Source organism: Castor canadensis, chromosome 2 (assembly GCF_047511655.1).
Source record: "Castor canadensis chromosome 2, mCasCan1.hap1v2, whole genome shotgun sequence".
Classification (NCBI taxonomy): domain Eukaryota; kingdom Metazoa; phylum Chordata; class Mammalia; order Rodentia; family Castoridae; genus Castor; species Castor canadensis.
In genome coordinates, this window is record NC_133387.1 from 123,972,516 (window position 1) to 124,044,604 (window position 72,089).

The 72,089-nt window shown below is 35.6% G+C and overlaps 2 protein-coding genes across 2 annotated transcripts; both read left to right on the forward strand.

Moving 5' to 3' along the window:
* Positions 1 to 21,707: 21,707 nt before the first annotated feature.
* Positions 21,708 to 22,643, forward strand: LOC109702436 (olfactory receptor 4F15-like). Its single transcript, XM_074058634.1, has one exon. The coding sequence runs from the start codon at positions 21,708 to 21,710 to the stop codon at positions 22,641 to 22,643; it is 936 nt and encodes a 311-aa protein (XP_073914735.1).
* A 36,606-nt stretch (positions 22,644 to 59,249) lies between these two features.
* On the forward strand, positions 59,250 to 60,188 carry LOC109678134 (olfactory receptor 4F15-like). The gene has a single exon (XM_020153802.1). It carries the CDS (start codon positions 59,250 to 59,252, stop codon positions 60,186 to 60,188), a length of 939 nt encoding a protein of 312 aa, XP_020009391.1.
* Positions 60,189 to 72,089: the final 11,901 nt, after the last annotated feature.

Sequence of the window (72,089 nt, forward strand, 5' to 3'; positions counted from 1 at the left end):
ACTCTTAATTATAGGTTTGACTCAGAGATCTGACCCAGAATTTTTAAAATTCAATGGCAGTTTACTCAGTTGACTCTATGTGCTGACTTTTAATTTGTATCTTTAACCCTAGACCCCAGAGTTATATGTCCAAAATGTATATGGTATATCCAAATAAGATATTATCTATTCCATAATAGAATTCATGTACAGCAAGCTTGCCTTACTTGCAGGTTTATTACATAGATTTGACCAAGCATGGTCAATAAAGAGATAAATTTCAAGTCAAAAGGAAATTTTCAAGTCAAAAAATTTAAAAACTCATGTGTACATTACACAGTTCATTTGAAAAGCTATCATTCAGTCCCAAGTTATTGCCTGTTGTGTTTAAATGAGAGTGGGATTTGCTGAGTGATGTGTGTAGTTTAAGTTATCAAGTAAAAGTTTCAAATTTGTTGAAAGGAGGCATGACTTTAGTGGAAGTTTGACAGTGTTATGGGTAAAATGTTCCAAGCATGTGCAGTACTCAAGATGAAGAGCATGAAATAAGATCTCATTTTTGGTGATTAGTATTACTGTTTACTGACAGTGATGTAGTGTACTCCATGCAGTTATGGGTGCTCATACTGCACATGTGGTATAGGTAAGTTTGAGTAATTTTAGAGTACTGAATTCTATTCATGTGTTTATTCATGGTTTTTCCCTCAATGGTAGTCTCCTTGGAAGGCATGGGTATGCAAAGATACCCAGGGTCTACTGTACTCAGATAAAATCCAATGTAATGTCCAAAGACTGACTAAATATCATTGCCATTATTTCAGAAACCCATCCATGTTCCTTCGTAGCACTTTTCCCTATATCAATTTTCATCTCCAGTTCATGATTTGTACTAAAATACATCTTAAATCATCGCATTCTTACAGATTTTCATTGTCACTTCAGATTCTACTTTCCATGTTTCCTTACCTGGACAATTAATATGTAGTTTGATGGCATCTTTGCCTCATTTCTTCCTCATATCCAGACTACACTCTACTCTGCTTCCATCGCTATTTCAAGAACAAATGTGATCATGTAACTTTATAATGTAAATCCTTGGGTGGGTCTATAAGGGAAAATTATTGACATTTCACACCACATCACATTAATCTTTGAGTGAAGACAGCATAATTTGGTTTCAGAGGATATTTTGATAAAGTTTACAGGACATGAATGTACAATAAAGTTCCTAGATAAACTTAATATTTTATTTTTGATGAAAAATCTTAGTAAAACGGAAATATTATGAAACACTGCACTGAGCATTTTAAAACTATCAGCCTGTAATTATAGGTGAAGCATTTAAAGAAAACATAAGGAATGAAGTATGTTAGCACAAAAGTTCAATAATGCATTCTAAAGTAGACAAGAAGATTAAGTAATAATATTGAAAAGAAGGAAATGAAATGGTAATCATTGTCAAACCATGTAATTTTATCAAAACTTTTACACAATTAGATGGAAAACATCAAATCTAATAAGATGATTTAAGTATGTATAGAAAGTCAGAAACTTTTAAGTGTTAAATATGATCAAATGAGATGTCATTTATATAAAGAAATGTACAATGTATATATGCTATTGAAAATATACATTTTATGGACTATTTGAAACCCTAGATAAATTGGGAAAATCTATTGTAAAAGAAAAGGGGACTGAAAGTCACTTTTCACTGAACTAACCCATGGATTCACTTCCATATTCGCAAACAGTCCTGTTGGTACCTATTAGAACAACACAAATTGAACCAAATATCCTTTTCAAAACTCTTGAAAAATTTGGAAATGAGATATGATGGATATTATGGAAGGAAGCTGAATGCTTTCTATAAAACAAATTAAGATGTGTCATAAACTTATAATAATTAAACAATGATAATTTGATGAAGTTAAGCAGAATATACTGTAAGAACACAGAGTTACACATATTAGAAAATTTGATTAATAAGCCAGTATGATTATGTAAGAAAATGGAAGTTCATTTAAAAGTTACAGTACTCATTAGTGAACATGTAAATGTTGTAAACATTATAAGTATGTTACTATGTATCTATGGCAAAAGACGATGTAGGAGTTTATAAAGCTTTTATGTAAAAATGTAATTATAAAATTTCAATAAATATGTGTTAATTTTTTCAACTTGTTGTTAAGAAGGCCTTTACACATTCATTCCTAATTCTGAAACTAGATTTTAATTTATATTGTTTTGTGAACAGAATTATTCAGCTATGGGGCTGGAGAATCTCAGGTGGTGGAAATGCAAAGTAACCCTAATTCCAGAAAGCAATGGAGTAATGGATGTAAAACCCATAACTGTGACACAGCATCCTCATCATGGAGTTAATTTTAAGGAAATAAAAAGAAATAGACCAATGTATTTGTAAAGTTATTCACCTTAATTATGAGTATTCCTTAAAATGCTAAGTGGAAACAATTTATTCAAGAGTAAGGGAGTGATTATGTAATGAAGTGGATAAACTCAGGGTAGGCTTTGCAAATGTTTAAGTCTATATTAATTAAGATGAAAAGAATATTATATCAAGAAAATAGTTATAGAGTAAAATGATTTGGGAGAAAGATAGTATTTTGCATGAGTAAATATTGAGAATTTACTAAAAATTCCTGCAGGTGGTGGGATTTCATTTAAGTAACTTCTGGTTTCTGTTTTCCCAATGTGATTTACTCCATTTAAAAGATATTATTTTTTAATTATTATTTTCAAATTAATATAGACTATTTCTAATTATCATTTTTCTAGTTTAAAAACAAGGCATATCAGAAGTAATGTCAGGAAAAGGAAAATTTATATAGGAGCAATTTTAAATGTACAGTATAATGCAAAGTTGTGCTACATAGTAACTACCCAATTGGCATGCTAATACTGAAGAAGAAGATCTGGAGTTTTCAGACTGGGAGTGGTGCTTGGACAAAGCCAAGATGTTTTCACATTTTGCCATAGGAATGTGATTGCCACAATACATTGATTTTGACTTTGTGAACCTGATCTTCAGAGAGAATGGAGATGGAGGAATCAAAATACATCACCTACTATCTTCATTAAAATATTAATGCTTTAAGAATTTTCTGAATATGTCTAATAACAAATTTCAACTGTTTGGGTAAGATTAGAAGGATATAGAACAACTCGATTGAAAATTATTCAATTCAGTAAGCAAGTGAATAAAAACGGAAATAGAAAGAAAAGTGTACTATGGGAAGCAAAAAAGCCAGGAGGACAGCAATACAACATGATGCTGGAACAAGGCTAGGCATCCACTCACTGTGCAGGCATGGACCTCACCCTCACATTCAAGGCAAAGGACACAGAGATTTGTTCCTATATAGAATTACTACATCTCAGTGCATACCACCGTAAATGGGTGTTATCTTTAGGAATGAAATTAGTAAAAGGAGGGGGAATTATGATGATATCTACTCCACTATTGGTTTTCTATAGACACTAGGTGTTCCACAAACAATGCATTTCCCACAGTTCAGGTGCTGAATAGAGCAGCAGGGAAATTGACAGATTCTGTGTGATGAGCTGGAATGATGTGACTGCTGATGATATTTCCTTCAGTGTGAGGTTAGTTGCTTATTGAATTATTCAGTTACCAAAACCAATGACAAAACATGTTTGGTACCAACATCTGGTTAACTGCCACATATCACAACTTCCCCTTTAACTGTTAAATCCACTCATATTTTTGAGAAATGATAAATTATTATTTGAGAAATATAGAAATATTGAGAATAGAGTGAATGTAGACTCCAACATTTCACTTGGAATTTCAATTTCTAAAATTGTCTTATGTGGATTTTAATCTTGTCCTGTGGAATTTATTTGCCCATTTATTAATTGGATTGTACTTCTTTTAGTGTTCAATTTTTTCATCTCTTTATATCTTCTGGATATAAATCCCTATTTGGTAAATAGCTGGCAAAGATTTTCTCCCATTCTGTAGGTTGTCTCTTGATTATGTTTCCTTTTCTATTAGAGTTTAATTTGATGTAATCCCATTAGTCAGTTCTTGCTTTTACTTCCGGAGAAGCTGCAATTGTATCCAGAAAGGCATTACCTATGCCTCTATCACCCAAGGAAGATGCTGTGTTTTCTTTTAGAAATTTCAGAGTATCAGACTTACATTTAAGTCTTTGATCCATTTTGAGTTAATTTTTGGAGAATGTGAGAGATACACGTCTAGCTTCAGTCTTCTTCATGTGTATATCCAGTTTGTTTCCAACACCATTTGTTGAATAGGCTGTCTTTTCTCAATGAAGGTTTTTGATGCCTTTGTTGAAACTCAGATGGCTGAGACTGTGTGGGCTTGTTTCTGGTTCTTCTATTCTATTTCACTGGTCCACATATCTGTTTTTTTCCAGCACCATGCTGGTTTTGTTTCTATGGCTTTGTTGTATAATTTGGAGTCAGTGTTGTTCTTTTTTGCTTATGAATATTTTGACTATTAAGAACCTTCTGTTTTTCCATATAAGCTTTAGGATTGATTATTCTCATTCTGTGAAAAGGGGCAAAGGAATTTTTGTGGGTATCCATTGGGTCTGTACACTGCAGAACGTAGTATAACCATTTTCACAATATTAATTCTGCCAATTCATGAACATGGGAGGTTCTTCCATCTTCTAGTGTCTTCTTCAAATTGTTTCCTCCTAATTTTATAGTTTTCACTTAAGAACTCTTTTATCTCCCTTGTTTGATTTCTTTCTCAGCCTGTTCATTACTGGTATATAGAAAAGGTACTGAGGTTTGTATGCGATTTTTGTATTTTGTGAATTTGATGAAAGTGTTTATTTGGTCTAAGAGTTTCTTTGGTGGAGTCTTTAGAGGTTTTTAAGTATAAGATTGTGTTATCTGCAAAAAAGGGAACATCAGACCATTTTCTTCCTGTAAGTATACTTTTTATTTCTTTCTCTTACTACATGTTTATGCATTCAAATACTATATTGAGTAAGAGTTAATTCTCTTTTCCCTTCCCAATTTTTAGAGGAAATTCTTTCAGTTTTTCCCCATTTAGTATCAGGTTGGGTATACTTATTATATATAGCCGTTAATATGTTGGAGTATGTTCCATCATTTTCAAGTTTGTTATGGGTTTTTGTTATGCCAGAATATTGAATTTAGTCAAAGGCTTTTTATGCATCTATTGACATGGTCATAGAATTTTTTTCCTTATCCTTTTTATGCAATGTATTTTTTTTTTGCAGTATTGGAGTTGGAACTCATGACCTACACCTTAAGCCACTCCACCAGCACTTTTTTGAGATGGGTTTTTTTGAGATAGAGTCTCATAAACTATTTGCCTGGGCTGGCTCCTCACTGTGATCCTCCTGATCTCTGCCTCCTGATTAACTAGGATTACAGGTGTAAGCCACCAGCGCCAGGCTTATATGCTGTATTGATTTACATATGTTGAGTGATCTTCACATACCTGTAATAAAACCAATTTTTTGATAGCATATGATACGTCTCTCTGGTTTTGATGCAGTTATTAAATATTTTATTAAAATAGTTATCTCCATCAGAAAATTGTCCTATAGTTTTCTTTCTTTGCTGTGTTCTAATCCAGTTTGCTATCAGGGTAGTACTGGCTTCATAGAGTAGGTTTTCATGTTACCTCCCTTTCTACTTTATGGAATGCCTAAGGAGCATGGCTGGTAGTTCTTTAAGTGTTTTATAGAATTCAGCTGTGACTCCATCTGGTCTGGGTTTTTCTTTTTTGGGGGACACAGGTCAGCCTTCCACACGAGAGCAGTCACTATCTCACTAATCCCTAAACTGGGTTTAAGATCTACAGGATGCATGGGTTTATCTTGCAGCTAGACTTGCCAGTTTGTCACAGGGTCATCTGGCTTACCTTGTGATGCAGACTTTGGTTTCTACCTTCTGCTCCCAGGGAGCTTGGGATGGGACTTGCAGCTGCTTTCTGCTATTCTCTGTTGCTTCAGCTTCTGTGTTTTTCCACTGTCCTGCCACCTCTTTCATGACTCCTGATGTTCTTCCTGCCTTTCTTCAGAATATAGATTCACCTGTATCACCTGACTCTCTCATTCATAGAGTCAAAACAGTGGATTCTTATAGTCTGCAATCTTGTTAAGTCTCACTGACTTTGCCCTGGCTGACCTTCAGCTAATCTCCTGATCTCTGCCTACAGATTAGCTGTGGTTACAGGCATTAGTCATTGTGCCCAACGTTGCCTATTTTTCTGGTATTACAGACATGAGCTATTATGCCTAACCATACCGATTTTTCAGAGAAAATACTTTTTTTATTCCCACAGACTTTGTTAAAAGCTTGGTGGATGTTTTCTTCAAAAAATATTATTATACTTTCAGTTCTGTCCATCCATCCAATAAGAACCACTCAGCATAAATTTTATACCCATCCTCCTTTGTGTGCATGATATACTTTCAAATACATTTGCATTTGTTTATATTTTTACAAATCTGGTTCCCCAGGAATATAATCAGTCATACTTATCATATCTTTTATGATTAAATCTTTATAAGGGAGGCTGCAGAGATGGCAGTGTCTGAGGCAACTTGTTTGTTGCTTGAATAGTCAATATTAATGGCAATTCTCCATAAAGTACAAACACTTGCTATTCCTGTAAGTATTTTGAGTAGAAATAAATCAGAGTAAAAACCATGCCTCAATGTCTTTTCAGATACTCTGAAGCAGCAGTCATGATATAATTTTAAGATTTTCCTTGGGGAAACCTCTGTGAAGGAAGAAAATCTAAAGAGATATAGGAACAGGAAGGGGAGCAGTAGGGACTGACTTCTTAATAAAATATCAGTGTGTCTCTTCAATAATAAGGGCAAGTATTAAAGAGATAAAAGAACACAGGTGTTGTGGTGCATGCCTGCAATCTCAGTACTTGAGAATCTAAGGCAGGATGATCAAAAGTCTGAGACCAGCCTGGGCTACACAGTGTTCTAGTTCAGTCTTGGAATTTGTCCTAAAACCCCACAATCAACCTAACCCAAACATAACAAACCAATACCAAAATTCCTGGAAGTGATAATACAGCCATTATGGAAAACAGAGCTACCATAGGATCCAGCAATTCCGCTACTGAGAATATGGGCAAATGAAATGCAGTCTGTATGTTAAAGTGAAATCTGTATTTTCATGTTCTTTGCAGCACTGCTCATAATTCCTGAGAGAGGAAAGCAGCCTAAGTGTCCATCAACTAGGGAATGGATAAAGAAAATGTGGTACATATACAGAATGGAATATTATGTACCCATGAAAAGACAGAAGTCCTGTCATTTGCAATAGCATGGCTGAGCCTGGAGGACATTATGGTAAACATGACAAAGGCACAGGAAGACAAGCTCTGCATGCTCTCACTCATGTATGGAATCTGAAATGATGACGTAGGGTTTGAGAGCTGGTCCGAGGTTACCAGAGGCTGTGGAGAGAAGTCCTGGAAAGGATGACTAGTGGTGTGAAATTTCAGTCCTGTGTGAATAAGGAGTTCTCACAAGCCATGACACAGTGTGATGAATAAGGACAATGAATGTGTACTGTGTGCTCCAAAGGCTAGAACAAAAGATTTGGGGTTTTCATCACAGAGAAATGATAACAGTTTGAGGACAGGTGTGCTCACTCTGATGGAAATATTACACAATGGATACATTTTTATTTTTGGAGTTTTTATTAGCGTATATTCATTGTATAAGGCACTTTGGTTTGACTTTACATAACATGCATAGAATGTACTTTATTTGAATCTGACTCCCTTAGTTCTTTCTTATTCTTTTCTTCTTTTTCAAATGATCTCAATGGTTTCGTTATTCTACTTTACACATACATATAAAGTCCTATGATCTCATTCTTCCTGCTTCACTTCTCCTTTTCCCTCCACGTTCAAGTGGCTCCACTCCAAACAGTCCCTGTTTGACACTCATGTCACTCAGTTTTTAGGTCTAGATTCCATAGATGACAGAGAATACGAGAGCTGTTATCACTTTATTCTATTAGTTTATAGTTTTTATGTTAAAGTTAAATTAACTTAAATAAATATTAATGTTTCTGAAAATGCTAGTGTGCTTCTTTGCCAGAAGAGTGGAGGTGAAGAAGTATGGATGGAGCAGCCTCAGCTGTGGTGCAGTGCTGAGACAGTCCCAACCAGGTTGATGAAAGCTCCAGAGCAAAGTCACCCCAGAAAGGAAGTCCACATTAGGCAGAAACGCCCTGTCTCTGGGTCCCTCACTGCTGTCACTTATTGGACTAGAACAGCTTGGAAACATGGTTGATTGTTTGCATGTTGCAGTAGAAACCAAAATGGTAACCACAGGGGGCTGTGAGCCAACTGCATTTCTGGGAGCAACTGACATCTTGAGGACTTGTAGTGTTAGTCCTTCTCTTCCTTTGAAATCGCTATTGAATTTTTCACTGTGCCCATACTTTTGTTTTTAACACGTGGCCATTTTTATTTGCTAATATTTCACTGCTTCTAGATTACTATTGAAGCTAAATTTAAATTTATAAGCTTAAATAAATTAATGTTTATAATGAAATTCCTACAAGTCACCATGTTTGCTGTCTTGTTTTGTTACTTTGGTGGTACTGGGGTTTGAACTCAAGGCCTCACACTGGCTAGGCAGGTGCTCTGTCTCTTGAACCATTGTGCCAATCCTTTTTTGTGTTGGGTTTTTTTCATGATAATGTCTTGCAAACTATTTGTCCTGGCTGGATTTGCATTTTCTGATGAAAACAAAATGGTAAATATTGTGTATCAAATGTAATTATGAATAGATAGAGTATCACAGACTTGAGGAATATAGACTTCTCAAGGGATATATAAAAAGACATCTTAGGGTTAAGCCTAAATATTATCTATGAAGAATAGTAGCTCATTTCTATTACTGGATACAGCTTATTAGCTCTCTTGCTTTGTATAACTACCCAGGACTTGCATAATTTTAATGCACAGTGATGAGAAGAACTGTGTTCCTCAATGTAAATGGTAGGAGCAGAAGGCTTCTTATATTTCACTATTAGCTATAAATGGGGATAGACATATTTGTAAATGTGTTTTAATGGACTGGGCACTTTCCATTCTGTGTGGTCACTTCTGAGATTTTTATCATGAACCTGTACTTGATTTTATTGATATTTTTTATTTACTGGGATGTTTACATTATGCTCTTTTTGGCAATCTGTGATTGATTCACAATTGGTAAGTTTAACTTGTGCTTCAGACATAAATCTGATCATAATATTTTATTCTTATTATTGTTTTAGTTTCTCAGTTGCTGTACTTTTATAAGTACATTTTAACTTCCCAAAGCAATGGGTCTTACGGTGACATTTTCATATATGCATATGAGGCAATTTGATCATATTTGTCCCCCATTACCTATACTTATTTCCTCTGGTATTTCTCACTCATCCCATTTCTAATCCATAGTATTCCCCTTTTTATTTTCAAGAACTTCTATTTTCCACCTGAATTGCACATATAAGAGAATACTTATGACAGTTGTCATCACGGATCTGGATTATTTCACTTAACATGATGATCTTCTGTCACATCTATTTTCATGTAAATGAAATAATTATGTTTTTCTTAATTGGTGAATAATACTCCATTGTGTATTTTCTTTATGCATTTGTCCATTGATGGGAACCTAGGGTGATTCCATGATTTGGCTCTTCTGAATACTGCTTCAGTAACCATGGGTATGCAGATATCTCTAATGGATGCTGGTTTTATTCCTTCAGATATGTACAGGATTGGTACAGTGGAATGATATGCTAGTTCTACTTTAGTTTTTAGGAAACTGCATCCTAATTTCCATAGTGTCTAGACTCATTTGCATTCCTAAATTGTGCATAAAGTTTCCATTTTCCCCACATCCTCACCAACATTTTTTTGTTTATTTTTTTCATGATGATAGCTATTCTGACTGGTGTGAGATGGAATCTCAATTTAATTTTGACTTGCATTTCCCCAATGCCTAAGAAGGTGGAATATTGTAAATGTACTTATTGGTCATTTATATTCCTTCTTTTTCAAAGTGTCTGTTCATTTATTTGCCCACTTATTGATGGACCATTTCTTTCTTGCTGTTCAATTTTTTTAGTTCTTCATATAGTCTACATATTGATCACTCATTAGATGAGTAGTTGGTAAAGATTTTCTCCTATTTTGTAGGACATATGTCCATTCTGTTATTTCCTTTTCTATGGACAAATTTCTTAAATAAATTCAATCCCACTTGTCAGTTTTTGTTATTATTTCCTCAACTTTTGGAGTCATATTCAGAAGTCATTGCCTTTTCTTATATTCTGAAGTGCTTTTGCTATATTTCCCTATATTTTTCTTCTCCTATATTATTTCCTCAACTTTTGGAGTCATATTCAGAAGTTATTGCCTTTTCCTATATTCTGGAGTGCTTCTCCTATATTTCTCCTATATTTTTAAGTTTTAGGTCTCACAATGTTGATTTCTCATCAACATTAATTGATGTTTCTGATCAATTTTGAGTTGATTTTTGTGCAGGGTTGGGGTAGGGACCATGTTTCTATCTACTATTTGTTGATATTTAGTTGTAATAACACAAGTTATTACAACTTGTAAAAATTGTTAAAGAAAAATGGTTAAAGAAACCATTTTTCTAGAATGTATATTTTGGGCATCTTTCTGTACACTCAGATGGATTTACTCTGTTTGTTTCTGTCTCTTCTTTTTTGTTTCTGATTTTGCTAATTTGGATATTTTCCCTCCTCAGTTTAGTCAGATTTGCCAGGGGTTGTCAATCTTACTTATTTTTTTCAAGGAATCAGCTTTTTTTTCTTGACTCTTTATGTAGTTTTTTTTTTTTTTTGGTCTCAATTTCATTAATTTCACTGCTTAGTATTAATATTTCTTTCCCTCTGCTAGTTTTGGGTTTTGCTTCCACTTGCTTTTCTAGATTTTGAGATGTAGCATAAGTCATTGATATGAGATCTTTCTGTCCTTTTAATATATGCACTCATGGCTGTAAGCTTTCCCCTTAGGACTGCCTTTGCTGTGTCCCATAGGTTTTGGAAGGTGGTGATTTTATTTTCATTAGTGTCCATGGATCTTTTTATTTCCTCTGTCATTTCTGCTATGACCCACTGATAAGTTGGACAATGTGATATTTAGTCTCCAATTATTTGCATGTTTTCTGTTGTTTTGTTGTTGAGTTCTAATTTTAATGCATTGTGATCAGATAGCATACAGGGGGTTATTTCTATTCTCATATATTTCCTGAGGCTTGATTTGTTCCTTGTCACAATTAGGAATACATGGACACAAATTTGTAACAGTCTAACATCCTAACTTCTAACAGAAGTTAGGGGGTTCAATGTTTGTGTTCTCAAATAGTCTAATATTTTAATGTATATGTACATTTATATATATGTATGTATATTCACTTATCTGGAAATGTATATATTTATACCTTAAAGACCCAAAAACCTCTATCCAAAAACTCTTAGACACCATAAACAGTTACAATAAAGTGGCAGGATACAAAATTAACCTACAAAAATCATTAGCTTTTATATATACCAACAATGAACAGACTGAGAGAGAATATATGGAAACAATTCCATTCATAATAGCCTCAAAATAAATCAAATACCTAGGAGTAAATTTAACAAAAGATGTGAATGACCTCTACAAGGAGAATTACAAACTCCTGAAGAAAGAGATTGAGGAAGACTACAGAAGATGGAAATATCTTCCGTGCTCATGGATTGGTAGAATAAACATAGTAAAAATGGCTATACTACCAAAAGCAATCTACATGTTTAATGCAATTCCCATCAAGATCAAAATGACTTACATCACAGAGATTGAAAAATCTACCCTAAATTTCATTTGGAAACACAAGAGACAAAGAAATATTCAGCAATAAAAGCAATGCTGGAGGTATCACAATACCTGACTTCAAACTATATTACAAAGAAATAGCAATAAAAGCAGTATGATACTAGCATAAAAACAGACATGAAGACCAGTGGAATAGAATAGAAGATCCAGATATGAATCCACATAACTATACCCACCTCATTTTTGACAAAGGTGCAAAAAACAGATGATGGACAAAAGACAGCCTCTTCAACAAATGTTGCTGGGAAAAGTGGCTATCCATCTGGAAGAAACTGAAACTAGATCCATGTCTATAGTATCAAATCAAAATGGATCAAGGACCTACATATCAGACCTGAAACATTGAAGTTAGCACAGGAAGGAGCAGGAAACACTCTGGAACTTATAGGTATAGGCAAGGACTTCCTCAATACAACCCAGCAGCCCAGAAACTAAGAGAAAAGATGGAAAAATGGGACTTCATAAAATTAAAAAGCTTCTGCACAACAAAAGAAATGGTCTCTAAACTGTAGAGACCACCCACAGAGTGGGAGAAAATATTTGCCAGTTCTACATCAGACAAGGGACTGATAACCAAAATATACAGGGAACTTAAGAAACTAAACTCTCCTAAAATCAATGAACTAATTTTAAAAAATGGGCAACTTAACTTAATAGAACTTTCTCAAAAAAAGAAATTCAAATGGAGAAAAAGTACATGAAAAAATGCTCACCATCTTTAGCCATAAAGGAAATGCAAATCAAAATCACACTAAGATTCCACCTCACCCCTGTTAGAATAGCTACCATTCAAAACGCCACCAACAACATGTGTTGGAGAGGATGCGGGGGAAAAAGGAACCCTCTTACACTCCTGGTGGGAATGCAAGCTGGTACAACCACTATGGAAAAAAATTTGGAGACTTCTTAAAAATCTAAACTTAGACCTGCCATATGATCCAGCAATACCACTCTTGGGGATATACCCAAAGGAATGTGACACAAGTTACTCCAGAGGCACCTGCACACCCATGTTTATTGCAGCGCAATTCATAATAGCCAAGTTATGGAAACAACCAAGATGCCCCACACTGACAAATGGATCAAGAAAATGTACTTGTACAGAATGGAATTTTACTCAGCCATGAAGAAGAATGAAATATTATCATTTGCAGGTAAATGGATGGAACTAGAGAACATCATTCTGAGCGAGGTCAGCCAAGCTCAGAAGACTAAAAATCATATGTTCTCCCTCATATGTGGACTTTAGATCTAGGGCAAATGCAGCAATGTGATTGGACTTGGATCACATGATAAGGTGAGAGCATATTTGGGTGATATAGAAATAGGTAGAAAACCCAATACATGAAAGCATTTGATGTCCCTACTCCAGAGGAGCCAGAGGTTATCCTGAGAAGGGGATCAGTAACCAGGGTAAAGATCAGTTAGAGATGAATCAACATGGGTCATAACACGTGTACATGAAAGCAATGCTAGGAATATTTCTGTATATCTATCCTCAACGCAACTAGCAGAAACGCTTTGTCTTCCTTATTAGGCTTGTGTCTTTTCTGCAACAAAACTAGTGATAAAGACAGAACAGGACCTGCCTGGAACAGAAGGGGAAGGGAGGAGAGGGTAGAGGAGGGTGGCAGGGGGGGAGAAATGACCCAAACAATGTATGCACATATGAATAAAAGAATAATAAAATGAAAAAATAAAGAATTCTTTGAGAATTTTAAAGAAAAAAAAATCCTTAACACAGAGAAACTAAAGCAGATACCTTAAAAGCAACTGAGGCCAATAGGAAAAGGGGACCAGGAACTAGAGAAAAGGTGAGATCAAAAAGAATTAACCTAGAAGGTAACACACATGCACAGGAAATTAATGTGAGTCAACTCCCTGTATAGCTATACTCATCTCAACCAGCAAAAACCCTTGTTCCTTCCTGTTATGGCTTATACTCTCTCTACAACAAAATTAGAAATAAGGGCAAAATAGTTTCTGTTTGGTATTGACGGGGTGGGGGGAGAGGGAGGGGGTGGAGTGGGTGGTAAGGGAGGGGGTGGGGGCAAGGTGGAGAAATGATCCAAGCCTTGTATGCACATATGAATAATAAAATAAAAAATAAATAAAAATAAAAAATAAAATACTTTTGTTCTCCTTGACTTTATCCCCAAAACACAGTCAATACCTATCTGTATACTTTTTACTTGTTGACTTTGCAATTTGTATTTTAAAATAACTTTTATAAGAATTTTAAATTTAAATAAAATTGTTTTTTAATTAGCTTTATATTTTAGCTGCATATACCCACAAAGAAAGGTAATATTAAACTGTTTTTCTATACAAAAAGTAACTGAAGACACTTTTGTTAATAGATTTAATTATAAAAGATTTAAATTATACTTATGACAACATAAAGCAGATTAAGGTTACTGTTCATAAAATAATGTCTTTAATTAGTCACACCTCATTGACCTAACCTTTGAAAAAGTGGTTTTTCTTAAAAGTAGCAGCAGAAGAGGTGGGGGAGAGAAGAGAACAGAAGCCTCTTATTTCTTTACATTAACTCTGTATAAGAACCATCCTAAACACCTCTACACACACACACAGACACATAGATATGATGATCTAGTTATGCCAAGAATATAAGCATGCATATATATCAAAACAGTATATATATGACATATATATATATTTGACATATATATATATCAAAACAGTAAAAATTAAGTGGCCACAAGTATAGGAAATATACAGAAAACACACATAATGACACACAAAACAATCACATTAATTTAGAGTTCACTCAATCCATTTTTTGTGATTATTTTTAGAAGATTAGTTAGCTAGATTCTTAGGTAGTTTGTAACAGATTTTTAACATAAATACTCTATTTTTGGCAAAATACTGAATAGATGAATGTATTAAAACAACATGTGTAAAAACTGTATTAATTTACAGAATTTTAATCTCAAGTTAGTTATAATTTTTAGAGGATGGCAAGGTGGAATCACCCATGAGTTTTTTATTCAGAGGGTGTGGCAAGATGTCACTGGACATTTGGCTCCATCACGGTGGCAGCATTTTCTGTGACCACATGGTCTCTCCAAAGGGTCTCTCAAATGGAGCAAAAAGATAGATTACCTGCAACATACAGGCTCACAAAAGCAATCTGTTATAGGAATAAAACACATCTCCCACTGAGAGACAGATGTCCATGAGTTAGGCATGCTAATGCAAATACCAGGTAAATTGAAGCAAGCTATGATGGAATTTAAAAGGTTTTGTTATTGTTTATAAATACTGTAGGTATTTATAATTAGATCTTGAGTTGTCTCATAAAGGGGCTTTGTTCTTACCTAGGAAAACAAAATCTAAATCCATAGAACTCAGTCATTTATAGATCTACAGTTTGGAAAAGACCTTAAACAAGTTTAGAATCTGACATGTTACATAGAGCTATAGAGAAACAAGTTTTAATTTTTTTAAAACAAAAATAATTGTTAAGGATAAAACCTCTAATTAAACTGTCTATTTAAAATACCAACACATAAGAATGTTTTGATAAACCTTATTAATAGAATAAGATTTTTTAAATTTTGTCTGAGTATATAAATTTTAAATTATAATGTTTTTTATGATATGTATTTTGAGTGATCAATGTTCAATCGTTAATTAAATTGCACTTTAATTTTTACATTTTAATTTTTAAAAACTAATCCTTAGAGAACTTAAGTACACTTAACATTTAAAGACAGTAACAATTAGCATAACAGTTATATATGTGTCATATTTGTTCATTTAAATTTTTACCTTTAAAGTAAGAGTTAGCAAAGCTTTTAGATTTCTCACAAGCTTAGGGAGACAGTGTTGGTGCTCCCAAGTAGATTTGTTTTTTATTGAGTATTGTTTACTTTGTATTAGACTTTTAACTTTTATGTTATAAACTTTTGTACAGCATTTAAATGAATTTTAGATATGTAGCCTACACATTCTAGGGTGTTAAATGTATTAAAATCACTGAAAGGACAGATGCATTAATAAGCTTATTTAGTTAGAACTGTGTCTAGCAATGCACTGTGTACACGGTTATTAAGGCAGGTAACCAAAAGATAACTGACAGTTTTAAATGTGTAAAAATTATTCTTTTGAATCAGCATTCAAAGTATAGTGACATCTGCTTCTTTTAAATCCTCTGCTGCATTTTTGTGGATGATTGTTTCTTTTAGATGACATAAAAAGCTCAATGAATAAAACAAATTTTTCTGCAGAGTCTGAATTTGTATTACTGGAACTTTCTACTTACATGTATATTTATATATATAAGCCCATTATGCTGTAGGTTATATCCCTAAACTTATTCATCTTATTTCTAAAAATATGTATACTTTCACCAACATCTCACCTTTCCCCTACTTTGTCAACTAGCTCTTTCTCCAAGTCCAAGTTTTTAGATTCCACATATAGAGATCATGCGATATTTGTCCTTCTCTGTCTGGTTTGTTTAATTTAGCATGAGTCCCTCAAGATTTACCTGTTTTTATAAATGGCAGGATTTCCTTATCTTTATAGATGGGTAAAATTTCATGGACTATATATACTGAATTTTTTTATTCATTCATCCATTATGGAACACTAATTATTTCCACATATTAGCTACTGAAAATATGGTGCTGTACATGGGGATCCAGATGTATTTGTGTGGTGATGAGTGTATTTGCTTTGAGTGTACAAATAGAAGAGGGATTTCTGAACCATATGGTAGTTCTATATTTTATTTTTTTGTGATACTGGGGTTTGAACTCAGGGCTTCATGCTTGTGACACAGGCACTTTACTGTTTGAGCAAATCCTTGCAGTCCTTTTTACTCTGGATATTTTTGAAATAGGATCTTGCTTTTTGACTGGCTAGCCCAGCTTGCAATCCAACTATTTTACACTGCTTGCTGTCTCTGGGACAACAGGTATATACCACCATGCACAGATTTCTCCACTGATATGGGGTCTTGTGAACTTGGTTTGTTTTAACCCGGCCTGGCCTTGGACCACATCCTCCCAAACTCCACCTCTAAAGTAGCCAGGATAACAGATTTGAGCCACTGCACCTGGCTCTAATTTTTTTTTAATTACTGAGGTGCCTCCCTACTATTTTCTATAATGCTTGTATTACATTCCCACTAATTGTATAAAAGCTTACTTTTTCTCAATGATTTTGTCAAGAGTTTTTAGTCTCTTGACTTTTTAGGAATACCAAATTCTCAAGGGTGTAGTGATATGTCATTTTGACTTTTATTTACTTTTGCACGGTAATTAGTGGTGTTGAGCATCTTTTTATATATCTGTTGGCCATCTTCATGAATTGTAGTCTTTTTATCCATTTTCATCAAGCTATTTGGTAGTCAACGATTTGTTTCAGTTCTTTATATTGGATATTAGTCCTTTCTCCAATAAATGATATGAAAGTAATTTTATAATTTTGTAGGTTGTCTTTCCATTTTGTTAATTACTTCTTTCTCAAGAAGGAGCTTTTCAGCTGAATATGGTCTTACTTATTTAATTTTGTTTTGTGAGTTGTAATTAGCTTTTGGTGTCACTGAAAAAAAGTCTTTACTACACCAACATAAAGGAGCTTCTTCACTGTTTTATTGTAAGAATTTTTGATATACGACATCAATCAATGAAAATCTGTAGTCACATTTCTATCCACTAAGAATGATAAGCCTGAAAAACAAATCAAGAGAGCAATCTATCTAAAATAGCATCAAAAAATAATATACAATTTTTAGATAAATCAAGTACATATAAGAATTTTACACTGGCTATTTAATATGGATGCAGAATATTAAAGACAGCAAAAAAGAAATAGAAAGATGTCCTATGTTCATATTTTGCAAAAATTAATATTATTAAAATGTTTATACTATGCAGAACAATCTACAGATGCAATGCAATCCCTAACAAAATTTCAATGATCTCTTTCACAGACTGGAAAACCAAGACCAAAGTTTACATGGAAACCCAAAATATCCCTAATTATTCTTCAACAAAATGAGCAAGTATAGAGGCAACATACTCTCAATTTCAAATTGATCTAAAAATCAATATCAGTTATTGCAGTATAGCACTGACAAAACTCAGACACATGAACTGGTGAAGCAAATTGAGACTCAAAAATAAAACCAAACAAGTATTATCAAGCAATATCTGCCAAATCTCAAAGAAGAGGCGTGGGATTTGAATAATCTCTTCAACAAATAGATATAGACATAGAAAAATGAAATTGGACATTTATACCACCTATAAAATTAAATAAAATTGGGTCATGGCTGTTAGATCATAGGATCTAATGACTACACTTGACAAATTCTTTGCTGACATGCTCTGCCTAGTAATTTGTCATTAATAATTATTTCCTCATTCAACAATGGGTATCCTGTACTTGCATGTTAGCACATATTTGTCCTTGTAACTTCTGAAATTTATTTAATTTTTATTTCATTTTCATAAATAGATAACTAAGCCAAATTCACTTCAAAACTATGGAAGAATTCTATGTCTTGAATATATATGCTCCAAAATTGTTTCTGGATTAAAAAAACAGTCATATATACATTTTCCTAATCATGATATTTTGCTGTGCAAATTTTGTATTTTAATGGATTTAATGGAATATTGCTGGTTAAGCTAGAAATGACAAAGCTAATTTTATTCTTAATGAATTTGTCAAACTTCTGAAGCTAGGGGAAAAATAAAACACAGCTAAAATTTTCATCCTATACAAAAATCAAGTCAAAATGAAGAACTCAAACTATGAAATCACCATAGGAAAATAGAGAAACTCTTCAAGATATGAACATATATATGATTTTATGAATAGTACTCCAATTGCTCGGGCAAAAAGAGCAGAAATTGACAAATGGATTTGCACAACAAAAGAAGAAATAATAAATCAGTGTCAGCTGGATGAAAGGAAAAAGTTGTGGCAAATTCCCAGAATACAAACCAAATAGCAAGACTGCAGAACACAAAGTCCACTTTTATATTATGAGAACTTCTAGTTAATATTTGATATGATCTAACAAAAGAAGTATAAGATGTGTATGAAGAAAACTACTAAATTCTGATGAAGGAAATGAAAGAATAGCTTCATAAATGGAGAATTTGGGTCCATGCTCATGGATCTGAAGACACAGTATTGTCAGATGTTGATTCTTCTCAATTGATCTATATATTCAGCACACCTACCAAGCCCCAGCAAGTTCTTTTACAAATATTGGTGAAGCTGATTCTAAAGTTTAAATGGGAAGACATTCAATTGCTGTAGCAAGTATAAGCTCTGGTCATGTCAATCCTTTTTCCTTTTCCTCCTTCAATGTTGTGTTGGCTATTGTGTGCTTACTTCTATTATTTGTAGGAATGGTAGTAGAATAATACACTCCAATGCTGGTAATAATTATCCAACATCAAAAACACTGGAAGAGTATGGGTAAAGAAAACATTCAATATTTAATAAAACTCATCAATTTGATTAGTTTAACATAATTAAATTATGCTGAAACCATTTATGATTTCTTTAATGTAGAAGACATTAGAAAAACCCTTCCATTATTTTTCACTCTGTTAATTTTCAGGAGTCCACTGTGGGAAGTACTAAAAAATGTGAGACCCCCCAACTGTTTCTCTATGTCATAGAAAGCAGAAGTTCAAACAGGCATTTAAGTCACAAGCACAATGACTGCACACCAGTAATAAGCTAGCTTTCACTGCCATCTGTATGTAGTCCTCATTTAATTTCAACTTGGACAGGAACTCATATCTTGTTTCTGTTGTATGACATAGTATACAAAGAATAAAGAAAAGTGTGTTATATTTTCCTGACAGGCTGAATAGAAACATAATGAGCGTCACTTTCTTGTTCTTAATTATATTCTTTATAGGGTTTTATTATAGGAATTTGAATCTAGCTTTGATAAAGCTTCATTACCACCTGAGGACTAAAGTTAAAGAAAGCAGGTTCTTAAGGGATCCCCCAGGAGAATGATCAGAGTCTTTCCAATTTAGGGTTCTATTTAAACACACCACTGAAAGGTTTCTCCATCCAAAGGTATGCTTTACAGTATCACACACTGAAAAGGACACATCTCATAAATATCATCATTGCAGAAAACAAATTGGACTACATTTCAGAATTATGGTTCAACCTTAAACTTCATCAGCCAGGAAGGACCTTATTTCAGAGGCAATTCCTCCAGTAAGTACATCACAAACTACATGATTAGAGAGATTTTGCTTTTCATCCCATCCATGAATTTAAGATTATTTTCTGCAGGATATTCTATATTGATCTTCGGGTTTTGAATGTGTTATTTAGTTGGTGTAATTTATGGAAGATACTATAATTTTCTCTTCCAATGACTCTATGAGATTTTGGTACACCTTGCAGCAGTTTGACACAATAAAAAGAGCAATGTCTTACAATCACAAGAAATCTATTAGTGATATTAATTAGATGAAGTACATTCCAGATAAATAACAAAAGGATATTGAAAGTACATTAATAATAAGATAAACTTCTATCCAGTTTTTGTTTGCTGTTGTGTCTTATTTCAGAAGTCTTGCCCTGTCTACAGTCATACTACCCTGAACAGGCCTGATCTTGTTTGATCTTGGAAGCTAAGCAGGGTCGGGCCTGGTTAGTAATTGGTTGGGAGAAGTCTTGCCCTTTTTGTCTTAGTTTTCTAAATATCAAATTACTACCAGAAGCCCTCTCTAATGTGGAGTTATATGGGAGGCTCTATAGTCAGACAGACCTCACTTTATATTCTGTGCATACTAGTTTCTATTTTTATGATTGTAAAATCAAGCTTTCATATTTGCCAAGTGAAAATAAATTATATGATTATTAAAATATCATCTTTGTAAAGTGCATAACATAGACCTAATATATAATATGTGCCAGTTAGTGAAACAATATGTTTCAGCTTCTTTATTTAAAAAGGGAAAGAAAAAATGCAAAGAAGTGGGTAAAATATGGAAAGAAAGAAAAGAAGGAAAGGGCCAAAAGGAAAGAAGAAAGAAAAGAAGGAACAAACAGATGAACACATAATATAAAGTGTTTTAAAAGACTATTTTGAAATATGACTTTGAGACTATTTTATCCAATGGGGTCAGTGAAGATCAATGGTCAATGTGTAAAGTAAATATCCAGATCATTTATTTATTTTCTAAAAATAGGAACTATTTATAACTCTGCACCATAATTCATCTAAAAAAGAATGAGTTTACCTGCTTATCACAACTGGAGTATGTTGAGGGTGGAAACAGCCTGTACAAAAAGGTAGAATTTTGACAAATTTTTAAGAATCTGCTTTCATGATTGCTTTCCATTTTTTTACTACTTACAATCTATTTTTTCTTCCATCTCCCATTTCCCTTACTTCTTTTTACTTATGATTTCTATTCAGCTGTATAACATCCTCTAGGTCGTATTTCATTGTTAAACTTATGTTGATGTATAAACATAACATAATGTACAAAGTGCTAGATTGTGAGGGCAAAAAAAACAACAAAATGTTCAGTCATGTAATAAAAAGGAAAAAGAAAACATCTTATGACCTCTAATATATTCATGGTTCCATTCCCTTTTGGTGTGATTATTCTCTTCATCACTTTACTACTTCTCTTTGCTAGTGATTCAATATTAACAAATTCTAGATTCCATTGTAAGAGGGAAAAAAATCTTTGGTACCACTAATTATGCATATCATCATTTTCTATTCTCAGGTGGTTTGAACTCAGCTTTGCAGCCCAAATCAATGGATCAGCTAAATGACACTGTGGTTTCTGAGTTTGTGTTGCTGGGTCTGTCCAGTTCTTGGGAAACTAAAGTTTTTCTCAGTTTTATATTCTATTTGCTTTATTTAGGCATTGTTCTGGGAAATCTCTTCATTGTCTTCTTAGTAATTACTGACTCTCACTTACATTCTCCTATGTATTTCCTATTGACCAACCTGTCATTGAATGATGTGTTGGTTTCTTCCACCACAATGCCCAAGATGATCTCAGACCTTTTAAAAGAACACAAAGTCATTTCTTTCCAAAGTTGTATGACACAGATCTGCTTTATTCACATCATGGGAGGAGTAGAAATGGTGCTACTCACAGCCATGGCATTTGACAGGTACACAGCAATCTGTCAGCCTCTTCACTACTTGAACATCATGAGCCCTAAGAGATGCATTTTGTTTGTAATTATTGGATGGGTTACAGGTGTCATCCATGCTATGTCTCAGTTTTCTTTTGTTGTAAATTTGCCCTTTTGTGGTCCTAATATAATAGACAGCTTTTATTGTGACTTCCCCAGGATTATAAATCTTGCTTGCACAGATGGAGACAAGTTTGAGTTTGCTGTTGCTGCCAACAGCGGCTTCATGAGCATGGGCACCTTCTTCCTGCTTCTCCTTTCTTATGCCTTCATTTTGGTCACTGTTTGGAAACATTCCACAGGGGACTTATCCAAGGCTCTTGTCACTTTGTCAGCTCACATCACTGTGGTTGTTCTTTTTTTCATCCCATGCATATTTCTATATGTGTGGCCGTTCCCTACATCATCAATTGACAAATACCTGTTTATTGCTGACTTTGCAATCACTCCAGCCTTGAATCCTGTCATCTACACATTAAGAAACAAAGACATATTGGTAGCAATTCAAAGGTTGAGCAAACGGGGACATTTTGACAGATTTTGCTGACCAAATCTGTTTTTTGGAGCTATAAAATTATACATCCATGTCTGTTGGGGTCTGCAATTAGGAATCTGCCTTGTCACATGGCCACCTGAACATGGTATCTGCTATCACTGAACTGATGTCTACTCCAACTACAGAGTCGTTAATCATTACCTTTACTAGCATGGAAATGTGAACCCACCATGTTATGTAATTTTAGAAGAAAAAAGTAGTATGCATAATTAGTTTTATGAGCTAATTTGTTTTCATTTAAACATAAGAAAGACTAGAGTGACATATCTTTATTCCCCATGAAGTTTACAAGTAAACTGCAAACTTGCTTTGCTGAATAACAAGAATCATCAAATCAAATGTTTACATATTAGTAACAGAAGGTGTTCAAAGTTACTTGGTTTGGTTCCCTCAGAAAACCTAAAGACTAGCTTTGAATGTGGATAATGTTTTTGGTTGGAGTGTAGTTTGAACTCAGGGCTTCATGTTTGCAAAGCAGGTGCTCTACTGGAGCCATGTCTCTGGTCCATTTTCCTCTGGTTATTTTGGAGATGGGGGTCTTGTAAACTATTTGCCCAGCTAGGTCTCAAACCATGATCTTCCTGATCTCAGTCACCCAGGTATCTAGGATTACAGGTGTGAGCCACTGGCACCTGGAAGAATGTGGATATTTTACTTAGAAGCTGATATTTCCAAGTACCAATGAGGAAATGTTAGAAGGGAGGTATGCCTGTTTTGGTAAACCTAACTGGAATGCAAGACTACTGTGACCTTCTAGGACACTATACTTCAGAATTCTTTTAAAAAACAAAGAAAAAAGTCTAGAGTGTTTCCTTTTTAAATTTTCATAGTGTGTGTTGGGGGAAAGGTGTTACTAGGATTTGAATTTAGTTCAAATCAAAGTTTGCAAATCAAAACTTTGAAATCAAAGCCTTGGGCTTTCTAGGCAGGTGTTCTATCACTTGATTCATGCTTTTTGCCTTATTTGTTTTTCACACAGGGTCTCATGTTTTTTACCTGGGCTGTACTGGACTGCAATCCTCCTATTTGCATCTACTTATGCACCCTCTGTTGTTGAGATGACAGGCACATACAAACACACCCAGCTTATTGGTTGAGATATGGTCTCCCTGACTTTTTTCCTGGGCTGCCCTTAAGACACAGTCTTCCCAATATCCATTGCCAGAGAATCTGGAATTATAAGCATGAGTTCCTAAGCTCAGCCCTAAAGTATTTCTTAACTTTGAAAGTATACAACAGTAATTCCTTGCCGTGTCAAGCCTATCTCAAACAAAATGCTGAGTGTGCTTTTTAAGAAGCCTGGAAAAACTGTCAAGTAGGTTTTTTGATAGTTATGCTAAAATTAATCACTAATCATGGAAAGCTAAAGGGTGTTCTAATAATTTGTTACAGAAGCAAAAGTTGGACTTTTAAAAAATTTTACTTTACATAATATTAACTGACACATACGCATGGAAAATTCTGTCCTCCCAAAAGACCTGAATCTCTAGTTTGTACAAGTATAGCAAAACCATTAGCTCAAATTTCCATTCATTCAATCATAGGCACACTTCAACAAATCAGAGGGCTGCATAGGGGTTCAGCTTGAGTAGCTAGCCATTATCTTCCAATAACACAAATCATCTGACTTCTTTGAGGTTTGAAATTGACACCCTAGTTTCAGTGCAAAAACTTTAGCTATAGACGAAATTAATTCAGAATTTTTTTGCGCACCCACACAAATAATGTCATATGAATAGCCTTCTTACATTTCCTTCTGAATTTGAGCAAAGGCATATTATTAAAGTTCTCATAAATTTAAGATGCTCCAATCCTCCCAGGATGCAGAATGGATACAATGTATATGCATCATGCTAACCCATTACACATGACCATAACTTTTCCCACCTCAGAGCTTGAAAAATTCAGAAAATGTTTTGCACTGATGGTAATGTCCTCTACCAATACTGCTTAGACAGATACTCTGTTGTTTGTTTCACTACATTGAAAGTATATTCCAGGCCTGAGTTAGAATTTAGTACCACCATTACCAGTAATGGTGTTGATTCCATGAACAAAAAGAATCAGGTAACATAAGAGAGAAGGAGAGAAAGAGCTTTGAGTATTATGAAAGAGGTATTAGGACAACAGAAAAGTACTGACTGACAATTCTGGCTGTTTGATAAACCCATTCCTCTGCAAGCCTTAAACTCAATGCAAGAATTTGGTGAGATAGTGGCTTCTCCAGTATGGAAGGCTGGCTTTGGAAATGAAAGTCATTTTGTCACTACACTTATCTCAGAGCTATAGCAAGATGGCACATGATCTTAAAAGAGAGCCTGTTGTTTAAAACTGACATACTCTTGAGTCTGAAGAACAAGGAAAATCAAGGTTCAGGGAGTCTTATGACATCCTGTCACAGAGTTTAGAAGGGAAATCACCACAAGAAAGTGTGAGTCTGGCATGGTCCCACAGAGAGATTCAAACAGTAGCGAGCTCTGGAAGCAAAGGATGAGGCAGTTGGCAGCCCCACCTTCCCTGATAAGGAGTCCCAATTCCTGACAAGGAGTTCCAATGCCTGAAGGTCCCAGGTGAAACAAAGAACCAAACTTTTGGCTGGCAAAGTATTTGGGCCTCCAAGGTCTGCCTCATGGTGTTGCAGGAAATACTGAAGGAAACAAAGTCACCAAGACCATTTTTCCAGGAAGCAAGGAGTTTATTATACTAAGGGACTCAGAGGAGATAATTTCTCAAATTATTATCAATCTGGGTTGAATACTTACAGAGTTTGTCCCCCACACCTCTACAGAATGTGGTCACAATTACAGGAAACACTACAGAGCTAGCTGGAAGCTTGCAACTTTGCAGAGCTAGCAGAAGGTTGCTTGTAGACTCAAGAGTGGGAGCCAAGGTGAATACCAGACACAGTAAATCCCAGGAAAATAGCCAATCAGGCCCCAACAATGGCTGTGTGAGTTGGCTGTTAGAGTAGTTATGCAAGTCTCATGCCCAGAACTCCCAAATCATTCAATTTCCACAGCCTATATATAAGTGAGTGAGAGAGAGAAAGAGAAAGGGAGAAAGAGAGGTGAACTATTGGTCAGGAGCTAAAAGCACTGAGGCCCACTTCCAAGAGTTGGATCCTGGTGTGTGCTTGCACATGGCTTCCCAGAAGACACCAAGCCCAGGACTTCTGAATTATGTGACTTCCACAGCATCCTCCCCAACAGGGAGGCAAACTGCTGGGAAGGACCTGAAAGCACTAATGCATACCTCCAGGAATTGCATTCTACTGTGTGTTTGTTACATGGTGAGTGCAAGGGCCTGAACTTAAGCTCTCTGAATTACCTGATTTTCACAGTGTCCTGCCCTAATAGAGAGGTTAACAGCTGTAAGGGGCCTGAAAGCACTGAGACTCACTTCCAGAAGTCTCTTACAGGTATGTTACTGCCACATGGGGCTGAGGGTCCTGAGTCCACACCTGAGTTATACATTATTAGACTTCCTGAGTATGCTCTCCCCATATGGAGTCTAGAAATATTGAAACTAGCAGGAAGAGTGCCTATGTGCCATTGGTCTCCACCAGGCTGTGCAGCAATCAGTCTTCAGTTTGTCCATACATGCACAATCTCTGATGCAGTTGGGGGTCACTCTGGTGCTTGGATAAGCTGCTTATGGGGACAAAACCTGGGGTCTTTTGGCACAGGTGGAATTGTGCCTGGCCTACAGGCTACAAAGTTCCCTGAGGCCAGCAGCAGCTCCTAGTAGACAAAGAAGGGGAGTTTCCATGGTGAAAGCAGCCCAGAATCAGAAAACTCACCATCCTAGAAGACACCCCCAGCTAGCTTTCCTTGATCTGAGTAGGATTGAGAATCAGCTCCAGTGCCCTCAGCATGTGGGTGAATGCGTGGGTAATGAACTGTACTCCCCAATCCAACGGTGAGAAACAGCACCTCAACCCCTGCCACTACATTGCCCTCCTGAGCACTTAGAATATTTCAACTCAAAAACTGCACGTGATATATATTTCCCACCAATAATTTAGCTTGACATGCAAAATTTCAATGCAGAAACATAAGAAATATGAATAACTAAGTCAACATTACTTTTTCAAAACTCAACAACTACACAGTAACAAACACTAATGATAGTGAGATGGAAGAAATCTCAATGAACTTTAAATATGATATGAGAATGATCAATAAAATTAAAGAGGAAAAAATAAACAACTGAATAAACTCCAGGAAAACTCAAATAAACTGCTGAATATAATAAAGAATACAATGTAGTACAAGAAAGACAAAGTCAATAAAGGTACAGAAATTCTAAAAAACTCAAATTAAGATTCTGGAAATTAAAAGCTCAATAAGTCAAATAAAAACACAGTTGAAAGTCTGTCCAGTAGACAGAATCAAATTGGAAACAGAATACCATGGCTTGAAGACACCATAGATGTGTTAGATCATGCTGGTGAAGATAGATGAAAAAAATAATGAAGTGAAATGGAACATGCAAAACATCTAGAATATCACTAAAAGGCCAAACCTATGAATCATGTCATAGAAGAAGGAGAAGATCTGCAAGCTAACGGCCTGAAAACATATCCAATAAAATGATACAAAACTTCCCAAATCTGGAGGAAGAGATGGACATCCAAGTATAGGAGACTTTTAGGACTCCAAAGAGACAAGACCAGAAAATAACCACCCCCCATGCCATTTTGTGGTTAAAAAAGTAGGTGTGCAGAACAAGTAAAGAATACTGAAAACTGCAAGACAGAATTGAAAAAACACCTATCAAGGCAAACCCATCAGTATAATAGTAGATTTCTCAAAAGAAACTTTAAAAGAAAGAAGGATATGGAGTGATGTATTACAAGTCCTGAAAGAAAATAAATGCCAACCTAATGTTCCCAATAAAGTTATCATTTATAATTTGAGAAATAAAAACTATTTATGATAAACAGAAATTAAAGCAATGCACAGCTACTAAAACAACACTGCAGAAGATACTTAAACAGGAGAGAAAGATAAACACAACCACAAAAGTATAGGAAAGAATAATTCTCACTAAACAACTGGATAGACAACTGAAGAGTAAATAAATCAATGCTACAAAACCAATAAAATGTCACAAATTACCAAATAACTTTCAAAAATATCTCCAAATGGCCTCAATTTTCCAATCAAAAGACATAGACTGATTGGATTAAAAATAAGATCCAACTATTTGTTGCCTGGAAGAAATGCACCTTACTGGCAAAGGTAAACATCAGCTTAGAGTGAAAGGATGTAAAATAGCTTCCCAAGAAAATAGAGCCCCAAAGCAAGTAAGAGTACCTGTACTTATATCTGACAAAGCAGACTTCAAGCCAAATTAATTCAGAAGAGACAACGAATATCACTTCATAACAAAGATTAGGACAGAGATTAATGAAGGGAAGACTAAAAGAACACTGCAAACAATCAATAAAACAAAAATTGGGTTCTATTGAAAGATTAAAAAATTGACAAAGCCTTAGACTAACTACCAAATGAAAGAAGTAAAGGACCAAAATTAATAAAATTAGAGAAATGGTACATCACAACAAATACTAATAAAATTCAAAGGATCTTCAGGTGTTATTGCAACAACTTATATTCTAAGAACTGGAAAATCTAGAACAAATGGATAAATATGGATGCATATGACCTATCAAAATTGAACTAAGAGGATCTAAGAAAAATATACACATCTATGAAAAGCAATTGAATTGAAGCTGTAATTAAGAGTCTCTCAACAAAGAAATGATCAGGATGACATGGATTCACTGTTGAATTCTACCAAACTCAGTCTATGAAATCACCATGATGTGTATTCCAAGACTAGATAAGGTCACCAAGAAAAGAAAGGTACAGAACAATTTCCTTGATGAATACAGTTGTAAAAAATATCAATAAATGCCTGCAAAACATTCAACCACACATTTAAAACATCATATACCATGATCAAGTCTCATTCAATCCTTTGAGTATAAGATGGTTCAACAGGCACAAATCAATAATTACACAGCATATAAACATAGTGATGGACAAAATTACATGATTACCTCAATAGTTGCAGTGAAAAGTCTTTCACAAAAATCAACATCCCTTTATTGATAAAACCCCTGCGCAAACTAAGGTGTCAGTGGCTCAGGTCTACAATTCTAGCTACTTGGGAGGCTGAGATCAGGAGGCTCATGGTTTCAGGCCAACCCAGGCAAAGAGTTCACCAGTCTCCATCTCCACAGTAATCAGAGCAAAATGGAATGGAAGCATTCCTCAAGCACCTGCTTTGCAAGTGTGAAGCCCTGAGTTCAAACACCAGTCCCATCAAAAAAACCCTAAGAATAGAAATAATGTACCTTAACATAACAAAGATATATACAACAGAGTTATAGCCAACATTGTGTTAAATGGGAAAAAACTACAACCGTTTCCCCAAAAGTCAGGAACGACACAGGGTACCAACTCCCTCTGCCAGAACAATAAGGCAATGTAAAACAATAAAATTAATATTAATAGGAAGGAAGGAGTCAAAATACTCCTGTTTTCAGATGACATGATCTTATGCTTAAAAGACCCTAAAGAGTTCACGATTAAAAAAAAAAAAAAAAACTGCTTACAACCTACTAAGACTTTCAGCTATTTACCAGGATACTAAATTGACATAAATTGATATATAACATATATAACATGAATAAACAGGCTGAGAAAAATAGTAATTTCATTTGTAAGCACCCTCAAAAAATTAAATACTAGCTAAATACCTAGAAATGAGCCTAACAAAGGAGGCAAACGACCTCTATAATAAAAACTATAAAACATAGAAAAAAATTGAAGTAGACACTACAAGACTGGCAGAATTAATACTGTGAAAATGGCTATAATACTAAAAGCAATCTACATATTCAATGAAATCCCCATCAAATTTCCAATGATATTCTTCACAGAAATACAGAAATCAATCCTAAAATTCATACAAAAATACAAACTATCTCAAATACCCAAAGTAATCTTGAGCATAAAGAGCAATACTAGAGGTATTGCAATATCTGACTTCAAATTACACTACTGAATTATAGTTAAAAAGATAGCATTCTGAATGGCAGTGACACAAAATAGACATGTAGACCAATGGAAGAGAACTAATGTTCTGGAAATAAGTGCATGCAGCTACAGCCATCTGAATACTGACAAAGACAAACAAACATACACTTGGGAGAAAAGACTACCTCTTCAGCAAGTGGTGTTGCAAAAACTGGATGAGCACATGTAGCAGACTGAAGCTAGATTCATATCTCTCATTCCGTACAAACTCTGTATACAAAGGAATTCTAAATGAATCAAGGATATAAATTTAAGGCCTGAAACTGGGAATCTATTAGAGGAAAATCCTTGCTAACACAGGCACAGTTAATGCCTTTCTGAGTAGGCCTGAAACACCATACTCCACAAGAAGCATCTTGTCTTCACCACCACAAGGACCACTCTGGTCTATTCTCCATATCACTGACAACAACAGGCTACATGTTGCCACTACAGTCTGACTCCCTTGTTATGGTTTGAAAGTACTCTTTCCAAAACTGAGGTGTTACCAGTGCGATACACAGGAGGTGAGAAGCTTATCAGGTAATTAGTTTATAAGAATCTTCCTCATTAATGTAATGAAATCATTTATTAAGGAGCCTTCTCCAGACCTTCCCTCAGCTTTGCTAACTTTCTCATCTGTTCTTCCACCAAGTGAGGAAAACCAAGACGGACCTACTGGACTTCAGAACCTGGCACCTGTTCTTGTACTTTCCAGTCTCAAGAATTGTGAAAACAAATGTATTTTCTTTAAAAATCACCAGTCTTGGGTATTATGTGAGCACAAAATGGACTAAATTACTGTTCTAGCACAAAATGGACTAAATTACTGTGCTAATTGACTTGGTCTGATGTTACCCAATAACCTAGACTGGGTGATTTCAACAACAGAGACTTATTTTCTCACAGATCTAGAGGTTAGAATCCAAGGACAAGATATTAGCATGTTGAGTTTCTTTGTAATTCTCTTTCCTTGACCTGCGGTATCTGCAGTCTTGCTGGGCCCCTGTGTGATCTTACCCATGTACATGTGCATCTCTGAACCACTTATCTTTCTTAATATCAAATTAGAGCATCCCTTTCGGGTATCATTTCAACCTAAAGATCAGTTAAAAGATCTAACCACCTAACGTCATTACTCTAAAAGTTTCTGGGCATCAGGACTGGAAAATATAAGTTTCAGAAGGACAAAATTCATCCAGCTTTCAAAATAATGACAGCTTTGAATTTAATCATGAAGTGCTCTCACCTGTCTGTAAATATTACAAAATTTTTCAACACTTTGACAGAAGAAAACCAAGTGTCACCCAAAATTCCTACTGTAAGCCTTATGTAGACAAGACAGCCAACAGTGTACTTCCTGAAGATTTTGGCAATCACCTCAGTAGAATCTCCCAGACCCACTCTGAGAATTCATTATTAATGTTAACAAATTATGAGACAGTCTAGAATGCCTTTAATTTTTTTGCAACTTGGCTTTCAGCTGATTAATGTGAATGTGAACAATGTGATGCATGAGCCCACATGCTGAGAAACTTCTATAATATATATGCATCCATCTTGGAACTTGTGAAAAAATGACTGATATTGTGAACTGTTGCTGAAGGGGCATTAAAGAATGAATTGATAGTCCAGATTTTCTAGTAATAAAAATCCAAAATGAAGTTTGCAAATCTAAAGTGATTTAAGATTCAATGTGTTTAAACGTGTATGGATGAATCAACCTTAACAAGAGTGTTACTAACTTTCAAACATGAAAATACAGAACAGCATGGGAGATATATTATTATGCACAATTTCATATTATAAAATGGGCAATACAGTGTGAAAGTTATGTGAAAGCAAAGTCCATAGTCAATGTAAGAATTCGGTGTCAACTAAGCTTCCAAAAGGCACAGCATGGCTTGCTACTCAGTTTCCCAGTCCTGGTAGTCTAAATGCACAGTCTACATTTTTTGTGTGTGTGTGGATATGCTACCCTTTATTTGTCCATCCACCATTTGATGGACATTTGGGTTGTGTCCATTTTTTTAATTTTATTATTCATATGTGCATACAAGGCTTGGGTCATTTCTCCCCCGTGCCCCCACCCCCTCCCTTACCACCCACTCTGCCCCCTTCATCTCCCCCATACCCCCTCAATACCCAGCAGAAACTAGTTTGCCCTTATCTCTAATTTTGTTGAAGAAAGAGTATAAACAATAACAGGAAGGAACAAGGGTTTTTGCTGGTTGAGATAAGGATAGCTATACAGGGAGTTGACTCACATTAATTACCTGTGCATGTATGTTACCTTCTAGGTTAATTATTTTTGATCTCACCTTTTCTCTAGTCCCTGGTCCTCTTTTCCTATTGGCCTCAGTTGCTTTTAAGGTATCTGCTTTAGTTTCTCTGCGTTAAGGACAACAAATGCTAGCTAATTTTTTAGGTGTCTTACCTATCCTCACCCCTCCCTTGCGTGCTCTCACTTTTATCATGTGCTCAAAGTCCAATCCCATTGTTGTGTTTGCCCTTGATCTAATGTCCACATATGAGGGAGAACATACGATTTTTGGTCTTTTGGGCCAGGCTAACCTCACTCAGAATGATGTTCTCCAACTCCATCCATTTACCAGTGAATGATAACATTTTGTTCTTCTTCATGGCTGCATAAAATTCCACAGTGTATAGATACCACATTTTCTTAATCCATTAGTCAGTGGTGGGGTTTCGTGGCTGTTTCCATAATTTGGGTATTGTGAATAGTGCCGCAATAAACATGGGTGTGCAGGTGCTTCTGGAGTAACCTGTGTCACAGTCTTTTGGGTATATCCCCAAGAGTGGTATTGCTGGATCAAATGGTAGATCAATGTCTAGCTTTTTAAGTAGCCTCCAAATTTTTTTCCAGAGTGGTTGTACTAGTTTACATTCCTACCAACAGTGTAAGAGGGTTCCTTTTTCCCCACATCCTCGCCATCACCTGTTGTTGGTAGTGTTGCTAATGATGGCTATTCTAACAGGGGTGACGTGGAACCTTAGTGTGGTTTTAATTTGCATTTCCTTTATTGCTAGAGATGGTGAGAATTTTTTCATGTGTTTTTTGGCCATTTGAATTTCTTCTTTTGAGAAAGTTCTGTTTAGTTCACTTGCCCATTTCTTTATTGGTTCATTAGTTTAGGGAGAATTTAGTTTTTTAAGTTCCCTATATATTCTGGTTATCAGTCCTTTGTCTGATGTATAGTTGGCAAATATTTTCTCCCACTCTGTGGGTGTTCTCTTCAGTTTAGAGACCATTTCTTTTGATGAACAGAAGCTTTTTAGCTTTAAGAGGTCCCATTTATCTATGGTATCTCTTAGTTGCAGTGCTGCTGGGGTTTCGATGAGAAAGTTCTTACCTATACCTACTAACTCCAGAGTATTTCCTACTCTTCCCTGTATCAACTTTAGAGTTTGTGGTCTGATATTAAGATCCTTGATCCATTTTGAGTTAATCTTGGTATAGGGTGATATACATGGATCTAGATTCAGTTTTTTGCAGACTGCTAACCAGTTTTCCCAGCAGTTTTTGTTGAAGAGGCTGCTATTTCTCCATCTTATATTTTTAGCTCCTTTGTCAAAGACAAGTTGGTTACAGTTGTGTGGCTTCATATCTGGGTTCTCTATTCTGTGTCACTGGTCTTCATGTCTGTTTTTGTGCCAGTACCATGCTGTTTTTATTGCTATTGCTTTGTAATATAGTTTGAAGTCAGGTATTGTGATACCTCCAGCATTGTTCTTTTGACTGAGTATTGCCTTGATATTCTTGGCCTCTTGTGTTTCCATATAAATTTCAAGGCAGATTTTTTGATCTCTTTAATGAATGTCATTGGAATTTTGATGGGAATTGCATTAAACATGTAGATTACTTTGGGGAGTATCGACATTTTTACTATGTTGATTCTACCAATCCATGAGCATGGGAGATCTCTCCACTTTCTATAGTCTTCCTCAATCTCTTTCTTCAGAAGTGTATAGTTTTCCTTGTAGAGGTCTTTCACATCTTTTGTTAGGTTTACACCTAGGTATTTGCTTTTTTTGAGGCTATTGTAAATGGAATTGTTTTCATACATTCTTTTTCAGTTTGCTCATTGTTAGTGTATAGAAATGCTAATGGTTTTTCTATGTTGATTTTATATCCTGCTACCTTGCTATAGCTACTGATGATGTCTAGAAGCTTCTGAGTAGAGTTTTTTGGGTTTTTAAGGTATAGGATCATGTCATCTGCAAATGGGGATATTTTGACAGTTTCTTTACCTATTTGTATTCCTTTTATTCCTTCTTCTTGCCTAATTGCTCTGGCTACGAATTCCAGTACTATGTTAAATAGGAGTGGAGATAGTGGGCATCCTTGTCTGATTCCTGATTTTAGAGGGAATGGTTTCAGTTTTTCTCCGTTAAGTGTAATGCTGGCTGTAGGTTTGTCATATCTAGCTTTTACAATGTTGAGGTACTTTCCTTCTATTCCTAGTTTTCTTAGAGCTTTTATCATGAAATGGTGCTGGATCTTATCAAAGGCTTTTTCTGCATCTATTGAGATGATCAAGTGGTTTTTGTCTTTGCTTCTGTTAATGTGGTTTATTACATTGATTTTTGGATGTTGAACCACTCCTGCATCCCTGGGATGAAGCCTACTTGGTCATGGTGAATAATCTTTTTGATGTGTTGTTGAATTCGGTTTGCCATTATTTTGTTGAGGATTTTTGCATCAATGTTCATTAAGGAGATTGGCCTAGAGTTCTCCTTTTTGGAGGTGTCTTTCCTGGTTTTGGGATAAGTGTAATACTGGCTTCATAAAATGTGTTCGGCAGTTTTCCTTCCCTTTCTATTTCATGGAACAGTTTAAGGAGGGTTGGTATCAGTTCTTCTTTAAAGGTCTGATAAAATTCAGCAGAGAATCCATCAGGTCCTGGACTTTTCTTTTTGGGGAGACTCTTGATTGCTGCTTCAATTTCATTTTGTGTTATAGGTCTATTCAGTTGATTAATTTCCTCTTGGTTCAGTTTTGGATGATCATATGTATCTAGAAGTCTGTCCATTTCTTTAAGACTTTCAAATTTATTTGAATATAGGATCTGAAAGTAGTCTCTGATGATTTCCTGGACATCCATGGTGTTTGTTGTTATCTCCCCTTTTGCATTCCTGATTCAACTAATTTGGGTTTTTTCTCTCCTCATTTTAGTCAGGTTTGCCAGGGGTCTATCGATCTTGTTTATTTTTTCAAAGAACCAACTTTTTGTTTCATTAATTCTTTGTATGGATTTTTGGTTTCTGTTTTGTTGATTTCAGCTCTTATTTCTCTCCTTCTGTTTGTTTTGGGATTTGCTTGTTCTTGTTTTTCTAGGAGTTTGAGATGTATCATTAGGTCATTGATTTGGGATCTTTCAGTCTTTTTAATATATGCACTCATGGCTATAAACTTTCCTCTCAGGACTGCCTTAGCTGTATCCCATATGTTTCGGTAGGTTGGATTTTCATTTTCATTGACTTCCAGGAACTTTTTAATTTCTTCTTTTATTTCATCGATGATCCATTCTTCATTAAGTAATGAGTTATTTAGTTTCCAGCTGTTTGCATGTTTTTTGCCTTTACTTTTGTTTTTGAGTTCTACTTTTACTGCATTGTGATCAGATAGTATGCACAGTATAATTTCTATTTCTTATATTTGCTGAGACTTGCTTTGTGCCCTAGGACATGATCTACTTTGGAGAAGGTTCCATGGGCTGCTGAGAAGAATGTATATTGTGTAGAGGTTGGATGGAGTGTTCTGTAGACATCAACCAGGTCCATTTGATCTATTGCGTATTTTAGATCTTGGATTTCTTTATTGATTTTTTGTTGGATGACCTATCTATTGATGATAATAGGGTGTTAAAGGCTCCCACAACCACTGTGTTGGCGTTTATATATGCTTTTAGGTCTTTCAGGGTATGTTTGATAAAATTGCATGCGTTGACATTGGGTGCATACAGGTTGAGGATTATTATTTCCTTTTGGTCTATTTCCCCTTTTATTAGTATGGAATGTCCTTCTTTATCTCGTTTGATCAATGTAGGTTTGAAGTATACTTTGTCAGAGATATGTATTGCTACTCCTGCCTGTTTTCATGGGCCATTGGCTTGGTAAATCTTCTTCCAGTCTTACATCCTAAGCCTATGCTTATTTCTGTTGGTGAGATGGGTCTCCTGTAAGCAACAAATTGTTGGATCTTCCTTTTTTTTCCATGTCGTCAAGCAGTGCCTTTTGATGGGTGAATTAACTCTGTTAACATTAAGTGTTAGTACTGATAGGTATGTGGTAATTCCTGTCATTTAGTTGTCTTAGTTGTTTTAAGGTTTGATTGTGTGTACCTATGTAAAGGTTACTCTACTGTCTTGCTTTTTCTTTTCTTGTGGTTTGGTGCTGCCTGTTTTTTCATGGTTAAGTTGGGTTTCACTTTCTGTGTGCAGAATCCCTTGCAGAATCTTTTGTAGTTGTGGCTTTGTGGTCACATATTGTTTTAGTTTCTGCTTTTCATGGAAGACTTTTATTGCTCCATCTATTTTGAATGATAGTTTTGCTGGGTAGAGTATCCTGGGGTTGAAGTTATTTTCATTCAGTGCCCAGTAGATCTCACCCCACACTCTTCTTGCTTTTAATGTTTCTGTTGAGAAGTCTGCTGTGATTTTGATGGGTTTACCTTTGTATGTTACTTGTTTTTTCTCTCTTACAGCCTTCAATATTCTTTCCTTAGTTTCTGAACTTGTTGTTTTAATGATGATATGTCGTGGGGTAGTTCTATTTTGATCTGGTCTGTTTGGTGTCCTGGAGGCCTCTTGCATCTGTATGGAAATATTTTTCTCTAGATTTGGGAAATTTTCTGTTATTATTTTGTTGAAAATATTATGCATTCCCTTTGCTTGCACCTCTTCTCCTTCTTCGATGCCCATTATTCTCAAGTTTGGTCTTTTGATGGATTTGGTGAGTTCTTGCATTTTCTTTTCACAGGTCTTGTGTTGTTTAATTAATAGTTCTTCGGTTTTTCCTTTAATTGCCATTTCATGTTCAAGTTCTGAGATTCTGTCTTCTGTTTGTTCTATTCTGCTGGATTGGCCTTCCGTTTTGTTTTGCAGTTCTGTTTCGTTCTTTTTTCTGATGTTTTCCATATCCTGGGTGGTTTCCTCTTTAATGTTGTCTATTTTTGTCCTGAGTTCATTTATCCGTTTATTCATCATGTTCTGTTTCACTTTGGTGTTTATACAGTGCCTCTATGGTTTCCTTTATTTCTTCTTTTGCTTTTTCAAATTCTCTGTTTTAGTTGTCTTGGAATTTCTTGAGTGTCTCCTGTACATTTTGGTTGACCCTATCCAGTATCATCTCTATAAAATTCTCATTGAGTACCTGTAGTATGTCTTCTTTTAAATTATTCTTGTGGGCTTCATTGGGTCCTTTGGCATAGTTTATCTTTATTTTGTTGGAGTCTGGATCTGAGTATCTGTTTTCTTCATTCCCCTCTGGTTCCTGTACTAATTTTTTGCTGTGGGGAAACTGGTTTCTCTGTTTTTTCTGTCTTCCCATCATTGTCTTTGGTGTTGTTACTGTCCCTGTACTGTGTGTAATTAAGTATTTTCTAGCTTGTAATAATAACAATGATAATGCTTAGAATGGAAGGGTGAGCTGAGATGGAAAGCAAGAAGTTAAAGAAAAGGAAAAAACAAACACACAGATAAGAAGGAGAAAAGAGAACAAGGTATCAGACAAGAAAGTTTTAAAGGTATAAACAGGGAGCGTTAGTGTAGTAATTGACAGTAAGCTGAACAGACATTAGAGAGACAGAGAGAGGATTGAAAATCAAAAATCAAAAAAATAAAGATAAGAATAAAAATAAAAAATAAGTAGATGAAAGAAATATGTATATATAAAAATGAATTAAAATAAAATTAAAAATAGAAAATTAAAAAAAAACACAAAAAAACAAAAAACCAAAAACCCTCCAAGTTCAAATGCAATGAAATTTCAGTCTTAATAATTTAGGTGTCCATCTCAGTCTCCAATCCTGGAGATGGTGCCTCAGATGTTGTTCTGTAGTTGTCTTATCAAAGGGGACGCATAAAGTAGAACAAAACTACACACACACACACACACACACACACACACACACACACACACAAACCCACCAAGTGTCCCAAGTTCAAATGCAATACAGTTTCAGTAAGTTTTTCAGCATGTAGGTGTAATTCGGTTGTTTTCTCATCAAAGGTAGGGAGAAAAAGAATAAAAAGAGTCTGGAGACAGTTCTGAGAATGGAATTGGCAGCTGTGGCTTGCCCGCCCACTGCTGTCAGCCTGCTGTTGCTGGAGGTATTATTTATGTAGATCTCTGGGGTGAGCTTAGCACTCACCTGGCCCTGCAGGCTTTGTTTGCTCAGAGTTCTCCTGTGTGGGAGCCTCTGCTACAAGCTTTCCCCTTTCCAAGCACACTGGGAAAGGTGACACTGCACCTGAGTTGTCAGGCCTGCGTGTTTATTTACAGTTCATGTGGGAGGTGGGTCTTCACCCCTCTCCTGTGGAGTTTTCCTCCCACCGCCACTTTCACAAGCTTTCCTGCTCCTGATTACTGGGAGGTGCTGCTGCTCCTGCCAGCCACCATGTTTGTTTACAGTTCACGTGGGAAGTGGGTCTTCCCTCCTCTCCTCTGGAGTTTTCCTCCCTCTGTCACTCTCACAAGCTTTCCTGCTCCTGGTTGCTGGGCATGTACCCCCCCTCCCACCACAGCCTCTCCTGCCTGCCCGGCTTGTTTATTTACAGTCCCGGGAAGGATTCCCTTCCCCCAATCTTCAGTGCTCAGGGCACCCCACCCTCTTTCCCACGTGTCTTTATTGTTCTTATTGCTTATTAGTCAATTTCTCTTTTTTCCCTGGGTGGAGGTCAGTCTGTCCAGGGGGCTATGCTTCTCTGGCCCAGGCTTGTCTGTGGGAGTACCATGGTACTGCAAAGCTCACCTGGTCTGCATCTTCCCAAGCCATCTGGGCGCCGGTGACTGGTGGCCTGGGGGCCTTCCTGGTTTCTCTGTTTAATGTAAAGTGGAGATTCTCTGTGCCGTCTGGAGGTGTGGAGGGCTCCAAGTTATGCCTCTTCTCAGTGATTGTGCCTGCAAAGTGTGTCTCCAGCGTCTCTCCAAGATTTCACTATAGGAGGCTTGCTTTCTGCTTCCTCCCTCTAGCTACCATCTTGGAATCCCCCCACAGTCTACATTTTAAAGTGCAGTTCCTTCCTGCATGGGATCCACTGCTGAGCATGATGACATGTGAGGTCCCTTTCTTCATCATTGCTTCAATACCAGCCAAGTTTTGCTTCATTGCCTGAATGTTAATTCTAAATTGAAAACAAAATAAAAAACAAACCAAAACTGTAAATAGAACTGTCACACTCTCTGGTATATCTGAAGAATCCAAGTCAGCATACAGTAAAGATACCTGCACACCCATGTTTACTGCAGCACTGCTCACAATAACCAATTACTGGATAAAGAAATTGTGGCATATACACACATGGAGTATTATTCAGCCACAAGAATGAAACTACGTTGTTTGCAAGAAAATGGATTGAACTGCAGATCATCATGTGAAACAAAATAAGCTAAACTCAGAAAGAATATTGTCACTTTTTTCTCATGTTCAGTATCTATAACCAAGTATATGTACATATGACATGAACGTAAAAAGGAGAGGTAGAAACCAGTCAGAGTGGTAAGGGGAAAAGGAAGTTTGTTTTATTCTACTTATCTATGTATCCTGATACCAATACCACATTGTTTATATTAATGGAGGTGTGTAGCAAGTTTGAAATAGGGAGTATAATTTCCCCAAGTTTATTTTTTTTTACAGAGCAGGGGTTTGCACTCAGGGCCTCAAATTTCAAAGCAGGTGCTCTACCACTTTAACCACTCCACCATGCCTTTTTTGTAATGGGTTTTTTGAGATAGGGTCTCCTGAACTATTTCCTTGGGCTGGCTTCAAACCGTGATCCTCCTGATCTCTGCTTCCTGAGTAACTAGAATTACAGGCTTGAGCCACCAGCTTTGTTCTTTGTTTCTTTTTATTCAGAGTTAAATTATTCATAATAAAATAATTTTTAAAATATACAGTGTAATTTTTTATGAGTTTTACATTTACTCACATGTGTATACATTATTGGGCCACCTCCCCAGCCCTGTTGTTCTGATTTTGTTGAAGAGAAAACATAAGGGATAATAACAAAAACATAGCATTTTTCCTAGTTTGAGATAAAGATAGTTATACAGAAAGATTCCTAGTGTTGCTTCCATGCACTTGTGTATTGCAACCCACATTGGTTCATCTCTACCAGACCACTTCACTACTTCTTAGTTCCCTTCCCATTGTGGCCTCTGCCAGTTTAAGATTACTTTATTCCCTCCTCTGCAGTGAGCACATCAACCACATTCAATTTCAAGTTTCCATCCTTTTGGTAGCACACCTGTCTAGCAAACACTGGGCCCTGAGTTTAAACCTCAGTACTGAACCCCCAGAAGAAAAAAAAATAAAAGTGTAATGTTAAAAGTAAAATTGTACTCTTACCAACCATCCTGCAGGAACATATTTTAAATATTTTGCACAATTTATAGAAATACATATTATTTAATTTTCAAATACTTATATATAATATATAGTAATTTAAGATCATTGAAATTGGTTATATGTACTATACTTTTTTTTATTAATAGGCTATTTTAAATGTTTTACATTTACAGCAAAAGTGAGCAGCTCAAAGAAAGAATAACACATGCACACCCGATCACATTAGATTCCTATAATTTTACTTAATGTCCTTTTACTGTCATGTCTCTTTAGGTTGCTCTACTTCATTACAGTTTCTCAGGGTTTCCTTGTGCTTGATGACCTTGAGAGCTTAAAGGAATACAGGTCAAATATGTTAAGAGATCCTCTTCTATCTGACTTTATTTGATGTTTTTCTCATAAATAGACTAGGATTATGAGTATGAGGGAAGAAGACCATACCATAGAAAGGAAATCTTCTAACAACACATTTATGAATGTTGACATTGACTTTGACCATCTGGCTGGAGTAGGTGTTGTCAGGTTTTGTTATTGCAAAGTTACTTTTCCTTCCTCCTATTCTACACTCTTTGGGAAGAAGTCACCATGCTCAGCCCATACTTAATCAGTGGTTTGTTTTTCTCATCCTCCTTTGGGGTATAGTATCCACATAATGTATTTGTAATTCTTCTTCACAGGAGAGTTGACTCTTCTCACTTACTATTTAATCACTTATGACAGTGTGGACTTATGGGCATTTATTTTATCAAATGGGTTTCTCCTGGAATTAAAAAGCAATTTTAACAAGGTCATAGGACACAAGTTAAAAATGAATTATAGATCCTCAATAGTCAGTGTGATGCTAGCTATTATTTCTCACATACTCTTTATTAAATTGAGGAAATCTCCCTCAATTACTAGTTTTCTGAAAATTTTATTATAAATGGGTGATGGAATTTGGCACAAACAAAATGCACAAAATCTCTTGATGCATCAGCTGATGTAATCATGATTTTTCTTCTGTAGATTGTTGATGTGACTCATTGTATTAATTGATTTTAAAATACTAAGCAAACCTTGCATGACTGAAATAAATATGTAAGTTGGGTATGGTTTCAATTTTTAATACATTATTGGGTTGGATTTTGTAATTTCTCATTTTTGAATGTGTGTTCATAAGAAATGTTCTGGGTTTTTATCATTTCTTGTAATATCTGTACATGAGTTAGTATACTGGCTTCATGAAATGAACTAAAAAGTGTTCACTCACAGTTTCTACATTTTGCAGGTTTTGGTATTATTTCTTCCATAACAGTTTGTTTAATTTACCAGTAAAGCTAAAGTTTTATTAATATTTTAGAAAATGTAATTGTTAATGTGATTCTTTATGAAATGTAGATCCTTTCATTTTGTCTATTTCTCTCATATATGATTTTTGATATTAAATGTCTTTCAAATATTTGGTCCATTTACTCTAAGAGATTGGCAGAGTATAAAGATTTTAATTTTTTTCATTAGTCTTTTAATACCCCAAGGGTTCGGTAAGAAGGATTCCTTTATTTCACACACTGATAATTTGTGTTTCCTTTCTCTCCTTCTTGGGTCATTTTGGCTCATTGTTTCTTCTTCTTTTCTATTGATTTCCTAATATTTTTAATAAAACCACCTTTTTTTTGTTTCTCCATTGATAGTTCCTTTGCAACTTCATTGATTTCTGCTCCAATATTTATTATATATATCCTTCTGCTTTAGGTTTATTTTTATCTTGGTTTATATTATTATTTTCTTAATAATTTTTTACTGTGAGTATATTGTGGCATATACAAAAGTTCTTCCAATGCATCATACTTGAATTCACCCAGCCCATCATTCTCCTTTACCCCTCCCCATTCTGGGAAGAGTTTCAACAGGTATCATTTTTCCATTTACATACATGTGCACACAGTATCTGCCCCATATTCACCCTCCCACACCCTCTCCCCATATACGCTCCCCTCCCACTGGCACCAAACCCCCAGACAGACCTGTTCTGCCCTCCTGTTCTCCATTTTTGTAAATAAATGACATTTTTGTTTGTTTAAGATGGCTACACAAGGTGTTTCATTGTGACATTTCCATGTATATATGTATTATCACCCAAATTGTTTCATCTCCTCCATTTTCTCATATACTATTGATTTTATAATAATATCATCTTCTTTCCTTTCTTTTTATTAATGTATATTAGTTGTACAAAGGAGTTTCATTGTGATAGTGCCATAAAAGTATACAGTTATTTTGATAATGTTTACTATCTATCACTATCCTTCCTCTCTAATTCTTACTGGTCTCTACCCCAAAGCAGTCCCCATTTTGCATTCGAGCCATGTGTATTCATACATGCATATATAGTTCTACATGTAGACTCCACACATAAGAAAAAACATGTGATGTTTGTAATTCTGAGTCTGACTTACTTTGTGTAAAATGACCTCCAGTTTCACTCATTTCCCTGCAAATGACATAATTTCATTATTTCCATGGATGTGTATATGCCAATTTTTCTTTAACCATTCGTCAGTTGATGGACACCTGAAACCTGGGGTGATTCCATGGTGTGGCTCTTGTGAACAGTGCTGCAATAAACATGGGCGTGCATGAACCTCTAGTGAATTCTGACTCTGAGTCTTCCATGTAATGCAGGGATGGCAAAGCAGGTGATACAACAGAGTTCAATCTTTAGTCTTCTTGAGGAAACTCCATACTGATTCCCAGAGAGGCTGCAATAATTTTCATTTCCACCAACAGTATATAAAGTATCATTTTTCTTGCAATCCCACCAGCATTTATAGTTGTTGGGGTGAGAAGAATCTCAATGTTGTTTTGACTTGCATTTCTTTATGGCTAATTATACTGAATGTTTCTTCATATGTTATTGACCTTTGTACTTTTCTTTTGAGCTCTGTTCAATTCATTTGCCCATGTATTACTTAGATTGTTCATTATTTTGGTATTTGTTTTTGAGCTTTAAATTTTATTCATATTAAGCCCTACTCAGATGAGTACCTGGCAAAGATTTTCACCCATTCTGTCAGTGAAATAAGTTTCAAAGACAAACAAAAATTGGAGAAATTCCATCAACAGCACAGATGCCCTGAAAGAGAAAAGAAAAATAGACTCAATGAATCAAAGAATATTTTTTTTACAATTTCTAGTTCAAGAAATATGCAATTTAAAATAATAACTATCAAGTTATTGTTATCATTATTCACAAGAACCTTTAGATTGTGGCTAAAATTCACAGAAAAAAATTAATATCTTAAGTTTTTTTACACAAAAATAAGAGTAAATAAAGTCATCACTTTTCAGTATTAATATTTAGGTAATGAATACAGTGAATCCAAGCAAATGTCAGAAAACAATACATAGACAATAAGTACTTAAAGTTAAAAACTAAATTTGTGTAAGAATCAAAAAACATAGGTTAGGCATGGTGGCTCATATTTGTAATCCCAAATGCATGGTAAGCTGTGGTGGAAAGGTGGAGGGGTGCAAGGCCAGTGCAGACAAACGGCAAAAGACACAACCTGAAAACTAAATTAAAGTAAAAAGGGTGGGGGTGTGGATACAGTGAAGAGCTCTTGCCTAGCAAACACAAAGCCTTGAGTTCACAAACACCCAGTATGCCAAGAACAATTAACAAATAGTAAATGGCCATTTATGAGGGAAATATGGTGATTATGAACCAAAAAAGATGAGTTCACAGGCTTTCAATTGAAGCTGAAAATCTTCATAACACAAGAGACTTTGTAACGATTTTCTTAATTTAAAAACATAATTTTCAAACATAATTTAACTTATTAAGGGCAAGGCCCTGAGTTCAAACCCTGGTATCACAAAAAAAACCCCACAGAATTTAAGCACAAAATAACTCACTAGTTTCAAGAAATTTATTTATTGCAGCATTAAGAAGCCAACTTTTAAATAAGTGTAGCATCTCTGCAAGGTCAAAATCTTCCTAAAGTATGCAAAGACCACCTGTCCATGCAAAACTGAGTTCTAGTTTGAAAGACTATAAGAAACATAGTGCAACTTGATTGATTTGTTGATTACTTATTTATTCATTGTGCAGTGCTGCAGATCTAACTCATGCAAATAAAGCATTCTGTCACTAAACTGAATGCTAATCTTCAACTTTATTTCTGCTTGTCTCCTGGATTATTCGTATTTCTGTGTATCAAAATTTACAGCTTGATTGTCAGGAACTTCTCTAATCCTCCTACCTTAATGGCTGCACAGCTTCCTAGAATGCAATTTCCTTCATTTAAAATTGGTTAGTACTCACATCCCCAGTTCCAATCTGATTCAGAGGCACTTTGAGACATCTATTGTTTTAAGGAATTTAAAAGATTTCAGTCTTATTTCTCTGATTTCCCAAGTGGACAATGCTTATATCTTAGGAAAATTTTGAAAATAAATCCCACAGTATATGTAGAGCAATAAAATGAATGTTGAGTATACACACAGAAAATTTCTCAATAGATGCAAAGGCAGATATTCAATAGTGATTATTTCTAGAGAACTGGGAAAGGACCTTGACATTTCTTTTCCACATGTTACCACTGAATAATTAAGAGATACATAAATAAAAATATTTTGAAGTAGCATTTAGCTTGGCAACATCCTAGATCAGCATTTTAAACATAATGGTATAGAAAGCATTTGAACAATCGAAATTTCAGATGTCTCTTCAGCTCAAAACACAATAGAATAGGAAAAGGTAAAATTGCCAAGAACTTGAATCATGAAACAATGTTGAGCTTCATGTGATGTAATCTTTAAATGACAGCCATCATTCTTCAACATTCAGTACATGATTTTCTTGTTAATAAACAAAGGTGGATATGTATACATACATATATATATAGAGAGAGAGAGGGAGAGAGAGCCATGTTGTCCACTCTCACATGTAGAAGTGGTTTATCAATCTAGTAGTGTTGTAATTATCCCCTGGATGTTCTTCACTTTGTAATGCACAGGTATGCATTGACATTATGGTCATGGAGCAAGTGTTGACATTATGGCCATGGGGCATGTGTGAACATTGCAGTTTGGGACAAGCATTGACATTATGATGTGCTACTTTTGCAGTACAACTCCATACAGATATCATTAAAAATCTGTTCAAAGACATGGAAATTAAAGAATTGGCTTATGAACTAGTCTTGCATTCTATGCAAGTGGGTTACAAGACCTGATTGGGAGTGATGGGAAATGAGAAAGACAAAGACACAAATACGGAAAAGCTGGGATCAGATGGACTACACACTCCTGATGGAAGATGTGAGCCCTGAACTACTCCAACACGTTTATTTTATATGTAAGTACAAGGAGGTGAAAGGAGGCAAATCTTCATGCTTCAAGGAAGGTCAGCAGTAAAGATTATATGCAGGTCATCAGAATGAGGGATGTCAGGAGGTCTCACAAGGAAGTCATGGGTTGTTTATCTTCTTGTACCAGGGAATAAGTATGAGGATGTGGTTAGCTATTTTCTAGGGCTGAAAGTCAGCATAGACCTCTGGAGCATTTGCAAGAGAGCTGTGCAACTCTTGCTCCAGGAGACCTGTGCAGAACTCCTGTGGTTCTGAGCTGAGAAACCAGGGCTGTGTCAGCTGGGCTCCTTACCCAAAGCATGGCTTGGCCTATGCCAGAGGACCAACCCTTTTCCTGGCTTCTAGTCCCCTACAAACTAGGTTTCTATTTGTTTCATTTTCCTTTCTTATTGAATGGATAAATTATAAAATTTCAGCAATTTTCAATTCAAGTAACATTTGAATACATGAGTGTCAAAATGTTTAGTAGCTGAAAAGTAGTGAACAGAATACCTTATTTTAATTTGTAATCATTTAATATATGCTGCAAATTAGACATCAAAGGGGAAGATGTGGCCTGGCACAATGGCTCATGCTTGTATTCCCATCTATGTCTCAACAAATAAACCAGCTCTGCTGGCTTTGCTTGTAAACCCAGCTATGCCTGAGTTAGTAGGTAAAAAATTACAGTTCAGGTTGGACTCACAGAAAAGGGATACCCTATCTAAAAAATAATCTAAAGAAAAAGGGTTGGAGCCATCATAGAACACCTGCCTAGCAAGCATGGGGCCCTAAGTACAAACCTCAGTACTTCCAAAAAGAAAAAAAGAAAGGCAGATGATTAGCCATTGTTGCTTTAGTTCTTCTAGTGACAGGTTACACTCTGTGATCATTTTTTCCCCAATGGTGACATATAAACCCTGTTTTCCATTCTTCAATATTTATTTATTTATTTATTTATTTCAGGTAGATTTAATTTGCTTAAGCTACTGATTTCAATCATTGCATACACATATCTTCCATCATTTTGAAGAAACTTCTTCAAAAGCTCACTTAACTTTGTGTCCTCTCTATATCTCATAAATTTTTAATGATTAATTCCCAAAATTTCTCAGCCACTTCCAAATTTGCCAGACTATTCTTTATGATGAAGAATTTGGCCTAATATTTTCTAAAAAGGAAATGAACAATAGAAATTATGGTAGCAACAGTGAATTTAGTATTTTTATTTGAGCTAAAACCATGTGTTTACATGGATATTCATATCAGGATTCCATTGTCTATGACTGAGGTATGGGGAACTGGGTTTTGTATTTGCTTAAATTTAGTTTCTGATTTCCATTGCAGGCATTTAGCCAGTCTGGCATCAGCACAGAATTCTAGGGTTATGTGATCTTTAGTGTCTGCCCTGCTGCCAATGTTAAGTGAAGCACATACTCCAATTTCTTGTTTGAACTGACCAACTAAACAGCATATTGTTATTTTACTTCATAGCTTTGTTATACTTCAACATTTCTCATACTGATTGTGAAATGTCAAAGCTACTTAAACTTGTGAATTCCTACTAATATGCTACAGCAATGACATAAATTACGCTTATTAGTGCTTATAACTTCTTCCTCCTTGTTCATATTAGTTCAGAGCCTAGCAACTTATAGACATTTTATTGCCTGGAAATATTGGTTCTCCTTGAAGGGATTTCTTAGTTGTGATGTCTTGCTTGGATGTTTCTTTGTTGTCCTTTAGGTTAATCTTACTGGAATTCCCAAGATGAATGGAATGAGGTCTATTGGGTCACCTAGTCATGAGTGGTCACTGAGAGTGGATATAGAAATTTAATTAATTAAAATTACATACAAATTGTGCCTATAATGAATCACAGAGAAAGTATTTCAGAATTATGAGGCATATCTGAAGATGCTGTCTTTTAACATCCATTTTTTTCTTCATTTATGAGGTCAAGTAATTGGGTAAGGCAAAATTGAAGTGGATAGTCTGCTAAAATGCCATAATTAAAAGGATGTCCTCTCCATTTCCAGTTAACAACATGTATGTAATATCTGTGACTTTTCACAGAGGAAAGTTACAATCTTGTTTCAGGTTTCATGGATTTCTGTAGGTAGGGATGGTTATCCTAATTTATGGGGACATTTTGTGGCTATGGATTCAACACATGCCAAGAGGAACTAGAAAGCTTGGACAGTTGATTACAAACAGCATTGCCTTGGGCTGGAGAAACTTAAAACAAGAATGAAGACAGATTGCTGACAATGGCTAGGAAATGTCACAGGTGATTGCTTGTCCATTGCTAAAAGCATCCACATTGCTCTACTGCTGTGGCCTTCATCTCCTGCTTAATTCAGTGGCAGAGGATAGGATCATTAGAAACAAGAATGTCGCTTTGAGTTGTGGTGATAGATACCTTATGATGTGACATTCCCTGAACCGATTAGATTCACAGGATGGGAAAAATAGGAATTAAAGTTATTGTAAAATCTAAAACATAACAGAGTGAAGTTCTTAAGGAATAAACATTAGGATGTAAACTTTCACTGAACAAGCATTTAGCCCATAAAGAACAGAGCAGAGCTCCCTAGGGCACTGCAGGGCTGGAGGGTATCAGCACCACTCCAGAAACCCAGCCCACTGACTGTGCACTTCACCCTCCAAAGGCAACCCAGAGGACAGTCTCCTTAGCAGAGTGGATTTTAACAGACATGTGAGCATGTTGAGTCTTTGCATCTGATTGCTACATGGTATTCTGTGGGAATCAGTGCCAGCTGAGGTCTCCTTTAACTATCATTGTTATCAATCAAAATTAAAAATTAAATGGAAGAAGATACTCTGGCATGTTTTCATAGTCAATTCTGAATTTAGATTACCCTTTGGATAAATCTTTCTGAACTTGTTGGATTCAACTTCTTAATTTAGGATGTGGTGAAAAGTAGGCTGTCATGGATTAATTCATCCTGCCAGATGTTTGAAACAACTTTTTGATTAATGTAGTTTGGCATTATGGGCATTATGAAAGCATAGAATAAGGCCAGGTATGGCAGATCACACTTGTAAGCCCAGCTACTCGGGAGGGAGAGATCAGGAGGATTGGTGTTTAAGCCAGTCCTACCTCAACCAACAAGAGGGGCATCATGGCGTGTGTCTCTCATCCCAGGCATAGATGGGAGGCATAGATAGGAGGTTTGTGATCCAAGGTTGGCTCAAAGCAAAAACATGATTCTCTACCCCAGCATAATTGAAATGCAAAAAAGGACTGGAACAATGACTCAGGTGATAGAGCACCTGCCTCACAAGTGTGAGGCCCTGAGTTCAAATCCTATTACCGCCATTAAATCATAGCATAAGATACTATGTACCAAGAAATTATTATTACCAGATCATCCTTCCTGTCCTCCTTGTTTCTGTGTGTTAATGAACACCTATTATGGGATGGAATTTGTGAATAAAATGATGTCTCTGTTTCTACAGACACAGAAGAATCAACAAGCAGGATGCCACTTATAAAAATGTCATATCTTTGTGAGGGCAACTTGTTCAGAGTGACCTGAGAGCATAAAGGAGTATATCTAACACAGACTGTGAGGAAAGAAGACCCTGCCCTTGAGAAGGTGATATATAGATTTAACTTAGGAATGAGAAGCACTACCAGAAGTCTGCACACCTCTGCTCAGTCATAACAAGCAAGCAATAAGCACACACAACAGGACATTCAAGTTGTGGGAGAAAATTGGAGCACTTTCAAGTGCTAGAGCTGAGAGTGGGAAATTAGGCAGGGACATCAGAGCCTGAGGGAGGACTTTGAGCTCTGGTGAAGGAATAAAGTCATGGCAGGATTTAGCAGGGTTGTACTCGTCAGGTCACTCAGATGCCAGCTTCTCTATTTTGCCATTTATGTTTTCCTCAGAATCCATTTTGTAAGTCTCTCCATTAATTCTTTTCCTCTTGGCTATTGTTTTATTTATTTCTGCCACATTAAATGTTTATCTCTTTCTTTAATCACCTACATCCTTTTAAAAATGTTTTAATTTTTCTATTTAACTGATGCATAAAACATAAAATAATATATATCAGTGGGTTACCATACAATGTTTGATACAGGTACACATTGTGTGATGGTTAACCAGACTTAACATAGTTATCTCCTCAAACATTTATCATTGCTTTATGGTTAACATACATTCCAAATCCTTTCTTCTGGGTTTTTGAAATACACAGAAAACATACTCCTGTCTTCTGTGGTTACTCTGACTGTGTAATAGCATACACAAACTCCTAGCCACTTCCTTCCCAATTTTCTCTTCAGCGTTGGTAGCCACCATTCTGTTCTCAATTCCAAGGGTATCAACTTTTTATATCCTATGTAGGATTGATATCTATGCCTCATCTATTTCACTCAACACAGTGATCACCAGTTCTATCTATGTTGTCACAAGCAACATTTTCTTTATGCATTCTTCACAATGTGCAAATTTAACTGATATATTTAATGAATCAAGAAATGTATAAGTCACGGGTATGGAGGTATGTCTCAAGTGTAGAGTACCTACCTAGAAAGAGCAAGACTCTGAGTTCCATAACTAGTACTGTCAAAAAATAGAAATGTAGAAAGCAGCATGTATGTGTATGTATATATGGAAAAGACGCTACTAAAAACAGAAAAACCTTAGGAATGACTCTTTGCTGAGAATTTTTGCTGTACTAATAGTTTAGGTTTTTTTATGAGAAAATTATTTACCTACTAATATATTTTCTTTTTTCAATATTTGTGTTGTATTCATTTTGCATGCTGTGTGTCTTAAATTTCCCCTTCTGTATGCTGTTAAATCTTTATTTTTTAATAAAAGGCATCTCAAATACAAAAGTAAGTCTTTTATGAAACTGAAGTCATGTATTACCACATTTTACTAGAATACCAGTTCCTAAAAGCTAGGTATTTTCCTTAAGATGTTTTTAAATGTTCACAGAACTGAATCACACTATTGATTCTATTCTGCATATTTTGTTTTTCATTTTAGATCTCTGTTATACCAATCTATAACCACAGTTTTAATAACGGAACTATGTTGACTATGCAGATGTATTATAATTTGATTTTAAAATTTGGTATAAATTTACATTTTTGTTCTTTATAATTCCTTGCTATTACTAGTGAAATAAAAGTGCACTTACTGCATGAATTTATGTATCAGCCCTGGACAGGTAACTGTGGCATTTCTTTGGTTGTAGAACCTTATCTACAAGTTTAACCCTTACCACACTGTTAGGGATTTCAGAGATCTTTTCTATTCATGAATTTGAAAGTTCTTAATTCTAATAAACATTAATTCCCATTCCCCTTTATCATGAATAAGAATTTCTGTTGCAACAATTCCTTTGAACACACTGATATCAATCTGTGTCTTCTTCCTCCCTTTATTTTTTGCCTTTGCCAGTCTTTTAGGAAAAAAAAATAAAAACAAAACAATAATTTTTAATTTGCATTTTCCTAATAATTAATGACATTCAATACCTTTAAATGAGTTTACTTGGCCTCCATACTTTTATAATTAGGGGTTATTTGTTTGTGCATTTTTTTCTACTCAGTACATATATTTTGCATAAGTCATATGTATTTCTATTTTCTGAAACTGTGGTGGTTTATTTTCACCACTGAATTGCATGAAGTAATATCAAGAAATATTAAACTAAGAAATTCTAAATTTTACAAAACCATGAATAGTAAACCCTGCATTTTACTGTTACTCAGAAAATATATTGGTAATTTACTTTTACTGTATTATCTGAGTCTTTTAAAGTTTATTTCCTTTGAAGAAAATGACCACGTTTAAGAGCAAGATGGCTAGAATCTTCACAGTGCTGAGGTTCTGAGCATTGCTAAGCTCAGGCCACCAGTGATGGAGTTGGTGACAACAGGGTTGCATGTAATATGTATTGAGCTTGCTCATGGTCATTGTCACTTCCTCCATATGCCTCAATATTGGCCCAAACTCAACACACATTCATAGCTCCACTGTGCTTTGTTCTCTTAATTTCCAAACTGCAATCTTACTTAGTCAAGATATGGAGACTGGGAGGTTTGAGCCAGCCTGGGCAAAAAGTCTGTAAGGCCCCATCTCAACCAAAGAAAACCTGGGCATGGTGGACCCACCTGTTATCCCAACTACTCAGGCATAAATAGGAGACCAGATACTAAAGCAAAAAGTGCTGGGGGTAGAGCACCTGCCTGGAAAGCACAAGGTACCAATTAAATAAAACTATTACATATGCAAAAACCAAAGATTGACAATTAATGCTTATTCTTCACTTCTATAATATATAGTTTTTAAAATTGTGTTTTTATGAAGTTTGTTTTGTAGCTTCTTGTTCAAATTAAAATACAATATGAATATTTTCCTTGGCATTACTTTTCTACAAGTAGGAGTCAGTGTTTTTTCTACCTGAATATAAGTAATACAATTCCCCATCCTGGAGATTTAGATTATTTTCATTTTTTTCTTATTCAGAATTGTTTAATATTTGCCTGATAGCACATTGTGTTTATATTTCCCTAAGGAATCTGTTGTATTGCTATTCACAGTCACGTATTTGATACATGTTTTAAAATTGCATTTGGAGGTGTATGAATTCACACTTTGAATTGCAGGACAGAAGGCACCTGTTGCCTCACAGCTTTGCTTGTGGTGTGTTATTTATCTATTTTAAACTTTTGTAGTCTTCCAGAAATGGACAAGTAGCTCTGCATTTTGCTTACATTTATTGGATTACAACTGAATGTCAATCTCTTTTTTGGCATTACAAAGATTTTAATTTACGGATTTACACTTGCTAGACAGGCACTCTACTAGTTGAGCTACAATACGGCCTTGTCAATATTTTTTATACATTTATTGAGTATTTTGAGTTCTTATTTTGCCCATATTCCCCTATTTATTTTAAGTCTGATTTATAATTATATTTTCTAATTATTTCCTGTGTTTATTCTTAATCTAAAAATTAACATAGAATATTTAAACTTTTGAATGTGAAGGTGTCAAGTTTTTCTGAATAAATCATGCATGTGAGTCTACGCTTAAAAAGATCTGCTCCTACAAATAATTGTCTATCTATATGTGTGTGTGTATTTGTGTATTTATTAGATATAATTTCCAATTTTTCTGCTTTTAAAACATTTTATTGAAATATATAAACTCGTATCAGTATTAAGGAGAATAATACTTTCCAGGTCTGGTGAGTTGCATTCACATTTTTTGGCAAATCTGCCCTTTGTAAATATATTTCATGTGATCTTTTAATACAGTCCTAAGAGATCTTTCTCCCCTCTCGTTCTGCTATTAAATGCTTCACTTTGCAGCTACTCTGCATTTCACACTTCACAAGTATAAGCATGATTATTGTCATGTTTTGTCTTAGTAGTTTTCTGTCACCTATTAAATTCTTAATGTATGTGTGCATATGTGTGTGTGTGGAGAGAGAGAGAGAGAGAGAGAGAGAGAGAGAGAGAGAGTTCCTGTCCTGATGCCTTATTTATTCCAGACTTTTCTTTTTATTCATCTTCAGGGTATTTCCATGCCATTTTACTGCTCTTGCTCATTTATTTAGCCATTGCAGCCATTTCATGAATGCACCCAATGTATTTCAGTCAGATTGACCTCTGTGGTCCTCCTCTGCCCTCACACTGGTTGCCTTTTCAAATAGTTCCCTTTGGATATTCATGTCATTTAGTTTACTTATTTGTCTGTTCTTTTTTAAGTCTAAATTCCATGCATGAGAGAAACCTTGATAATTTTCTTTCTGAGACTAACTTAATTTATATAGCTTGATAATCTCCAGTTCCATCAATTTTCCTGCAACTTACATTATATCCTTCTTCTTATTGACTGAACAGTACATCACTATGTATATATATATTTTCTCTATCCATCTGTATCTTGTTGGGCATTGAGGCTGAATCCATGCTTTCCTATTGTGCTGAAATAAACATGGATGAGCAGATATATCTATTACATTCTGATGTTGACTCTTGGTTTATGCTCAGGAGTGGTAAATTCTATTTCTAGTTTTTTGAAAAGCCTCCATACTGATTTGCAGAGTGCCTGAATTAATTACATTACACCAACAGTGTGTAAGATTTCCAATTTCCATGACTACTTGACAGTAGTAAGTGTTTATTTCCTCAATAATAGTTCTTTTTATGGATGAGATGGAATTCCAGTGTTGTTCTGATCTGCATTTCCTTTTTTGCCAAATTTGTTGAACAATGTTTGTATTCTGGATTTTAATCCTTTGTTAGATGAAGAGCTGGCAGATATTTTTCATTCTCTAAGCTGTTTCTTCACTCTGGTAATTTATTCCTCCGTGGTGAATGCACTTTTTAATTTGATGTAATACCATTTGTCAATTCTTATCCTATTTCCTGAACTACTAGAATCCTATTTAGAAATGTTTTACCTATGCATGTATCTTCCAGTGCTTTCATATCTGTTCCTTCAATAGTTTTAAAGTTTCAGATCTTACATTAAATTATCCAATTTTCAATTGATTCTTGTACAAGGGGAGACACAGGGATCTAATTTCATTTTTCTACAAGTGTATATCCAGTGTGACCAACAAATCTGTTTACAGAGACAGTCTTTTGTCCAAAGTATACTTTGTCATTTTGTTTAGAATTAGAAGACTGTAACTGTATGTGTTTATATCTGGGTTTTCTATTCTATTCCATTGGTCCATGTATGTGTTTTGTGACAGTACCATGCTGTTTTTGCCAATAGGGCTCTGTAGTATAATTTGAAGTCAAACATTGTGATTCCACAAGCATTGCTTTTTGGGACAGGATTGCTGTGGTTACTCAAGATCTTTTGTGCTTTCATACAACTTTGAGAATTGTTTTCTATTTCTCTGATGTCATTAGAAATTTAATGGAGATTACATTAAATTTGTAGTTTGCTTTTGGTAAAAAAAAAAGTCATTTTTATAATATTATATCTTCTGATCGATGAACATGGAAAGTATTTCCACCTCGAAGTGTCACCTTCAATTTTCTTCCTGGAGAGTCATAGTTTCCATTGTAAAGGTCTCTCACCTACTCATTTTCAACTCTAATTTTATTAATTGTAGTCTTCTCTTTTCAGTTAGTTCATAGTTATGTATACGCCCATATATTCTATTGTGTGTGGTTATTGTGACTGGGATAGTTTTACTGATTTCTCTTTAACATTTTCATTGTTGATAAATAGAAAAATTGCTGATTTTTGTAGTTCTATTTTGTATCATATTATTTTGCAAAAAGTGTTTATCAGATCTGATATTTCCAGTAAACCCTTTATGTTCTTTTAAGAATAGAAGAATGTCCTCTGCAGATAGGAGTAATTTGCTTTCTTTCCTAATGTGTTGCTTTAGTTTATTTGTCTTGCCTTATTTCTCTGACTAAGAATTGAAGCACTAGATTGAAGAAGTGTGGTAAAAATGGACAGCCATGACTTTTCCTGGTTTTAGAGACAATGCTTCCAGTTTTCCGCAGTTAGTACATGTTGGCTGTAAGTTTACCATATATAACCTTCATTATGCTGAGGGAACTTCTATATTCCTAGTTTCTTCAGGGCTTTTATCATGAATGGATATTGAATTTTGTCAAAAATTTGTTTTATGCATCTACTGATTGTGTATTTTTTTTCCTTAATTCTCATTGTGTGCTGAATTTTATTTATCGAGTTGCATATGTTGAAGCTATTCTGCATCCTTAGGATTAAACTGACTTGATCATGCTGTATGACCTTTTAATGTGTTGTCAAAAATGTATTTCATTAACAATTTTTACATTTATTTTCATCAAAGAAATTCTTCTATAATTTTCTTTTGTTCTAGAGTCACTGCCAGATTTTGAGACCAGCTTCATAGAATGAGTTTGGTTGCATTCCACTCTTTGTACATTATAGAATAATTTAATTTTATATGTGTCTAGAAATTTATCACTTTTTCCTAGATTTTTCAAATTATTGGAATACATGTCTTCAAAATGTTCCCTAATTATACTCCAAATATTATTGCTGTCTTTTGTAATGGTCCATTTTCAGCTTTAATTTTATTAATTCTGATCTTCTCTCTTTTTTGGTTAGTTTGGCCAAGGATAAATCAATTTAATATATTTTTTCAAGCTTGTTTAGTTTTTCCATCTCTTTGTGTCATTGAATTTTGTATTGTTCTTTAGTATCTGTTTCATTCATTTCTACCAATTTTTTTCTGCCTGCTGATTTTGGATTTGATTTCGCCTTATTTTTCTAAGATCCTTAGGTGCATCATTAGATTATTTATTGAGATTTCTTTGATTTTTTTAAATGTAGGCACTCATTATTGTAAGCTTTCCTCTTAGTACTGCTATTGCTATCTCAGAGGTTCTGGGAAATTGTATCTTCATTTTCTTTTAATTCAAAGAGTTTTAAAACTTTTCTCCCTGACTTCTTCAATGTCCTGTCAGACATTCAAAGTGTGTTGTCATTCTCCATGTGTTCCTATCTTTCCTGTGGTTTCCCTTCCTACTGATTTCTAATTTTTTCCATTATGAAATGTTAAGGTATAAGAAATTATTTCAATTTTTCATTTGTTGAGATTCACTTTATACCCTAAAATGTGGTCTGCTTTAGAGAAAATTCAATGCACAGCTGAGAAGGATGTTTGGAAGCTGTTGGGTAGAATACTCTTTAGATATCTGTTAGATCCATATGATCAGTTGTTCAGTTTAATTCTGAAATAATTGTTGATTTTTTTGTCTGAATGATCTATTTACCAGAACCAGGTACTGAAGTCACACACTATTGTTGTATCTTTATGTTTTGGTCCTTGTATGTCCAGTCATGTTCCTTTTATGGAACAGGTGCCTCAGCTGCATTTAAAGTTATAATCATTATATCTTCTTGCTGAACTGTTCCCTTTATTAACATACAGTGACCTGGTTCTTCTCTCTGACTAATTTTGGCTGGAAGTCTACATTATCAAATATGACTATAACTACCTCTACTTACTTTTGTGTTCCAGTTGCTTGGTATGCAGTTTTCTTGTCCTTTCATTTCCAGTCTATATGTATATTTGCCAGTGAGCTTTGTGTTCTGCAGACAGCAAATAATGGGATCCTGTTTTATAATCTAATCACCCATATGCAGCCTTCTTGTGAAGAGCTCTGGCCTTTTCATTTATTATTATAATTACTTGTTATAATTGCTGATTTCTATAATTTTGTGGGAGTTTTCCTTGTTGATTCTATTACTGTTTGTTCTTTTGTTTCTCCATTATTTGTCTTGGAGTTTGCTGATTTACTAACTTGGATATGTTTGGTTCTTTAATCATTCTCAGTTTTTTCCACTATTCCCTACATAAAATTTATTCTTTCTTATCTTCTCATTTTTAGTACTGTCTTCTTTCATCTTTGTGTGTAATATTCTTTTAATTATCTTTGGTTATGATGGCTCAGTTATCATGGAAACTTTAACTTGCACTTATTTTGAAAGGTTTTCATTTCTCCCTTGAATTTAAGTGGTAACTTTTCTGCATATATAACTAGAATTCTGAATTCTCTGTCTGGCATTTCAGTATCTTTGGATTTGGTTATTGAGGTGTCATGAGCTGTTAGAGGCACCATGTTGTCTTGATTTTTCATATTTCTTATGTTTTACATTGTGATTTGTGTGTCTGTTGGGATAAATTTCTCAGTTTGGGTGCTTTAGTGTGTGTATGTGTCTTCATAGTGGAGTCTTCTCTTGGGGTTAATATCCCTTCTTCCATTCAAAGAGAAAGCAGGCTGCTGTAACAATGGCAATTCAACCACATGTCAGATGTTTAAAATGTAATACAAAGCAGCAACATCAACTACACCCCCAATAAATGTAGAGAGGAAAAGAACTAGAATCTTTAAAGGCATATTAGGAATACAAAAAATATTAAAGCTACAGGCATTAATATGTAATAAATTATTAAGTCTAGAGGTAATAATTAATAAAAGGAAGGAAGCATAAAGAAAGGGAAAAGGTAGAAGCTAGGTAAAAAAAGAGGGAATGTGCATGAAATACAGGTATATGACATAATAGCATAAAGGTATGAGAAAATACACAGGATAAAATAGTACAGTCAAGTACACCATGGCCAAAACGACAATAGTAAGACCCACCAGTCAGTGTTTCCTCCTTGCTGAAGAAAAGAAGGAACATTGTTGCCTTCCTGCTTATCTTACACTCAACTCTAAATAGACAGCTTTTGTACTCTCTTCCTGAGCTCTGAACTATTTCCTCCAGAAGAATCTGTCCTGCTTTCCTTGCTGATGGTGAATTCTACAGTGGTTTTCCTGGAGCTTCCCTCCAACATCTCCGACCAGCTGTGCCTAGGATCCCTAGGATAGATAGCAGACTGAGGCATACTGTGTCCTGGTTTGATGTAGGGATTCCTACACCAAGTTCTCTAGCCACCAAACCTCTAGCCCTCTGGAGTATACAAAACAGAACAAGCTTTGGAAGGCACCAAGACTCTGACTGATCTTCAGTACCTATCTTTATTTTAGCCCCCTTACTCATCATCACAGCCCATTTCTCCCTTCTAAGCAGAGGAGACATCTCTCAGAGTCTTAGTCTTTGGGCATGCTGCTGGATTCAACTCACTCTTGAGTAGTCAATCTTTGTACAGTATTTGGAAATATAAAAAATGTGTAGCCTTCTACTCTCCCATCTCAGAGGTTTGGCTAAAATGTCACCTGCAATGACTCCCCTCTACTACACTTAAGCAAGTTGGGAAATGCTAGGGGCCCTTTTCCAGGTTTCTTCTTACTGCATGGTATTCAGATTACAGTCTTAAATCTTGCCTTTTGCAGTGTGCCAGCTAGTATTCACTTATGGATTGTCTATCACTTGCTTTTCCTCTTTAGCTTGCAGCCCTGTTGAGGGGTGACTTTCCCCCTTCCCTACCATTTTTCTTAGTTATCTATGTTAAAGCTCATTTCTTTTATAAATGTAAAGTTCAATATTTCTTGTTTCTAACTATCTACTGTTAACCTCCTTTCTTCATCACCCAACTCTTCCTGAGCTATGTATTAATCTGGTGATTTTGTTTGAGATTCATGTAGACACAGGAAAGTGCTGTTTCACTATTGATAACTTTCACTATTGACACTTTCAAATGTTTGCACAAATATCTTCTTCCAGACCAGGGCAGAGGTCACTGACATGAGTTCTCACAGGTCACCTAGCACCTGTTGTTTCTTCCACATAACTTATCACCATTATAATGACCCAGTTATGTGATTGTTAATTACCTCATAGCTTCACAACTGTTCTGAAAACTGTATAAAGACAGAATCTGTGTTTACTGGGAAGTGTAGAACAGTGTTTAGCACATGCAATGGTACATGCATTTCTTGTAGCTACTCAATTGATACATATTAAATGAATAATCAAATGTATCAAAAGGCTTTTGTAACACAGTAAAGATTTTTCATTAGTATGAATCTGAAATCCAGTTACATCTTTTCATAGCTCTGATGAATTTCCTTACAATTATTCTTTTTCTTTATGTCTTTCAGATAACATAAACAAGGTCAATGAATAAAACAAATTATCCTCCAGTGTCTGAATTTGTATTCCTGGGACTTTCTACCTCCAGACCAGTTCAACATTTCTTGCTTGCCTTCTCTGCAGTGTTTTATGTGACAGTTGTTCTGGGAAACATCCTTGTTGTGTTTACAGTGACATTTGATGCTCATTTACATTCCCCCATGTACTTCCTTTTAGGAAACCTCTCATTTATTGATTTATGTCTTTCTACCTTAACTGTTCCTAAGATGATTTCTGACCTATACTCTGGAAAAAATACCATTTCATTCCAAGGATGTGTAATGCAGATATTTGTCCTTCATGTCCTGGGTGGATCTGAGATGGTGCTGCTCATAGCCATGGCTGTGGATAGATATGTGGCCATTTGCAAACCCCTCCACTACCTGACCATTATGAGCCCATGGATGTGCATTTTGCTTCCATCTGGTGCTTGGGTTATTGGTCTCATTCACTCAGTGGCCCAGTTAGCTTTTGTTGTCCATTTGCCATTTTGTGGTCCTAATGTGATAGATAGCTTTTACTGTGATCTTCCTTGGTTTATTAAACTGGCCTGCATAGACACTTACAACATGGAGTTCATGGTAACTGCAAATAGTGGGTTCATTTCTCTTGGCACCTTCTTCTTATTAATTGTCTCCTATACCTCCATCTTGTTCACTGTGTGGAAACGCTCTTCAGGTGGTCTGTCCAAAGCCCTCTCTACTCTTTCAGCTCACATCACAGTGGTGGTTTTGTTCTTTGGACCATGCATCTTTGTTTACATGTGGCCATTTCCCACAATACCAGTGGATAAGTTTCTTGCCATTTTGGACTTTATGATCACACCCATCCTGAATCCTGCCATTTATACATTGAGGAACAAAGACATGAAACTGGCAATGAGGAGACTGTGCAGTCAACTCCTGATTCTGAGAAAAATACCCTAAAATGGCTCATGAGAACATAGTTACTTAGTGTATTTTCAAAACACTCAGGTAATAAAAAATTATTAAATAATTATACAAAAGTTTGTAATATCTGACTGACATTCAAGATATTAGGTGTACAGACTACTCTATTGTGTCAAGTAAGTATATTATTTTAAATACAGAAAGTCTTGTTCAAAGTTATTATGAGTTTATGTAATTGCATATATAATTTCTCATTTGTGGACAATTTTTATTGCTTTAAGACTTTCAACACATAAAGTACATTTTGTATGTTTACTTTTGTTAGTTCATAGATGACCTTGGATTGTTAACAACCCAGAACAGAGCACTTGAGTAGCAGAATCATTATACATGCTGATATTACTCTATTATTTTTGAATGTTTTTTTTACTGATGAAAAGTTTTTTAGTTTAAAATTTTCCTACTTATTTTTTGCTTGTGCTTTTGGTGACATATTCAAAAAAAATTTTATCCAACCAATGTCAAGGAGATTTTTGCCTGTTTTCTTTTTGGAGTTTTATTAATTGAAAACCTCAATTAACAAAAAAGTCATGTGCATTTCTATATACATGGAATGTTTTGACCAAAAAACAAATCAAGAAAGCAATTTATTAAAATAACAGCAAAATGAGTAAAGGAATTTTGGATAAATTAAACCAATGAAGCAATAGAATTGTGTGCTGAAACCTACTTAAGATGGATGCAAGAACTTGAAGATCACACAAAGAAATGGAGGGATAGCCATGTTCATAGTTTGCAAAAATCAATATTGGTAAAAACATTCATAATATGCAAAATAATCTACAGATGTAATGCAATCTCTAAAAAAATTCCAATGGCATTTTTCATAGGCATGGAATAAATAATCCTAAAATTCACATGGGATGCAAAAAACCCCTAGAAGAAACAACCAAGAACAAGATAAACAAAGATGGATGAATCATATTCCTAATTTAAAATATATTTTGAATCAATAGTAATCAAAACAGTATGTGGGCTGGAGGCATGGCTACAGTGGTAGAGCAACACCCTAGCAACAGCAAGGCTCTGAATTTGTGGCACCCAGTACCACAAAAGAACAACAGTATGGCATGAACCAAAAAAATCAGACACATTTACCAGTAGAACAATTTGAAAATCACTCAGAAATAAATGCAAGTTCATATGATCAACTAAAACTTGGCATTGCTCAATTAATATGCATGGGGTAAGGAAAACATCTTCAGTGAGTATCTACATGGAGGAAATAAAAATGGACACTATCTCACATCATTTACAACAGTCTCCAATGTGTCACAGCTAGTGCTGTGTGACAACTGTCTTTCCAAGTTCTTTCCTGACATGCTGTCTCTATTAACTTCTTTTATATAATTATTTCTTTGCTCAACACAGGTATCCTGTGCCTGCATCTTAGCATGTATTTATTCATGTGAGTGTGTGTATCTTCTTGAAAATTCTGTTTTCATAGCCAGAAAACTAAGCCAAATTCACTTCTAAACCATGGAAAAAATTCTAAGTCTTCAATATTCCCAATGCAAAATTATTTCTGCATTACAGAGTTAGTTATACTTATATTTTTATTAGTTAAAGTAGGTAGGGCAACTGAAGTTAATTTTCTTCTTTATGAAATTTCATATTTGTGCAGCTATTGGGAAAGGGAAGAAAAAATCTAAAGTTCTCAGTCCACATAAAATGCTGTCAAGAAAAATGAAAAACCTCAAAGTGATACTTCAAATTTTGAAACTATTAGATGAAAACACAGAAGAAACATTGAGATGTTGACACAGTTAATGAATTCTTGAGTGAGATTCCAATTGCATAGGATATGAAGGCAATCATTGACAAGTTGGATTGTATTAATTTAAAAACCTCAATTAACAGAGTGAAAAGAAACATGAGAAAAATTTTATCTGGTATTCATCCAACTGAGAATTAATATCTAGAATATATAAGAAATTCAAAAATTAAACATGAACTTAGCAAATAATCCAATCAATACATGGGCAAAAGAATTGAAGACTCTTTTTAAATGAAGAAGCTCAGGTGGGCAATAAATACATGAAAAAATGTTTGTCATCCTATCCTTAAGAATCTGTGAAATGCAAATCAAAATTACCATTGAGATTCCACCTCACCCCAATCAGAATGGGTGGCATCAATGAAACAAATAACAGCCAATGCTGAAGATTCAGGGGGAAGAAACTCTTCCTCTACCAGTGGAAGCATAAACAAATTCAATCCTATGGAAATCAGTATTTAGGTTCCTCAAAAAGTTAAAAACAGAACTTGTATGTGATCCTTCTGGGTATATACCCCAAAAGAATAAAGACAACTTACTATGGAGCTCTGTACACATACACACCTACAATTGTCACCACAATATTCACAATAGCCAAATTATGGAAACAGCTCATCAATAAATGAATCAATAAAGAAAATACAGCATATTGCAGTAGTACAATGGACTTTTATTCAGCCTGTTAAGATTAATGAAATTAGCCAGGCACCAGAGGATTGTGCCTGCAATTCTTGGGAGGCAGAGATCAGAAGGATCATGGCTGGAGGCCAGCCTGGGCAAATAGTTCATGAGACCCACATCTCAACCAACTGTTGGGTGCAGTGTCAGCCTAATCTGTGCAGGACATGAGATCAGGATAATCACTATTTCAGGTTAGCCTGGGCAAAAAAGTTTACAAGACCCTACCTAAATGGAATAAAAGCTGGCTGTACTGGTGTGTGCCTGTCTTCTGCAATGGAGGGAAGCCTAAAATAGGAAGATTTGGTCCAGGTCAGCCAGGGAAAAATCAGAGACCCTATCTAGAGAATAACCAGTGGCTCAAGATGTAGAATGACTTCTTGGAGTGCCCAGAGTTCAAACCCCAGTACTGTCAAAGATAAAAGTGAAGAAAATTATATTGTTTGCTAGAAAATGGAACTGAAGAGTATCATGTGAATTTAAACAAGCCAGTCTCTGAAAGACAAGTATCACACGTTTTTTCTCATGTGTGAAAGTAAATGAAAAACAACAAGGTCAGAGGTGGAGAGTTGGAAGGGAAAAAGGAAGTCAGAAAGGTATAGAAAGATAATAGAGGGATAATCATGATCAAAGTACTTCATCAGCATGAAGGGAAATATCACATTGCAGACCCTTATTTTGTAAAATTAATATTTTTTTGCAAAGATAAGAAGATACTTTTAAAGAACAAACTGAATCCTTGAAATACATGACATGGACAAAAATGTCACAATCATAGTTACATAGTCATAATCAAAGCCTGTAAAGGACATAGGTAATGAACAGTACAAACCACAAGTGAGCTGGGTCTTGTAGAAATTACAACCCAGATACAAATTGGACTGAAGTTATCACACCTGAACTGTGCAGGCTCATGTAGAAAACAGTTAATGGTTTTTGTTGCAAGGCCTCATTAGATCTGTATGATTTCTCATTACAAAAGGACTAAGATACTGAAGGATGGACTGCAAGAGGTCATCAATGGTGATAATTGGCCAAGGAGACACTTCTCCTTACCAGGAAACTTCTGTTTGCAGCTGAGAGACATCTTCGCCTTCAGGCAATAAAAACGGCTATAAAAACCCAATTTCCAATGTGATCCACCGAACCATCGGTTTCCAGGTCTCCCTGTATGACCCCATACAGCCTTTCTCTTCTCTTCTCTACAAATAAGATCTTTCCAACCTCTGCTGCTGGAGTCCACTGTGCTTTCATTCTCAGAGTGGATCCAAGAACCTCAAACACCTGAAAATTCCTGCGTGTGTCATCTGTACATCATATTTGGTGACCTATGAAGGGAAAGTTCGTCACCTGTGGTCACTACAGGTTGTGCCAAACTGGAGAAGATTGCCTAGGTAGTGACCATGATTGTCTGGCACTCCAATGGAGTCTGTCTTCCAGGGGACCCTACTCACCACAGCTTAGCTACAATGTCCTCTCAAACCAACTTTCTCTCTCTCTCTCTCTTTCCCTCTCTCTCTCTCTTACTTGTTAAGGAGGATTTCTCATTCAGAAACCTGAGGAAAAGCTCCGAGCCCTCCACAGCTGTAAAGCAGGCAACCCAGGAAATTGGGGGCTGGCCAGAGGCTTATACCAGACTGCCAATCTACATGAGTGGAGCTAAACTTCAGTGCACCAAAGTTTTCCTATCAACTCTCAGCTCCCTCCCTCCTTAAACTCTCTCTCTTTCAGATCTGACCTGCTTAGGATGAGGTCTGAAAACAAATGGTGTAATGGAAAATTTGTCTTCAAGCTATAAGGGTGCACTCCTCAGTGTCACCGAAGGCTGAAGATGCAACTTCCTGACCCACCCTGAGGCTCCAAAGGCATTCAGATCCCTCCAGCCATGTCTGCAGCAAACAATCAGATCTCTTACACTTCCTTCATGGATCTCATGGCCCAAGAGTGGAGGTCACCCCTTGCTTCCAATGCTCCAGTACTGCCTATGGCAAGGTCAACCTGGATAGCAGTGATGATGAATAATCCCTTGTGCATTGAGCCTGGAAATTCTCTTTTCCCCCAATCCTCAGCTTCTCCTTCATCTTTCTCAAGTAGTTCTATACAGCAGTGGGCTTCCTTCTTCAGCAGAGTCTGGGAGAGATTCCTGCATCCCCTGTGACAGATACCAGAAAGTGCTACTCTCTAACTTGTGCTTAACTATCTTTGTCAAACATCTTGTTAAACTAGTTAAGGAGGTTCTGTAGTCTGCCCTCAGGGGGGAAAAACAGGTAAAGGGATAGATACCTCAAAGGTCTTCTCTGTTTTTGTCTCTTACTGCAGCAAAAAAACACAATGCCTTCAGACACTTCCTCTTTTCCTAGAAAATATATATGTCTCACAGGATACATAAGGGGACAAAAGTCTACCTCATTGGGGGTCCCTGTCCACGCCTCCACAGGGATCTTCCCTATGGCCATGTAAGCCCTCTTGGTTACTTTGATAGAGTTATTTTTAAATTACAAGCCCTCAGCTGGTAAAGGAGAACCAGGTACCTGGGTCCCAGGGCAAAGAGGCAAGTCAAAATGAATAGATAAGAAATTGATCGGGGGTCATTCTGGTGAGGTGGCTGCAACCACAGTACTTAAATGTCTTCTCCACAACCTTAGACACAGGTGGCAGTGGTGGGAGAGCACAGAAAAGAAGGATGCCCTTTCCCATGTACAGATTCTCCTCACCTGGCGACAGCTAGGTAAAAGGAGAAAAGCTCTGTTAAGGTGATCAGTTTTCCCTTGCTCCCCTTTTTAGATGGGAACTCAGGCTTCAAGAATCCAAGAAGGAATCCCCCTTGCCTGCTTATTAAAATATTAATTTTTATGAAAGCAACTCAAGTTTTACTGCACCCAGGCCTGGCCATAGCTCTGGAGATGGGAAAAATGGCCAAAAGGAGGGAGCATTAATTATAATACATTTCTCCAATTAGACATGTTCTGTAAAAAGGAAGGAAAGTGGACTGAAGTTTCATATATTCAACTTTTCTTTTTCCTAAGAGACCGTGCAAAATGGCTGAGCAAATGCAGAATAGATACCCAGACCATGGTGACCCTCTTCATAAAGCTGCCAAACTCTCTTGAGGAACCAGAATTTAAAAAAAAATCTAATGCCCAAGAGCCCTCAATAACATCAAACGGGGTCTCCCCTATGACAAAAATCAAACCTTACTTCTCTGGAGAAACAGTGAGGACTAGATCAGGCAGCTGCAGATAGGGAATCACTTAGATAGATGTGGCCCTACAGGCCTATCTCAGACTGGGCCCTGACAAGAGGAAGAGAGGGAGGGCAAAGAAACACAAAGACACTGGATACCTAAAAGGGATTCCTAATTCCCAATTCCAACAGGAGATAGGCAATGCCTAGGTATGGTCTTAAGTGGGACCCTGACAATGACAAGGATGAATGGACCTGTAACCTCTTCATTCACTGCATTCCTGAGGGTCTAAAGAGAGCCAAGATAAAACCCCTTAATTACTCCCAAGTCATGGCTGTGCAGCAAGGACCTTTAGAAACTCCAGTAGCCTTCCTACAGAGATTTAAGTATGCTTTAAAAATCTATGCCAACAGTGTACCAGAGTCACAAGAGGAGATCATCCTAAAAGATAAATTGCTACCCCAGTCAGCCCCATATATCTGTAGAAATCGTCAAAAAGCAGAGATCTAGACCACTTGGTCCATACAGCCACATCCATATACTGTCATATAGACTTAGAAAAAGAAAAGGATCTGGAGAGGGAAAAGAGAAAGGATAATGGTAGAATGCTCTGATCATGGCATTCAGAGAGGCTCCCCCAGGGCAGAGTCCAAACCCGAGGACACACTTTCAATGTGGACAGGCAGGCCATTTTAGGAGTGAGTGCCCTGGGAGGAAACTACCCCTGGGACCCTGCCCCATTTGTCTGGGAAAACATTGGAAGTCACACTGTCCTCATTTTCCAGGGGAATCCAGACCAGAGTCTCCCACCCACAAACGGGCTCCAGGGCCTCCTGTCCAGGCTCGCATAACCACTATGAAAACTTACTATTGAAAAAGCACAAAATCAGCTTTCTTATCAATACAGGAACCAGCATTTCATCTACTCCTCTCTCTCCTGGACCCAGGTACTCCAAGAAAATTACTGTTCAGGTCACGTCAGGCCAGCCCCTGGAGAGTTATTTCACTCAGCCTCTAGCCTGCTCCTGGGGAGATTTCCACTTCTGTTACTCCTTTTTAATTGTCCCAGAAACCTCTACTCCTCTGCTAGGTTGAGAACTATGTAAATTGAGGGTATAGCTCCTTTTACCCCCAGGAGAATACTTTTTCTTGCCCCTGATAGAGGAACAAGTAGACCCCATGGTGTGGGTGGATGGACACACCGTGGGATGGGCATGAACAGTGCTCCCAGTCCTAATTCATCTCAAGGACTCTTTTTGTTTTCCCCATCAAAAACAATATCCTTTAAAACCAGAAGGAAAAGAAGAGCTAATTCCCATATTCAAAGACTTAAAAAGACAGGGACTGCTAATAGCATGCTCCAGCACATATACTACTCCTATTCTCGGTGTCAAAAAGGGACCTGACGAATGGAGGGTAGTACAAGACCTCTGCTTGATCAATGAAGCAGTAGTGCCTTTCCACCCTATAGTTCCAAATCCCTATACACTTTTAGCCCAAATACCTCCAGGTATGGCTTACTACTCTGTCATGGACTTAAAAGATGCCTTCTTTGGCATTCCCTTACTTCCTAAAAGTCAACTTATCTTCATCTTTGAGGACCACACACAAAAGTCTGGACAGGTCATATGGACTGTCCTCCCCCAGGGATTCAGAGACAGCTCCCACCTCTTTGGGTTGGCTCTAACACAAGACTTGGCAGAATGGCAATAGCCACAAGCTACTCTGCTACAATATGTAGATGACCTCCTGCTCTGTGGACCAACTGAGCCTGTCATTTCATGAGTCACTGAATCCTTACTAAACTTCCCAGCAGACAGAGGATATAAAACCTAAAGAAAAAACCCAATTGTTACATATTTAGGTCTTGTCCCAGAGACAGAAATGAGGGCTCTTAGAGAAGATAGAATCTTTCCAATCCTGGTGTTTCCTGTACCTAAAACTGAAACAATTGAAAGCCTTTTTGGGGGTGACAGGATACTATAGAATTTGGATCCTGGGATATGCAGACCTAGCCAGCCCCTTATATCAAAACCTCAAGGAAGCACAGAAAGATCCCCAGCTCTTTATTGAATGTGGTGACAAGTCAGAAAATGCATTCCACCAGTTTAAAAAGGCCCTTATGACAGCTCCAGCCTTGGGTTTCCCAGTACACGACAAGTTTCAATTATAGGTCTATGAAAAGGGAGGACTGGCCTTGGGAGTGATGACTTAGCTCCAGGGCATCACTTTCCATCCAGCAGGCTACTTAAGTAAAGAATTAGATCGAGTAGCCAAAGGATGGCCATGATATGATATTTTTGAGCAGTCACTGCAGTTAGCCTTCTAATGCCTAAGCTAAGAATCTTATCCTAAAACAGATAAACTTGGAAATGAAAAGCTTAAATAAATTTTAAAACTAAGTAGAAAGCATCATGACAGACTATTATAGTAAGAAACAATATCATGACAAAGTTAATGAGTTATATTCAAATATTGATTAGGAAATTATGTCCACAAAATTAAAAACCTCTGGGACATGATAAAGACACTAAGCTTATTATTTTTATATAAAAAAGGGAGCCAAAATAAATACTATAAGCATAACATTCTATTTAATGAAATTATAGCACGAAATTTCCAAATTCTGGGAAACACATGATCATCCACTTACAGGAGGCATATAGAACCCCAAATGGATATGACAAGAAAATAACATCTCCACATCATATTATTGTTAAATGCCAACACTATAGAACAAAGAAACAATACTGAAAGCTGCAATGAAGAAGCACCAAGTACTCATATAGACAAACCAATCAAAATAACAGTAGACTTCTCAACAAAGAAAAGGTTAAGAGGCCATGGAATAATGTATTTCAAACTCTGAGATAAAATAACTGCCAACCAGCATTGCTACATCCAGCAGAAATACCTTTAAATCTAAGGAGAAATAAAAATCTTAAAAGAATATTCATAAACTAAAGTAATACATGCCCACCAAGCCAGCACTGCAGAATGAAGTTAAAGGAATAATAAGCAGAAGAGGAATAAAGATGTATAAAATCATGAGCGCTTGGGAGAGGGTAAATCTTACTAGAAAATGGATTTTAAACATGAGAGTTATTATAGAAAAAAATCAACATTTTTAATGTGGTAAAAAAGGAAAACACTAAAATGAAGGGAAAAAGAAAAGAATAGAGAATAATCAAACAAATGGAAAATCAACAGAACAAAGAGAATTAGTCCAAACCTTTCACTAATAACCTGGATGATAAATGGTTACATCTCTACAATTAAAACGTACAGACTGGATGATAGGATAAAACACAAATGCACTGTTTATTGTCTATAAGAAACTCATCTCCTCACTGGCAAAGGCACACACATAGTGATAGTGAAAGGATGGAAAATGCCATACCAAAAAAATGGAATCCAAAAGCAAGATGTACTCTTATCTGATAAAGCAGATTTTAAGCCAAAATTATTCACAAAAGCTAAATAAAGGTCAGTAAGTACTAATAAAAGGAATAATGCATCAAAAAGATAGGAGAATTAAAATTATATATGCACCAAATGTCAGTGCCAATTTAATAAGGCAGAGTTACTGGAAATTAGGGACAGAGGTTCAGTAGCAGTAAAAGTGAGTGACTTCAATGTCCCACTGTCATCAATAGGTCATCCAGACAAATATCAACAAAGAAACTTCAAAGTGAAACCTTGCCACAGATAAAGTGAACTTAACCAATACCTGCAAAATATTTCATCCAACAGTTTGATGATACACATTGTTCACAGCAACGCATAGAATTTTCTCCAAAATATATAACATTTTAAGCCATAAACTAATAAATGAATTAATTTCTTTTATCTCATGAGATCATATGGTATAAAACTAGAAATCAAAAACAAGAGAAATTACACAATTTGTACATGACAACAGAGATTGAATAATACATTTTTGACTACAAAATGGGTCTTAAAGAAACCAGGCAAAAATTTGAAAGTTCAAAATTTAAAACAATGAAAAGACAAATTACTAAAACTTGCCAAATACAGAGAATGCAGTTCTAAGAGTGTGGTTTGGAAGTGTGTGCCTTCCTTTAAAGTCAGGCAGTGATGGAGGCATTGTTCGAGCAGTAGTTCTCTGAGTTCAAACCACCCAGAACTCCCCCAGTAAATAAATAAGAAGAATGAGGAGGATGAGGAGGAAGAAGTGGAGGAGGAAGACAGAGAGAGAGAGAGAGGAGAGGACAGGAGAGGAGAGAAGAGGAGAGGAGAAGAAAAGTAAAAGCAGGGAAATCTCAAATATTTCAAATAAATAACCTAATGATGCACCTCAAAGTTTAGAATAGTAAGAATAAGGTAAATGCAACCATAATAGAAGAAAGAAAAAATAAATATCAGAGCTATAACTAATGAAACAGAGACTAAAAAAGACTATACACAGTATATTCTTTGAAAAAAAACTCATTGGCAAACACTTAGACTTCTAAAAGAGAGATAAGTCCCAAAATAATAAAATTAGAGACACAGGATATTGAAGCAAACATCACTGATCATTAGGGAATATTTTGAAATTTATGTTCCAATAAATTGAAAAATGTAGAAGAAATGAATAAATTTGAGGGCACACTGATCTACCAAAAATGAACCAACATGATAAAAAACCTAAACAGATTAATAATGAGAAATGAGACTGACTCACTAATACATGTTTCCCAGGAAAGAAAGCCCAGGAATGGAGTATTTACTGCTGAATTCTTCCAAAACTTTAAGGAATGACTAACGCAATGATCCTCAAAATATTTCATAAAATAGAAAGGGAAAGACCACCCCCAAAGTCATTCTACAAAGCCAGGACTACAATGATACCAGATACATCAAAACAACAAAAGAAAACTATAGATCAATTTCCTCGATGATCATAGATGCAAAACCCTCAATAAAATGATTATAAATTAAATTCAATGACACATTAAAAATATAGTACACCATAATCAAGTGCTTTTCATTCTAAGAGTGGAAGAGTGGTTCAACATATGTAAATCGACAAACAATAGATTACATCAATAAAATCAAGTCAAAATTACACAATCATTACAGTAAACACAGCAAAAGCCTTTTACAGAATCAGTATCAGCTCATGATAAAAGCCTTGAATAAATTTGGTATAAAGGTATAGTATCTCAACATGATAAGTATTATATATGACAAACCTGTAAACAACATCATGCCAAATGGCAAAAAACTGAAATCATTGCCTCTAAAACCAGAAATGAGATGAAGTTCTCTACAATTGCCCCTCTTATTCAATATAGTAATTGGAATTTTATCCATAAAAATCAGGCAAGAAAAATAAATAGAATATAAATAGCAAAAGAATAAATCAAATTAAATCCTACATTAAGATAATATAAATCCTATACTTAAATGACCTTAAAGATTCCACCAGAATACTCTTTCATCTTTTCATCATGTTGATTTTGTAAACAAAGTCAACAAACTACTAGGACAAAAAATCCACATACAATATAAGTAGATTTTTATACAGCAATAACGAACTGAGAATCAAGAAATCAACTCCACTCACAACAACCCTACAAATATAATACCTAGGAATTAAAACAAAATATAAAGGAGTTTTCTATAATGAAATATATAAAACACTGAAGGATGATACTGATGAAGACACTAGAAGATGGGAAACTTTCAAGTTCCTGGATCAGCAGAATTAGTATCATGAAATGGGCGTGTGATTGACAGCAATTTACAGATTCAATACCTTCCCCAGAAATACCAAAGACATTCTCCTTCTTTACCAAACTAAATAAACAATCCAAAGAAATTCTCATGCATGGCTGTAGGAATATAAATTGCTACAACCTCTATTAAAAGACATTTGGCAGTAATTGTAAAAAAAGTGACAAATATTTTCCTCTTTGATTCAGCAATTCTGCTAGACATACATCCTTATAGATGTTTGTAAAAAAAAATAATCATAGGTCGCTTATAATAGCACAGAGGTTCAATGACTATAATGTGTATTGGTAGAAGGAAATTAAAAAATAATTATGTTAGATCTATATTATGTACACTATGCATCAAAATAAGAATAAAGAAGAATTTCTGTATTGATTGGGATGGCATTTAAAACATCTTGCTAATTGAAGGTGTTGGATGAATATGTGTACATCTAGTCAGCTACCTTGATGTAACAAAGAAGAGAAAAGAAGGTATTCATACATATTTTATATAA

Bases quoted from the DNA above. Each gene is read 5' to 3' on its own strand.
- LOC109702436 (XM_074058634.1), top strand. From the start codon at position 21,708: ATGGATCAGCTAAATGACACTGTGGTTTCTGAGTTTGTGTTGCTGGGT.
- LOC109678134 (XM_020153802.1), top strand. From the start codon at position 59,250: ATGAATAAAACAAATTATCCTCCAGTGTCTGAATTTGTATTCCTGGGA.